Source organism: Hyaena hyaena, unplaced genomic scaffold, assembly GCF_003009895.1.
Source record: "Hyaena hyaena isolate Hyena2069 unplaced genomic scaffold, ASM300989v1 scaffold_1053, whole genome shotgun sequence".
NCBI classification, from domain to species: domain Eukaryota; kingdom Metazoa; phylum Chordata; class Mammalia; order Carnivora; family Hyaenidae; genus Hyaena; species Hyaena hyaena.
In genome coordinates this window covers 354770-425566 of record NW_024081687.1, presented here as the reverse complement: position 1 = coordinate 425566, position 70797 = coordinate 354770, and the positions used below count along the sequence as shown (strand labels likewise).

General features: G+C 51.5%; 1 protein-coding gene across 1 annotated transcript; it reads left to right on the top strand.

Annotated features, from left to right (window-relative positions):
- Nucleotides 1-14951: 14951 nt before the first annotated feature.
- CUNH14orf132 (chromosome unknown C14orf132 homolog) lies at nucleotides 14952-70059 on the top strand. Its single transcript, XM_039222085.1, has 2 exons — nucleotides 14952-14992; nucleotides 65186-70059. Exons 1-2 carry the CDS (start codon nucleotides 14966-14968, stop codon nucleotides 65408-65410), a joined length of 252 nt encoding a protein of 83 aa, XP_039078016.1. The 5' UTR covers nucleotides 14952-14965; the 3' UTR covers nucleotides 65411-70059.
- Nucleotides 70060-70797: the final 738 nt, after the last annotated feature.

Below are 70797 nucleotides of genomic sequence, written 5' to 3'. Positions count from 1 at the left end.
AAACACCAGTCCCACTGAAGGAAACCAGATCTTCTTTGAAAACTATCTGGCCTCAGGCTGGGACAGGAAAAGCAGAACATGGGTCTATAACATCAAATTGTGTCAAGAATAAGCCAGTGCTAGAAAAAGAGAAGGAAGGAAGGAGGGAGGGAGGGAAGGAGGGTGGGAGGGAGGGAGGAAGAATGAAAGGAAGAAAGGAAGGAACAAAGAAAGAGAAAGAGAGAAAGGGAAATAAAGAGGGAGAGAAAGGGAAAGAGAGAGAGAGAGAGAAAGAAAGACAGACAGAAAGAAAGAAAGAAAGAAAGAAAGAAAGAAAGAAAGAAAGAAAGAAAGAAGGAAAGAAGGAAAGAAGGAAAGAAGGAAAGAAAGAAGGAAAGGACATGTAAAAAGGACACAGAAACCAAAGGCGTTTCCATGGACAAATCTGAGACCATATGAATAGCAAAATAATGTAGTTGCTCTGCACTAAATTATGTCCCCCTAAAATTTATATATTGGAGCCTGGAAATGAAATGGCATTTGGAGATGGGGACTTGGGAGGTAATCAGAATTAGATGAGGTCAAGGGGATGGGCCCTCATGACGGCATCAGTGCTCTTAGAAGAGACACCAGAGAAGGGTCATCTGTGAAGAAGAAAGTGGGGCCTCACCAGACACAGAATCAGATGGCCCCTTGAGCTGGGACCTCCAGCCTCTGTGACTGTGAAAAATACATTTCTGTCCTTTATAAGCCACCCTGTCTATGGTAGTTTGTTATAGAAACCCAGTCAGACTAAGACACCAACTGAGGAACATTCTACGGAACAAAAATGCCATGATATCAAGAGAAACAAAGACGACCTAATAAACCATTCCAGGCTAAAGGAGACAAAAAAGTAATGAAAATCAAATGCAATGCTTAATCCCCAAATGGGATCCTGAATTAGAATAAAAGTGACCATAAGGGACAATCAGACAACTGGTGAATTTGAATAAATTCCATAGATTCAATAATAATGTTACATCACTGTTAAGTTGTCTGATTTTGATCATCATACCATAAGAAATATTCTTGGGGCACCTGGGTGGCTCAGTTGGTTAAGCGTCTGACTTTGGCTCAGGTCATGATCTCACAGTACGTGGGTTTGAGCCCCGAGTCGGCCTCTGTGCTGACAGCTCAGAGCCTGGAACCTGTTTCAGATTCTGTGTCTCCCTCTCTTCTCTGACCCTCCCCTGTTCATGCTTTCTCTCTCTCTCTCTCTCTCAGAAATAAATAAAAAAACATAAAAAATTTAAAAAAAAAGAAATATTCTTGTTCTTAAAAACACACAGTAACTCTCTGTGGGTTAGAGATGCCTAATATCTGTAACCTTAATCTCAAAGAGTTCAGAAAAAGATTAATAATTTGGATATATATAGAGAGAGGGAATGATAAAGCTAATGCTAATTAATAATAATGCTTATTAATAATAAAGCCTTAGCTTTATTATTGGTGAATCAATATCATTCAGAAAAAGAGAGATGGGATAATAAAGCCATTGTTTTATTATTGGTGAGTCAATATAGTTCAGAAAAAATAATTTGGATATATCTGGAGAGAAGAAATAATAAAACTAATGCTTTATTACTGGTGAATCTGGGTGGTATATGGGAGTGTCTCATAGTATTCTTGTGACTTTCTAGTGTTTGACAGAATTTCAAGTCTAGAGATTTGAAGATGATATGAAATTCAAAGATAATTATGTAGAACTCCAAGATAATTATATTCACTCATACTCACCCCATATGTGAGGGGGGGTAAGCCACATTTAGTCACACAGTGAAGATTTCCACACCTCAGTGACTAACTAGGTCCACATTTCTGTCGGGTTCACACAGCTGTGGAAATACTGCAGTTGGCGATGGGGAGTTTTTCCAAGTCCTTCACATGCAGTCAGAGGACAAAGAACACTGAAGATCAAACCCTTACAGAAATCCCCAGGGCTCTTTTATTTCCAACGTCCTCACCCCAAGAATTGGCTTGCGTTCTTACATGTCAAGGCTCTTTCTACCGTAACGGCGGGAACTCAATTCAAGCTGGCTGGCCAAGGAGACCGTTTGCTGGCTCACTTCAATCTCACATTCCAGGGGCTCAGACGCAGCTGTCGTAGATCTGCCTCACTCTGTCTTTCCATTCTGATCACCTCTGCGTTCTTTCTGCCTAGTAGTTTCAGAGGAAGAACTTGCTTGACTTTTACTGGAATACTATTTCTCTGCCTGATGGACTTGGGGAGGTAATGACGGATCGTCTAGAGGCTTTGGGTCATGGGGTAACCCCTAAGTCTGAGAGGGTGGGTGGTAGAGAGGCTGTCAACCTAGCCAAGCACTCTGTGTGTCAGTTGGGGAGGTCTTTTCTCCACAGTCTTTTCTCTCCCAGGGTGCCGAGAACAGAAAAGGCAAGAATGGGTGCTGGGTGGGTGAAAACAACGGATGTCACCTACACCCTGAACTCCAACTTGCACACCCCACAGCCTTCCCATACTTTCAAATTGCCTTCACCTAACAGGGTGCAATGAGATAGCATGCAGTCAGACGCTGCCCCCTCCCCCATCCCCAGACAGAGACGACCCTCCGCATCCAGATCTGAATCCACGATCCCTGGGTGAATTTCATTAACCCCAGTTAGCTCTCGGGAAGATTTCCAGAGGTCCAGCTTACATACAGCTGAACGATAAATTAACTTAATCTCTTGTACAACAGAGGAGATGGAAAAAGAAAAATTACAACAAAAATCCCTTTGGGGAAAGAAGACAAGGAGAAACAATAGAGAATGCCACTTGCTCATAGCGTTTACCTTGGGGATGATATCCAGGACTCCCTCCTGGCAATGAACCAGTCCTTGGTCGGTCACTTTCTGCTGCCCGTGGTCTGCTCTCTAAGGAGATCCCTCTCGTCTGCTGGCCTTCACTGCTGGGGCATGAAGGATGCCCCTTTGAAAGCTGTATGTCTTTGGCAATCCAATTTCTGATCGTATAGGCTCAAGGCCTCGTGATTGCCTCCAGGGCTGAGCAACTGAGGCTTTCCATTTTCCAGTACTGAGATTTCTCTAGAAGCCCAATGACCTGACAAGTTCATATCCTGGTCTGCTGGTCTCAGAGCAAATCCTCAGTGTAGTTAGGAGCCTTCTTGGGGTGGTCCTTTTATCCAGGCCATGGCTTGGGAAAGTCTATAGATTAGAAATGCTCGTTCTCGTATCTGACTCTCAATCAACCTAGATTATTAATCACAGGCAGAAAAACTCGCTCAGGGAAGCCAGATTTTATTCTCCCCCATATCTTGGGTGGGCCAGCTTCCAGAATAGCTCAATTCTTTCTTGCAAGAGCTTACTCAAGTCCACAAGAAGCTTACGCCAAAATCCATTTTCCCACTATCTCTTAAAGCCAGTACCAGTAGGCACATGGCCTCTGCCCCAGGAGAAGCAAGACGCTCTCAGCCGGCTAGCTTGCTCCAAATAACATCCCATTGTAGATGTTAAAATTCTCATCCCTCAGCACTATTTACTGTTCAGCTCATTCCGCATTTTGAGTTCTGTTACTTGTAACACCTCACTTCTGTTACGAATTTCTTTCTTTTTTTTAGAAAGAGACTTAAAATTTTTTTGTTTATTTATTTATTTTTGAGAGAGACAGAGTGTGAGTGAGGGAGGGGCAGAGAGAGAGGGAGAGAGAGACTCCCAAGCGGGCTCCACGCTGCCAGCACAGAGCCCAATACAGGACTTGAACCCATGAAATTGAGAGAGCATGACCTGAGACGAAACCAAGAGTTGGATGCTTACCTGACGGAGCCCCCCCAGGCGAACCTCCACTACGAATTTCAATACTGGGCCAGATCTTTTGGTTTCAGGACACAAAACTCTTATGTATTTTCTCCAGCAGCTGCAAAGCGCAGACATAGATGCGCCTTCAAGCACCGTAGGATCCAGGTGCTCAAACGGTGATACCGGGAACTTCCTCTCTTCGTCTCTCAGCTCTGCTTCTGGATGGAGCTTTGGTAAGAAGATGACCAGTGGCAGCTCTGCCCTTGTGTTCTACAAGCCTAGCAACCTCACAGAAAGCCAGCTTCTCTTTCCGCTTAAAATTCCAGGCTTAACTCTCATTAGACCAACATGTTCATCCATCTATCAAGTTCCCATGGTACCTGGGGCCGGGGGTTGGGGGGAAGGGCAGGAGCAGTCCTGGCTGAGCCACATGGACGGAGAGCTGAGGATGGGGATTACCTTAGGAAAATTCGGGGGCTGTCGCCAGAAGAGAGAGGATGGGTGCTGAACAGATGCCAACAATTCACATCCGCTAGAACTTTCCAAACTTAAAGGCAGCTGTCCCTGGAGAGCACAAAGAAAAAGGGAAGGCACAATTCTGGGTCACCTACTATGTGGCTTTCATCTGTTTCTTTTCTCAACGTAAACTTTTGAGCACCTGCTGTTACCAAAATAAGAACAGCGAATTCGTTAGCACCTACTGTTTACTAAGCTTCACGCTTCTATTTACACGGCTCACATCTGTACAAGGTAAGTCCTATAGCGATCATCCCCATTTTCCAAGAAACTGAAGGACAGTTCAGTTGGTTGTAGGGCCGGGCATCGATGTTAATTTCCTAGCACTGCTATCACAAAGAACCCCAAACCGATGGCTTGAACCAACCGAAGTACGTTGTTACAGTTCTGGAGGCCAGAAGCCTGGAATCAAGGTGTCAGCAGAACTGTATTCCTTCTGAGAACCCGGCAAAACTCCTTCCTTGTCTCTTCTCAGCTGCTGGCAGTGGCTGGCTGTCCCGGGCTTACAGGTGCGCCGCTCCTCTCTCTGCCCCATCATTGTGTGGCTATGGTCTCTTTTCTTCTCCTTCTTCTTCTTTTTTTAATGTTTGTTTTTGAGAGGGAGGAGGGGCAGAGAGAAAGAGGCATAGAGGATCCAAAGCCGGCTCCGTGCTGACAACAGAGAGCCTGATGCGGGGCTCGAACTCACAAACCGGGAGATCATGACCTGAGTGGAAGTCGGACGCTTAACCATCTGAGCCACCCATGCCCGTCTTCTCTCCTAAGGACATAGTCACATTGGCTCAAGTCACACCCTGAGTCAAGTCACAACGACTTGACTTTAGCTTAATTCCATCTGCAAGACCCTCCTTTCAAGTAAGGGCACTTGGAACATGGTCACAGGTACTGGGGGATTAGGTCTTCACCATGTCTCTTAGGGGGACACAACTCAACTCATGGCTTCCAAGCCAGGCCAGGACCCAGAGTCTTCTGTTCCCTCTGGTCTCAGGTCCAGGGAGATGGCTACTGGGGTCCCAGCGGTGAGGAAGCCAGGCGTGTACCTTTCAGGGGCTTTCACAGCACAGGGAGACACAAGGTAAGCAGTGAGCGCTCTAAGGCTCACAGGTGGGCACAGAAAGTGGATTCTACCGGCAAGTTCCTGGAGGAGGGGGATGTCCGCGTGGAGACAGGAGGACTGAGCAGGATGCAGGCAGGAGGGGGCAGGGATGGGAGGGAGGGGGAACATCTTCCAGGCAGAAGGGAACAGGACAAAGGCTGGGAGAGAGAGGGAACAGGGCTTGTTTGGATTTGGCAAAACCATTTAGCAGGACCCACAGCAGAGAGGTCAGAGGGAAATGCAGAAAAAAAAAAATCTGAACAGGCTGGCGGGAGCAGACCAGGCAGGGTGGGAAAGCCATGCTGAGGTCACACGCTGTCCTGAATGTCACAAGAAGCCATGTGAGGGTATGTGTGGGGCCCCGATAAAGGTGCTGATTTCAGTTGAATTCTCACTATCCTGTGGGGTCGGTGATATTAGCTCAATTTGACACAAGAGAGAAATTGAGGCTCCCAGAGATCAAAGCTGTCTGGGTGGAGGCAGAGGCCAAATGTGGCTGGGCTCTGACCCTGGGGGTCCCCTAGGGACACATCTTATCCCAGGGGGTTGGGATAGAGGTGGCATACCACCGGGTCAGATGCTGAGTTCAAGTCCTGCCCTTCTGCTCGTTCGCCCATGACTTAGGGAAGGTTTGCCTTCGGTTCCCTGAATGGCCACCCCAGCACGCAGACACCTCCCCGTTGCAGGACTGCTACCTCGAGCGGCCAAGAAGTGGGCACAAAGGAGCTTGGGAAATTGAGGTGCAGGAAAATGCGAGCAGCCTGGAGACAGCATGATTCATATCATCATCATCATGGTCATTGTTACGTACTGGGAGAGGATGGAAGCGGCCGTCCGGGGAAGGGGGAGCTGGAGGGGGAAGGCGTCCTCCGGCGTCACAGCCGAGCCACCCTCCCCAGCAGACCTGCCTGCCCCCCACCACTTCCTCCCAATGCAATCAGCGCTTTAATTAAAATCCGTTCATCAGACTCTGGAGGCGCAGCCAACAAAGGAAAGAGAAACAGCAATTACCTTCTGGAGGCGGTGCCTGGCAGCTGTGGAAGTTTCCTATGAAGGGAAGGGAGTGGGGATGGCCTGGCATGATTGAGCAGCTGGGGGTCTGGGGAGAAGGGGACACTTTCCTCTGTGTATGTGACAGATGCAGGCGGCCCTGCATGCATTTCTGACTAAGCATTCCACACCGGCTCCCTCTCAAGGACCCTGGCGTTGGCGGAACAGCAGGGGAGGGGGCGGGCTGTTATCTTCCCCAGTGAAACAAGCGGGCGGGATTTGAAATGCTTCTGGTCGTGAACTTGGGAAGCTGGGGGCTTATTTTGGTTAAAATTGCCCTCTGGCTGGAACACTCTGTGTGTCCTTCTCTCTGCTCATCCAGCCCAGCCCTGAAGGCCACAGAGCTGGCCCAGACCCCTCCACCTTCCCGGGTCCCACCCGTGCACCACAGATGAGCCAGTGCTCTGCAACAGAAGCAGAATGCAAGGCACACACACCACATGAAATTTCTAGAAGCCACGTTTAAAAAGGCAAAAAAAAAAAAAACCCCAAAAAACAAAAAACAAACGCACAAAAACTTCAAAAAATCTAAAACAAAACAGGTGAAATAGATTTTAATCATACATTTTGGTCTATTTTATCCAAAACAGTGTCATTTCAACATGTGACCATTATTGAAAATCATTACTATTTTTTAAAGCTTTTTTTAAAAGTTTATTTGTTTATTTTGAGTGAGAGAGAGCGAGCACACAAGCAGGGGAGAGGCAAAGAGAGAATCCCAAGCAGGCTCCAAGCCATCAGCAAAGAGCTTGGTTCAGGGCTCGAGCCCACAAACCATGACATCATGACCTGAGCCGAAACCAAGAGTCAGATGAAAATCATTACATTTTTATACTAAGTCTGCAAAATCCTGTGTGTATTTTTAACATTTTACACTTATATCTGAATTTGAACTTGCCAGATTTCTTTTTCTCTTTTTTTTTCCCGTATAGTTGACACACAGTATTACATTAGTTTCAAATATATAACATGGTGATTCAACTTCTCTATATTTATGCTACGTTTGCCATGAGGGTAGCTACCATCTGTCACCACACACACTATTACAGTAAATTGACTACCTTCCTTATACTGTGCCTTTTATTCCTGCGACTTAGCCATTCCCTAACTGCACTCCACCTTCACCCCCCTTCACCCATTTTGCTCATCCTTCCACCCCCTTCTCTAGCAACCATCAGCTTGTTCTCTGCATTTATAGGTCTGATTCTGCTCTTTGTTTATACACTTGTTTTGATTTTTAGATTCCACATCTAAGTAGAATCACATGGTATCTGGCTTTCTGTGTCTGACTTATTTCACTTAATAGAATACCCTCTAAATCCATCCAGATGATCTTGCAAATGGCAAGATCTCATTCTTTTTCCTGGCTGAGTAATATTCCATTGTGTACATATATCACATCTTCTTTATCCATTCATCCATCAGTGGACACTTTGGTTGCCTCTGTATCTTGGCTATTGTAAATAAGGCTGCAATAAACATAAGGGGGCATGTATCTTTTCAAGTAAGTGTTCTTAATTTCTTTGAGTAAATACCCAATAGTGGAATTACTGGATTGTAGGGTAGTTCTTTTTTAATTTTTTGAGAATCCTCCGTACTGTTTTCCACAGTAGCTGTGCCAGTTTGCATTCCAACCACGGTACACAAGGTTCCTTTTTTCCACCTCCTTGCCAATGCTTATTATTTCTTGTCTTTGTTTTTAGCTATTCTGACAGTTGTAAAGTGATATTTCATCATGGGTTTGATTTGCATTTCCCTGATGATGAGTGATGTTGAGCATGTCTTCATGTGTCTGTTGGCCATGTGTATGTTTCCTTTGGAAAGATGTCTATTCAGGTCCTCTGCCCTTTTTAAATCAGATTAGTTAGTTTATATTTTGGATATTATTCTCTTATCAGATATACCATTTACAAATATCTTCTCCCATTCAGTAGATTGCCTTTTTATTTTGTTGATGGTTTCTTTCACCACGCAGAACTTTTGATTTTGATGTAGTCCCATGAGTTTACTTTTGCTTTTGTTTTCATTGTCTTAGGAGACATATTTAGAAAAATGTTGCTATCGCTGATGTCAGAGAAATTACTATGTTCTCTTCCAGGAGTTTTGTGGTTTCAGGTCTCACATTTAGGTATTTAATCTATTTTGAATTTTGAGAAAGTGGTCCAGTTCCATTCTTTTGCATGAAGCTGTCCAGTTTTCCCAACATCACTTATAGAAGAGAGGCTACTAGGAGATGTGGGCTTGGCAATAACCCAGGAATCCTGCTCCAAGTTCCCTGCTCCTTCCCATGCTGTGGGAGCCTTGCACCAAAGAGGAATCAGTGAGTCCATCAGGTGAGTTTCCATCATCTGGCATTCACTCATTTTAAATATCAGCCCCGATGTGTGTGTACCAGCAAAGGAAAGCAGGTAAGTCGATTGCTGGGGGTGGGGGGGTGGGGGGGGCTGGCAGGGGAGGGAGACATTCCACATCTTACATCCCCCTACTTAATTTCATCCACTTATTTATTCAAACCACGAATGCTTATTTGCTCATTAGTCTGTTCATTTTGGAAATGTTCCCAGAGTACTTCATTTAAGCCAGGGGTTTGCTAGGTGCTGATGCATTTCATGAATAAATAAGAAACCATCCTGTCTCTTGCCCTGTAATCCCCCAGTGACTTATTCTTGAAAACACGTGTTTAAACTAGAATAAACAAGGGGCGCCTGGGTGGCTCAGTCGGTTGGGCATCCTCCTTCGGCTCAGGTCATGATCTCACGGTTCATGGGTTCAAGCCCCGCGTCGGGCTCTGTGCTGACAGCTCAGAGCCTGGAGCCTGCTTTAGATTCTGTGTTTCCCTCTCTCTGACCCTCCCCTCCTCACGCTCTCTCTCTCTCTCTCTCAGAAATAAATAAAACATTAAATTAAAAAAAAAAAACTAGGATAAACAAGAATGAGCAATCCCTGTATAAATCTAGCACCTTCCCATTCCCTGGTGGACTTGAACCTTCCTCCCCTCCATCCATTGGCAGTACACCTACTATGTGCCAGATGCAGTGCTAGGTCCTCTAGCCACCATCTCATTCAGTCTTCCATTTTTAGGGATGAAAAAAACTCTGGGTCAGAAAATGTCAAGCAGCTTGCCTTATGGCTTCCAGCTAGCACATGGCAGAGCCAAGATTCAAGCCCGACTCTTCAGCCTGCCCAAATGGGGGGCTTTGGATGCTACCGCAGCTCCTTGTCATTGCCGTCAAGGCTCTGTGCAGCTGTCTCCACTCCTTCCCAGCACACAGTGCCCAGCACAGCACACGGCAGGTGTTTGGGAAATACATACTGAAGAGGTGAGCGGGATACTGGCTGAATGAAAGAAAGAATGAATGAATGAATCCCTCATCACTTTATGATGATTTGACTTTGCATTGGTCTGACTGAAGTATAGGTTCTTTATGGGCAGGAACCATAGATAGAAGGTATCTGGACTATGCATTGGCTGGATCTGGGTTCAAATTCTGGCTTGGGATCATATCAAATCATATTTGCTAAGTGACCTGAATGAGTTTCTTAACCCTTTTGAGCCTATTTTTTTTTGAGGTTCGGAAGCATAGTGAGATTCTATGCCTAATGTAGAATAGGTATTCAGAAAATACCTGTTAGAGAATGGGGCTGAATTGCACTTTTACAGCAGAGTCTGAGGGAGGCCTGGGGAAGAGAAAAGCTTAGTTCTGATGGCGAGGAAGATGAGCCAGCACCAGAGTCTTCGGGGAAGCGTGTACAATGCCGACTGCATGCCTCCCATGCCAAGATCGAGATTTACGAGGAATCTGCCTGGTGATCCAGACACTGGCGGGCTAGGGATCACTTAGCAAGTGGCCAGAAGAAGTCTGTCATGCAGCAAAGGTTCCCAGGGAGCCGGGCCTCAAAGGGGGTCAGGATTTCCTGTGCATTTTGCTGCCCCCACTGCCACCCTCAATTCTCTGGGCCTGCTCAAAGCGGGGTGGGTCCGAGGCCTCCTCTGCCCCTGTGATGTGCCTTGAAATATGTATCAAGTCACTCAGTGGGAAGCTCATGAATTCTTAAACCCTTTCAAAGGCCTCCCAGGAAGGGAGGGCATTCCCTCCAGGTTCTCTGTGGCCCCTGCCCTCTCTATCTAGGTCCCGGATGAGGCGAGACAAAATGCCAGGGTCAGGTCCCCCTCTCTTGTGGCCTTCAGGCCGACAGCCTTTTAGGGAACAGAATGTTCTCTGTGTACGTGGATTCCATACCAGTACTTGGCATGAGGGCAGTCTGGAGACTGTTCCTGGGCCCCAAATCCTCCAAATGTGCCATGTATAGATGCATCCCCTTGAACCCTGGATGCCCAGGGCCCTGATTACCTTTCCCAACAAGTAAATACATTTAAAAATGGAGAAATGCTATGGGAAAAAAATAAGGTGCTTTTTTTTTTTTTTTTTAATTTTATGGACAGATTGTTTAAACTAGGGAAGACTCCCTGGAAAGGGTGGCTTTGGAATCAAAATCTGAAGCATCAAAAGAAAGATCTGGAGAGGGGCGCCCAGGTGGCATAGTCGGTTAAGCGTCTGACTTTCGCTCAGGTCATGATCTTGCGGTTCGTGGGTTCGAGCCCCGCGTCGGGCTCTGTGCTGACTGGCAGCTCAGAGCCTGGAGCCTGTTTCAGTCTGTGACTCCCTCTCTCTCTGACCCTCCCCTGCTCATGCTGTCTCTCTCTCTCCTAGAAATAAATAAATAAATAAATAAATAAATAAATAAATAAATAAATAAAAAAGATCTGGAGAAAGATAGCTGCAAGGAGAAAGAACAGCAGAGGCTGTGTCCCTGCGGGAATCACACTTGGGGTTTTCTGGGACAGAGGGAAGCCCAGGGAGGCCAGGGCACAGCGAATGAGAGGGTTAGTGGGGTGTAAGGGAGACAGAAGACTGGATCTACTGGTCTTTATGAGGCCTCTGGGGAAAAGAGCAAAGATGGCCCTCCTTCTAGATAGACATAGCCCCTTATCCACACATAAGATTGCACGAGAGGGACATGGCCGACTTTTAACCCTGGCTTGCTTATCTGCCACGCCCCTTGTGCAGTGCACAACACGCTGAATTGTACAGGGAGGATGTGGGGAGTGACGTTATCTGCCTGCGATGCAGCCGGATAGAAGGGGGAAATCACAGTTCAGTCCTGGCCAGGTTAAATTTGAGATGCCGTCAGCCATCCAGGAGAAGGTGCTGAGTCGACAGACGAACGTGCCCATCTGGAGCTCAGGGCAGAGGTCTGGGTGTCCTTGCTGGATCTTCACATGCCTGGATGAGGTTGCCCGGGGAAAGCCCCAGAGTGGTCCTTCTAATGCGCAGATTTCCCACATCAGTGGGAGAGGCCAACAAGGTGCTCAGGAATCAAAATTTAAGGAGGGGACATCTAGGTAGCTCAGCCAGTTAAGCATCTGACTCTTGGTTTCAGCTCAGGTCATGATCTCATGGTTCGTGGGTTCAAGCTCTGTGTTGGGCTCTGTTCTGCCAGCTTGGAGCCTGCTTAGAATTCTTTCTCTCTCTCCCCCTCTTTCTCTCTCTGCCCCTCCCTTGCTCGCTCTGTCTCTGTCTCTCTCAAAATAAATAGATAAGGGGCGCCTGGGTGGCTTCGTTGGTTAAGCGTCCGACTTTCGCTTAGGTCATGATCTCGTGGTTCGTGGGTTCGAGCCCCGCGTCGGGCTCTGTGCTGACTGCCAGCTCAGAGCCTGGAGCCTATTTCGGAGTCTGTGTCTCCCTCTCTCTCTGACCCTCCCCTGCTCACGCTGTCTTTCTCTCTCTCTCTCTCTCTCCTAGAAATAAATAAAAATATAAAAAAACCAAAATAAAACAAAATAAATAGATAAACTTACAAAAACATTAAGAAGACACTCCCAGGGTCACATAGTGCAGAGTGGCACATGAGAGTGAGTGCCACCTTAAAATTTGTGTCTTCTTGGGATGGCTGGGTGACTCGGTTGAATATCTCAGCTCAGGTCATGATCTCATGGATTATGAGTTCAAGCCCCATAACTGGCTCTGTGCTGACAGCTCAGAGCCTGGAGCCTGCTCCGGATTCTGTGTCTCCCTCTCTCTCTGCCCCTCCCCACCTCATGCTCTGTCTCTCTCCTTGAAAACAGACATTAAACACTTAAAAAAGAAATTTGTGTCTTCTTAAATCTAGTCCTGCCTCTGGGTAATTCAATGGGGAGAAGGTAGTCATAACAATTAATGGTGCTGGCACAACTGGACACCCATTTGGGATAGGAAAAAAAAGAGAGAGCCTCATCCTTTCCTTCACACTGTATATAAAAACAAAAACAGATCAGAGGCCTAAACATAAAAGCTAGAAGCATAAGACTTTGGGGGGAGGGGAACAGAGAAAATCTTCATGACCTTGAGGTAGGCAAAGATTTCTTAGGACAAAAAGCATGAACCATAAAAGAGAAAAAAATCAACTGTGTTTGATCAAAGCTAAAAACGTTTATTCAAAAAAGCCCCATTCCAAAAACAAAAAACAGCACAAAGGGAGAGAAAATGCGTACAGTATATACATCTGACCTAGGACTTGTATCCAGGACACATAAAGAACTCTTACAACTCAATTATAAAAGGATGATTGATTCCATTTTTTTCAATGGGTAAAAGCCTGGGACAGACCCTTCACCAAAGAAAACATACGAATGTCCAAGAGTGAGCAAGTGAAAGAGATGTTTGAATTCATCAGTCACCAGGAAAATGCACATTTAAACCACAATGCCCACTAGAATGGCTTCACTTAAAAACCGTATCAAGAGGAGCGAGCACCTGGGTCAGTCAGTCAGTTAAGCACCCGCCTCTTGATTTGGGCTCAGGCCATGACCTTGCCATTGGTGAGTTCAAGCCCCGCCTCGGGCTCTGCGCTGACAATGTGGAGCCTGCCTGGGATTCTCTCTGTCCCCCTCTCGCTGTCCCTCCCTTTCCCTCTCTCAAAATAAATACATAAAAACTTAAAAACAAAAGACAGTATCAAGTGTTGCTGGGAACATGAAGGAACTACAACTCACATACACTGTCGGTGGGAATGTAAAATGTACAAACACATTGTAAAAACGGGTTGTCAGTCTGTCATAAACACACAACTATGTGCCACAACATGGAAGATTTTCCAACACATCTTCCTGAATGAAAGAAGCCAGACGAAGAAAAGAATACAATCTATATGATTCCAGAAATCTAGAAAAGACAGATCTAACTTGTAGTGGCAGAAAGGTGGGTGGCGGGGGTTGACTTCAAAGGGGCAAGAGGGAACTTTTACTTAGGAGTGAGTGGAAGGTTCTATATATTGATTATAGTTCTGATTACAAGGGTGTATATATGTGTCAAGACTCATCGACCTATATATGGAAAATAGGGACATTTCTATAAATTATACATCAGTAGAGGGATTTAAATACCGCATTCAAGCTTTTGTTGACAACCTTCTAAGTCCTCTGGGCGCCTCTGGGCAGTGAGTGTGGTTAATATTAGAATGTTTTCTCTCTTCAAGGACACTGGTTTAACAGTTCAGTTCAAAGCCAGGACCTAACGGACATTAAAAATGGAGTCAGCAATTGCGAGGGCAGGAGGGAAGGACCCACAAAACCCGATCCAGGTATTGACCACAAGGGGTTGGTCTGGGGTCTGGAGGAGGTGTGGGTTTAAGACCATAAAGCCCAAACGAGCCAAGAGACAGGGGTCTGTCCAACATCCGCTCACCTCCCGTCCTATTTTTCTTCAGAGCCAAGTCCTGGGAGAGGTCAGGGTGCCCCCCGCCTCTTCCCGAGCAAGGCCAGGCTCAGCAGGCGGGTAACTGCACACACCAGTGGTCTGCGGAGGACTTTCCAGGTGAGCCGCCGCCGCCGGGAGCACAGTCCTCACGGAGCCCCGAGGATGCGGGCGCCAGGTTCCCCCCCGCAGGTGTCCCCAACCTTCATCATCGCGCGCCTTGCCTTGCGGACCTCAGTGAGGAGCAATGACCACGGATGTCTGTCTCACAGACAAACCCGGCTAGGATTGAAACCCCCTTTTGCCAGAGCCGGGGACACACCACACTGGGTCGCCCTGACCCTGACCCGCAAGCCCCCGAGCAAGGCACGGGCTGCCGACAGCGTTGTACCTGAGGTCCCGCTCCCGCCAGCTGCGGGAACCTCCGGCCTCAGTTTCCCCCTTCGGCCCTCACGCGGGAGAGGATCTTGAGAGCGCCAGGGGTTCCGCCGGGCCCCGCCCTCGGGGTGGGGCTGGGAGCGGTCACGTGGAGGGGCTCCCGGGCCCCCGAGCCCCGCCCCGCCCCGCCCCCCGCCTCGGCCGCCTCTCGGTCTGGGTCTCGGCCTGGAGTGCGGAGCGCGGAGCGTGCCGAGGCCGCCACGCCGGGGCTGCGGAGGTCGGCGGCGCCGCGGGGTGCGGGGTGCGGGGTGCCTGCTCGCTGCTCGGCCCGCTCCCGGCCAGCTGTGCGGGCCGCCGGACCCGCAGCGGCGGCGGCGGCGAGGACTCGAGCGCGGGCGGCGGCCGCGGCAGCGACACCATGGATCTGTCCTTTATGGCTGCGCAGGTAACGGGGCGCCTTCCCCGCGCGCCCTGGGCTGCCAAGTTTGGGGAGGCTCGGGGCCATGGGCTGGACGCGCCGGGAGGGTTCCAGCCGGGCGGTGGCGCCCGCCGGGGACCTACGTCGCGATCCTTTGTCCCGAGCCGGGCTTCCCCACCAGGCTTTCCTCGTCGGAGGTGGCGAGCGCGGCGCCCGGGGGTGGGGCCGGCCGTGCGCCCTGAGCGCGCCGGCTCGACCTCTTTACACATTGCGAGGGGCCAGGGCGGTGCGAGGCGACCCCTCCCTGCCCATCCCTCCCTGCCGACCCCGCTCCGGGACCCAGGACGCAGCCAGGGCGGTGCAGCCCAGATCCGTGCGGACCTGGGTGGGTGGGCAACCTCTCTGCTCTCCATTCCACATCTTCCCGAGGCGCAGGTTTATCTGCAACTTGCCTGTGACTTCAGGCACTCCCCACCCGCCTCTCTCACTCTCTCCCGTCTCAGTGGAAACCACAGACCCTGTAGCCGGAGGAAGGCGGTGAGACCCCCTCGGGTGAGCAGCCGGGCGCGAGAGCGCAGCGATCATTTTATCTTTTTTTTTTTTTTCTTTGTGCTGAGTCTGTAGCCATCAGTGCCCGACACGCGACCATAACTCTTCCCTCGGCGCAAAACAGGTTGCCAATGGCAGGAAAAGACAGATGACCTCTCATCACTTGATCACTTGATCCTCGCTGAAGGAGAATCCCCTTGAGTTGTGAGCCTTGGGTGATCTCAGTGTTTCTGTGCTCAGCTCTCTTGCGCTAGAACAAAGGCAGACAGACACTTGCTTTGGGGACCGGCTTGTGTTCTTTCCCAGGACCCAGTGTGGAGGGCAGTCTGGCTCCAGGGAAGGCCACATTTGGTCCAGAAGAGTAAATCCCCATGTACCGCATCAGACCTTGCACCTCCCATGAGCTGGTTATGTTGGGAGCCCAGAGGTGGGAAGGCCACCGAGGTTCTGTCTGTCGCCCGCGTGTGTGGCAGGGGTCCCCCTTGCTGCTGTTTAATTTTTTTAAGAGGACACTTGCCTTTTCCCCCAAATTTCCCCCCTTGGAGCCTGTTGAAAAAGTAACAGCAAAGTCCAAGGTATATGGACAAGCCTCCCACACAGTCATGGAAGGACGCAGAATCTCCAGGATGGTTCCAGATCCCAGGTCTTGGCAATCTCTTGTTTAGTTTTCCAAAATGCTCACTGCTACTGTCAGCAACACTGTTGTTGTTGTTGTTTTTAATGTCTTATTTATTTCTAGGAGAGAGAGAGAGAGAGACAGCGTGAGCAGGGGAGGGTCAGAGAGAGAGGGAGTCACAGACTNACAGGTGAGTAAATGTAACTCAACACTGAATCCATGCTTTTTGATAGCCAAAAGAGCTATAAGTCATCAGTTATACTCAGCTGGTCCAATTTATTTTTTTTTCATTTTTTTTTATTTCTAGGAGAGAGAGAGAGAGAGACAGCGTGAGCAGGGGAGGGTCAGAGAGAGAGGGAGATACAGACTCTGGCAGTCAGCACAGAGCCCGATGCGGGGCTCGAACCCACGAACCGCGAGATCATGACCTAAGCGAAAGTCGGACGCTTAACCGACTAAGCCACCCAGGCGCCCCTCAGCAACACTGTTTCCCCCACCTAATTTTCTGTCTCCTGTTCCTAAACCCATGTTTATAAATATTGTCATGTGGACATTAGTTTAGACAGTGGTGACTTGAGCTGCATGATAATTGAGGTGATTTCACAGGATTTATTTCTAGGGGAAAGAGGAGCTTACACACGTCTGTCCCTGCCTTCCCCCTCCTGGATCCCCCAAACAGCTTGTGTCCCTGGTTACAAGGTAAATGGATCACTGGGAACCAGGGGCTGAGCACCACAAGTTGCTATGGTAACTTGAGAAAATAAACATTGGGCTTTTCACCATCTGGAGGCAGAGCCTACACAGAGATCGGGGTCTTTTTTTCTCTCTCTCTCTATTTTGTTACTTTCACGTTTTGTGTGGTCGGTGAATTCCTGCCAACAGATACTTGGGCGTCGATCATTTGCTCGGTCTCGAGTCAGCTGCAAGGAAGGGAGGCACGATGTGCGCTCCGGTGGGCAGAAATGCTGAGGTTTGTCGAGTACCGCCGTGGGCTCGTCACTTCCACACTTTGGTACAGGAAATCCTTACAAGTCTGTGACGTGGGCACTTTTATTGCCCCGTTTACAGATCAGGATCCCGAACTTGATCAGGATTCAATAATTCACCCAGGCACACCATTCTGAGGAGGAGAACTGGGTTTTAAATCCGCGTCTGAGTATTTACACAGCTGCTGCGTTTAGCTCCTGCGGTTTCCTGCTTGCTGCTCTGTCCTGAGAAGGACACGCTGTAAGGGACAGGGGCACGTGTTTAAAAAGGGGTCCTCTCTTCTGCTTTCCCACAGGAAGTGGTCTCACCAGGGTGCGTTGCTTTCTGGCGTTGCTCTGTGCCTCGTATCCCTACGAGGGTGGGAACTTCGACTCTTATCTGCAGCACTTAGTGCCTGGCTTCTGCGAGTGCTCCACACATGCCCGGACTGTGCAATGGCCACCAGGTGCGTGACACCAAGTGGCGGTCCCCACACAGAAGCAGTGGGCAGTTTGACAGAGGAATGTTAGTGCCTCCAGCTACTTGTTCGGCAAAAGCCGAGTACCCGTCTTGTGCCAAGCTCCGTGCCAGGCACTGGGCCCGAGGTGCTGGGGGCAAAGTGGCATGGGAGGTGGATTTTCTTTCTGGGTGCTTACAGAGGACTGGAGAGATGATGACCACGCCATTCCTAGCAAGGGGAATGGACCAGGGCTGGGTGGACCGAGACACTTGGCACATAGTAGGCCCTCAGCAGGTTTCTGTTGGATGATCGGATGGGGTGAGACAAGACATACACACGTGGAAAGATGAAGACAGGAAAACAGTGCATTCAGGGTGTAGGATGCCCTCCCCGTGAGCACCTTCATCGTCAGGTGGTGGATTCTAGGCAGAGAGGCAGGAGGAGGGAGGCCCAGGATATATTCACAGACTCCTTTGGGGAGGGGGGAGGTAGGGGCCCCGGACATGCTGGGAGACAGGGGCAGGGGCCAGGTCACAGAGGTGCTGACCGTTGAGTGAGAAGTTCACATCCGTCAGCGGGCAGTGGGAGCCATTGCAGGTTGTTGAGCAGGGAACGGCTTGTAATTGAGGCAGAGCTTTGGGCAGATCCCCGCCCTGGTGGAGCACAGCGGCGGGAGGCAGGAGTGGAGTCGGAAGTGTACACCTGCTTGATTAATCGACTGGATGAAAGGAGATCTCTGTGACTTCACAACCCCTCCCCCTCCTCGGTGTTGTGAAATGTGAGTCCTGCCTGTGGCTTTATTTATTTATTATTTAGAAAGAGTGTGTGAGCCGGGGAGAAGGACAGAGGGAGAGAGAATCTTAAGTGGGCTCCACGCTTGCAGGGCTTGATCTCACGACCCTGGGATCATGACGAAAGCCAAAATCAAGGGTCGGGCGCTCCACAGACTGAGCCCCGCAGGCATCCCCTGTTCGTGGCTTTAGGAGGCCCAGAGGACATGAGCTGTTTCAGAAAGATTTGCCTCTCGACAGCTAAGCGTTACGAAGATGCCCTTTATGGACGGACAGAGTGGACAGTGGTTACCCCGCGACTCCTCTGATGAGGGGGTGCCCTCCCTGGTGGGAGTACGTGGGGGTGTGTGTTAGGGCTTGAGAGAGGCTGTGGGCACTGAAGGCGTGAAGACAGCTCGTGGACCCCACCTCACCCCTGAGCCCTGGAGGTGCCCTCTCCTCCCCCTGGACGCACCCCAGTCCCACTCCACACAATCCCTGGTCCCCACAGCCCCCTGGAGAATCGGGCAGTAAACAGGTGGCCAAAAGCACAGGGCTGCCCAGATCCCCAGGGAGCTGGGGACCAGGGGACGACACAGACTTTGAGGACTGAGCCCCGAATCTCCGTGTCATTGGTGTGGCGGCCCCTCTCCGAAGATGGCCCTGTGCCCTTCCTCCCCTATGTCCGAGGGGAGAATCTGACCCCCCTCCCTTTAAACCTGGGCGGACATGGGTTCCTGGCCAGGAGAATGCAGTGTGAGAGGCATTCCGGAGATGAGCTTTTAAGTAGACCAGAGCTTCCACCGACGACTCCCAGGACGCGAGTTCTGGGGCAAGCCCGCCATCAGGCAGGAAGCACAGAGACCCTGAGACCTCCAGGATGCGAGGAGTGAAATTTAAGGAAGCTGCCTTGTGGGCAGAAAAGAACTCGAGGGCCCAGGAGGGCACGTCACGCTATCTAGGCTGTCAGGCCATGTGGAGCGAGCCGGCCTGTGGCACGAGAGCTCAGTCTTGTGTTTGTCTTGCACCGTCCCTAGAGCGAGTCATCTAAACCCAGTAGTTCCCCAATGCTACTGCCATTAGAGTCCTCTGGGAGCCTTTAAGACCAGCTGCCCAGGTCCCGCCCCCAGGACCCCCCTCAGAGTCTCAGCTAGAAGCCGGCATCCGTAGCCTCTGTACTCCCCCCCCCTCCCCCGCCATCACCCCGTTGTTGTTGATTCCAGCCTGTGGCCAGGGTTGAATCTCAAAGCCGAAACCACGCTTAGAGCTGTCACCCTCTCCCTCCTCTGGATGGAGATCCGTGGCTCTCTGGTCCCTTCCAGGCCATAAAAAGTCGTGTGGTTACTGGAAGGAAGTCACCTGAGTAGGGACTCAGCAACTTAAAATCGTGAGACCCAGGAACTTGCTTCAAAATTGAGGTCTGCCCTTCTGCTGACCATGCCTGCCACAGGTGGGACACCTGTGGTCGGGTAGGTGGCTTTATTAGTCCCGCCATGTGGACAGGGAAGAAATGAGGAGCTGGGGTGGCTCAGCTGAGAAGCTGAGGAGCCAGAAGTGGAGCCCCGACCCCAGGGGTCACCCTGCATGGGAGCAAACCACCTCGCAGGGCAGGCCAAGTGCTGGGGGGCTGGGGAGGACCTTAGGGCCCCATCATGGATCAGTTTCAGAGAATCAGCAGCCCCGAGGTACACAGAGTGTTGTGTTTATGTGTATATTTTTAAATTTATCTATTTAATTTTTTTAATGTTTTTTATTTATTTCTAGGAGAGAGAGAGAGAGAGAGAGAGACAGCGTGAGCAGGGGAGGGTCAGAGAGAGAGGGAGTCACAGACTGAAACAGGCTCCAGGCTCCGAGCTGGCAGTCAGCGCAGAGCCCGACGCGGGGCTCGAACCCACGAACCGCGAGATCATGACCTGAGCGAAAGTCGGATGCTTAACCGACTAAGCCACCCGGGCGCCCCATTTCTGTTATTTTCAACAAGATTTACTGTAAGACTTTACAGTTGGAAATTTGAATGACCTACTTTTGTTTTTTTTGTTTTGTTTTTTTTAATTTTTTAAAATNTGAACCCACGAACCGCGAGATCATGACCTACGCGAAAGTCCGACGCTTAATTGACTAAGCCACCCAGGCGCCCCAATTAAATTTATCTATTTAAATTCAAAGTCGTTAACATACAGTGTAGTGTTGGCTTCAGGAGTAGAAGCCACTGATTTAGCGCTTACCTAATTTAGCGCTTACCTATGACACCCAGTGCTCATCCCGACAAGTGTCCTCTTTAATGCTCCTCACCATTTAGCCCCAGCCCCCCCCCACCTCCCTCCAGCAACCCCCAGTGTGTCCTCTGTATTTAAGAGTCTCTTGTGGTTTGCCTCCCTGTTTTTAAACAAGTTCTTCTAGAAATTTTAATATTTATTTATTTTTGAGAGAGAGAGAGCGTAAGCAGGGGGAGGGACAGAGAGAGAGAGAGAGGGAGACACAGAATCTGAAGCAGCTCCAGGCTCTGAGCTGTCAGCACAGAGTCGACACAGGGCTCGAACTCATGGTCCATGAGATCATGACCTTAACCGAAGTTGGATGCCTAACTGACTGAGCCCGCAGGCGCCCCTAAACAGGTTCTTAAAAACAACTGTGTTATTCCTAGGGTTGCCGTAACATATAACCACGGATTGGCTTAACACAGAAATGTAATCTCCCCCAGCTCTGGAGGCTGGAAAACCCAAACTCAGGCATTGGAAGGCATGCGTGTGTGAAGGCTGCAGGGGTGAAGCCGTCCCACGCCTTTCTCTGAGCATCATGGTGTTGCCTCAAGTCCTTAGAGCTCTTGGGCTATAGAGGCATCTCTCTAATCTCTGCCTCTGCCTACCGGGTGCTCGCTCTTCATATCTGTGTCTCTTCTCTGCTTTTTATCAAGACATTGGATGTTGGATTAGGACTCACGCGGATGACCTCATTTTAACTTGATTACATCTGCAGAGAAACTGGTTTGAAAGAAGGTCACGTTCACAAGGACCAGGAGTTAGGGCTTCAATAGCCTATTTCTGGGGAGGGGGAGGACACAGTTCAACCCATAACAGGTTCTGAAGACCCATGAAGGTTAAGGATCTTGATTCTTGTGTGGGTGGTCACTGGTCTTAGAGCGACATCGGACAGATCATTTCTCTAAACCTCAGTTTCAGATTCTGTGAAATGGGCACAAAATCGCCTTCCCTGTGGAGCTGTTCATCTAGTCACTCAGCAAATGTTTCCTGTGGGGAGGAGAGGCCACAGGGCTGCCGTGTGATCTGTGACACGGTGAAGGTAAACCCAGGTGCCCTGGGAGCCCAGAGGAGGCACCTAACCCAGAGGTCAGGGAAGGAGGTTTGAACTAAGCTGTCTGAAGGCTGCCTGACTGTTATGTAGACTGAGAAGGAGTGAGGACATTTCAGGCAGGGTGGAATGGACTGGGGCTTGACATAATGTCTCCTGTTAGGCGTGGGGGTTTCAAGTCGGGGCATTTGGTTGGGCCTTGGGCAGGTGGGGAGAGACTGGGAGATCGGGGCCAAGCAGGGGACCTCATGCAGGTGGAGCAGAGCGGGGTGGGGGACTGCGGTGACCCAGAGAGTGGACGCCTGGTGCCCCTCCTTCCCTGAGCCATACAGACACACAGGCTCAGGGCTGCGGGTTCTCGTGGGTTTTCAAGAAAAATGAAAACTTGGATTTTTACACGCAGTCTGGATTTTTTTTTAAATATTTTTTATTTATTTCTAGGAGAGAGAGAGAGAGAGAGAGACAGCGTGAGCAGGGGAGGGTCAGAGAGAGAGGGAGACACAGACTCCGAAACAGGCTCCAGGCTCTGAGCTGGCAGTCAGCACAGAGCCCGACGCAGGGCTCGAACCCATGAACCGCGAGACCATGACCTAAGCGAAAGTCGTACACTTAACCGACTAAGCCACCCAGGCACCCCGCGCAGTCTGGATTTTTAAATGTTGACCACTAATTAAAATTTTTTAATAAGCTGGGGCACCTGAGTGGCTCAGTGGGTTAAGCGTCCAACGTTGGCCCAGGTCATGATCTCATGGACCATAAGCTCGAGCCCCACATCAGGCTCTGTGCTGACAGCTCGGAGCCTGGAGCCTGCTTCAGATTCTGTGTCTCCCTCTCTCTCTGCCCCTCCCCTGCTCATGCTCTGTCTCTCTCTCTCTCAAATATAAATGTTTAAAAATTTTTTAAATTTTTTTATAAGCCAACCGACCATGATGGGAGCAGTTTCAGTTACTTGTAGGTTATTATTTCAGTTATTTAGTGGCCTAAAGCGATCATTTATTTTGCGCACGACTTTATGGGATCAGAACTTGGGAAGGACTCGGCAGTTTCTTTCTGCTCAGTGGCATCAGCTGGGGCAGCTCGGCCTGGAGTTGAGACTCCCAGCATTGCTTCCGCACACGTCTGGCAACTCCATTCAACTTGACCCTTCTCTCCACTTGGCATTTCGTCCTGTGGCTGCTTCTTCGGGTGGCCTGGCTTTCCTCGCAACCTGGCGGTTATGTTGTGGGGCACTGCCTTCCCCCCTCACCCGCGTTCCCAGGGAGAAGCTACGAAGCTTCTTACGACTGACCTTGGAAGTCGCAAAAGGTCACCAACTCTGCGTTGGTTTGGCCAAGAAAGGTCCTAAGGCCAGCCCGGATTTCAGCGGAGAGGGCACGCTCCACCGTTCAACGCAGGGAACAGCGTGCACGGCCCGGAGGAACAGAAGGAATGGATATCTTTGGAGACTGGCCGCTGCATGGGCCACACAGGACAGGGGTGTGTGGGTGGGGTTCCCTGGGGGGCCACCCCTGCAATCGCTCTAGACCAGTCAGATATGTTTAGAGCTTGACGAAACCTTTTGAGCTGCCTTGCCCAAGAGAGGAGGAAGTTACTATTAAGGAGGTGAGCCACGACTTTATTCGGTCGAACTGTATGAAGTTGCTGACATCTGGCGACTTTTTTTCTTGAGTTAAAACGACTTTTACTGAGCTATAATTGACATGCAACTTTATTAGTTTTAGGGGGCACCATAATGATTTAATGTTTGTATATATTGTGAGATCATTACCACAGTAGGTTTGGTTACATTCTTAACTACACATGGTTACATTTTTTTCTTGCAATGAGGATGTTTAAGATCTACTTTTTTAGCAGCTTTCAAATACATGATATAGAATTGCTAACTATACTCACCATAATGTATATATTATCTCCCCAGAACTTTATTTCATAACTGGGAGTTTGAAATAACTTTGACCACCTTCACCCATCTGGCCCTCCCTCTGCCCCCACGTGGGTACGGCAGCCACCAATGTGAACTGCGTATTCATTATTTCGAGGGGTATTTTTTGTTCTTTGGTATTTTTTGGTTTTGGTTTTGGTTTTTAGATTACTTGTATGCATGAGATCAAAAAGTGTTAATCTTTCTCTGTATAAATTATTTCACTTAGCACAATGCCCTCAAGGTCCACCCATGTGGTCACAAATGGCAAAACTCCTTTCTCCTATAGTTGACTAATATTCCAGTGCCACATTTTTAAAATTTAAAGAATTTTTTTAAGGGGCGCCTGAGTGGCTCAGTCGGTTAAGCATCCGACTTCAGCTCAGGTCATGATCTCACGGTTCGTGGGTTCAAGCCCCGTGTGAAACTCTGTGCTGACAGCTAGCTCAGAGCCTGGAGCCTGTTTGAGATTCTGTATCTTCCTCTCTCTCTGACCCTCCTCCACTCACGCTGTGTGTGTGTGTGTCTCTCTCTCTCAGAAATAAATAAAACATTAAAAATTTTTAAAAACAAGGGGCGCCTGGATGGCTTAGTCGGTTAAGAGTCCGACTTTCGCTTAGGTCATGATCTTACGGTTCGTGGGTTCGAGCCCCACGTTGGGCTCTGTGCTGACTGCCAGCTCAGAGCCTGGAGCCAATTTCAGAGTCTGTATCTCCCTCTCACTCTGACCCTCCCCTGCTCACGCTGTCTCTCTCTCTCTCTCTCTCTCCTAGAAATAAATTTAAAAAAAAAAATTAAAAAAAAGAGTTAATTAAAAAAAATTTAAAAAAAGAATTTTTTAAAATTTAACTTCAAGTTAGTTAACATACAGTGTAGTCTTGGTTTCAGGAGTAGAATTTAGTGATCCCTCACTTACATGTGACACCCAGTGCTCATCCCAACACGTGCCTGCCTTAATGCCCGGCACCCATTTAGCCCCTCCCCCCACCCACCTCTCCTCTCACAACCTCCAGTTTGTTCTCTGTATTTAAGAGTTTCTTATGCTTTGCCTTCCTCTCTGTTTTTATCTTATTTTTTCTTCCCTCTCCCTATTTTCATCTGGTTTGTTTCTTAAATTCCACGTATGAATGATCATATGATATTTGTCTTTCTCTGACTGACTTATTTTGCTTAGTATAATACATTCTAGTCCCATCTACGTTGTTGCAGATGGCAAGATTTCATTCTTTCTGGTGGCTCAGTAATATTCCAGTGTGTGTGTGTGTGTGTAACACATCTTGATCCATTCATCAGTGGATGGACATTTGGGCTGATGCAGCCTCTCTGGAAAACATATGGAGGTTCTCCCTGAAAGATTAAAAATAGAACTACCCTATGACCCAGCAATGGCACTACTAGGTTTTTATCCAGAGGATACAAAAATGCTGATTTGAAGGGGCACATGTACCCCAATGTCTATAGCTATCATCAATAGCCTAATTATGGAAAAAGCCCAAATGGCCATTTTTGACTTGACAGTTTCATACTGTTCAACCCTATAAGTACTTCCTGGTAAGACAGTAGTTCTTGAGTTATGGAGGGGTGGAGGGGGTAGATGTAGGGAGGGGGATCAGCACCTGCTGGGAAGGTCTGAGGAGTGGGGGCCTCCCCCACTCACACACACACACACACACACACACACACACACATCTCCCCCCAGATCCCCCCAAGAACCTTGGCCTTGCTGGTGGGAGGACATAGTCACACCCAGAACAGTATGTTGACAGTGGGCGGGTCTTTCTGGAAGACAGTATCTGTGGTCTAATTAGAGCTGAGATACTGATACATCTGCTACCAGCCCCCCTACCCTTGGACCTTGGGAAGCTCACAGTTAATTTGCATTTTAATCATTTTTCATGGAGGGGAAAAAATCCACAAAAAAATCTGGTTGTGTTGAGGAGGCTATCTGTCATCCCTTGAAATGGTTGTGGCTACACTCGTGGGCTTGTGGGATTGTTCCAAAAGATCTGCAACACACCAGCAGAAATTTTCTCTCCCCGGGGGAACACAGCACCTCCCAGAAAAATAGAATTCTAGGGCGTCTGGCAATCTGCTGCTTAGAGAATGTTTTCCCCAGCCAGTGCCTGCCTCTTCTCCTTAAAGCAAGAGGTATCATTAAAATACAAATTGTTGTCTCAGATGTTTCTAACCGAAGGGCTTGTCTACTTCAGGTTCTCATTTAAAAGATTTAAATATTTTATCATTCTAATTAGGCCTGTGGTGAGAGAGAACATAACACTACATTTTTGCAGAGGTGTAATGAGCAGTGAAGGAAGAGTAAAAATATGTAGTACTTTTTGTAGACCAGATGTCTAGACAGCGTTTTAAGAGTCAAGACGTTCCGTCTGACTTGCAGTAATTGTACGTCACAGAGCTAAGAGAATGGGGACAGCTGGAGGTGGATCATAATCTCCAATTAAATATTTGAGTGTTTAAGGAGCATCCTCTGTGTGCTCAGCCCTGTTCACCCTGCTTGGAGGATCTGAACCCCAGCCCCTTCTACTCTGAAGTGATGGAGACCCACCCCTATTCACTCTCTCCCTATTCTGTACCCCCAAGACGTCTCTTTGCCTTTCCATGATATCTGCCATTTATCAAGTGCTTAGAGGGTGTTGTATAATACACAGAATCTCACTAAATCCTGTATGACAGCTCCATGGAATAGGCAGTTTTAAGATCCATTTTACAGATGAAGAAACTGAGGCTTAGGTACACACAGCTGGGATTCAAACCCAGATCTCTGTGCCATGTCAGTTTGTTTTTAAATACAATCTCAGTCTCTGCCTTCAGATTAGCGTCTTTAAGCCCTTCAGGTTTAGTGTGGTTCTTTACATGGTTGGACTTAAATCTGCTCTCTCACAATTGCCTAATGATCCATATGTTCTTTGTTTCTTTTTACCTCTTTTTCTGCCTTTTTTTGGATTGAGAAATTTTTATTATTCCATAGGATCTCTTTTGCTGGCTTATTAGCTATAACTGTTTTGCTATTTTTGTGGTTGCTTTAGGATTTGCAGTGTATATCATTAACGTGTCACAGCCTATCTACAAATGATATTATGCCACTTCTCATGTAGTGTAAGAAACTTATAACAAAACACTTCTATTTTCCCCTCTCCGCTGCTATGCTATTATTGTTACACATTTCACCTCTGCATGTTATAAACATCACACTATGTTATTATTTTTATTAAAGCTGAATTATCTTATTTTTAACATTTATTTATTTAATTTGAGAGAGGGAGACAGAGAGCATGAGTGGGAGGGGGCAGAGAGAGAAAGAGAGGGAGGGAGGGAGGGAGGGGGAGAGAGAGAGAGAGAGAGAGAGAGAGAGAGAGAGAGAATCCCAAGTAGTCTCTGCTCTGGCAACACAGAGCCCAACCTGGGGCTCGAACTTACAAACTGTGAGTTTTGACCTGAGCTGAGAGCAGGAGTCAGACACTTAACTGACTGAGCCACCTAGGTGCCCCCAACTCAATTATCTTTTAAAGAGGTCTAAATAGTAAGAAAGAAATCTTATATATTTTCCTATAAGGTGATTATTTCTAGTGTTTTTTATTCCTTTGTATAGATCACAAATGTGGTATCATTTTCTTTCTGCCTAAAGGACTTTCACATTTTTAGTAGTGTGAAAGTGCTGGCAGTGAATTCTTTCAGCTTTTATATGTCTGGGGAGTAACATGTCTTTTTTTTTCTAGCTTTCCTTTTTGAAAGTTAATTTCACTAGGCATAGAATTCCAGGTCAACAGTTTGTTTTCCAATAAAGATATTGTTATACCTGCTGCTTGTCATGTTTCCACTGAGAAATCTGTCACCATCGGATCATGTCCCTCTGAACATAATGTGTCTTTTTTCCACTGTCTCCTCTTACAGTTTTCTCCTTACTGACTTTGAGCATTTTGCATATAATGTGCCTCAGTGTCCTTTTTTTCCATGTTTCTTCTGGTTAGGGTTTGGAAGCTTTCACATCTGTGGGTTTATACTTTTCATCACCTTTGGAAGGTCTTTGGCTGTTCCTTCTTTTCTTCCCCCCAAGTTTTATCAAGATATAGTTGACATATACCACTGTGTAAGTTTTAGATATACAGCATGGTGACCTGATGTGTGTGTCTATCACAAAATGATGACCATATCCTTACCTCGCATGGTTACAATTCTTTTTTTCTTGTGATGCGAACTTTTAAGGTCTACTCTCTTAGCCACTTTCAGATCTACAGCACAGTATTGTTACCTATAGCCACCATGCTGCAATTATGTCCCCAGAACTTATTTATCTTCTAACTGCAAATTTGTTCCTTTTGATTATCTTCACCCAGCTCCTCCGCACCCTGCCTCTGGCAACCACCAATTTGGTCTTTGTTTCTATGAGTTTGGTTTTTTTTAGATTCCACATATAAGTGAGATCATAGAGTATTTGTTTTTCTTTCTGACTTATTTCATTCAGCACAAAGCCTTCAGGGTCCTTCCATGGTGGTGCAAATGGCAAGATTTCATTCTTTCTTATGACTAAGTAGTATGGTGTGTGTGTGTGTGTGTATGTGTGTGTGTGCGTGTGTGTGCACGTGCGCATGTGTGTATGACATCTTCTTTATCTGTTCATCCATCAGTGGTCACTGAGGTTGTTTCAATGTGCTGGCTATTGTATACAATAATGATGCAGTGAACGTAGAGGTGCCTATACTTCTCAAGAATGGTTTTCATTTTCTTGGGCTGTGTGCCCAGAAGTGGGGTGTACCATTTTTCATACCATCAACAGGGCACCAGCATTCCTTTTCTTCCATGTCCACACCAACACTTGTTATTTTTTGTTTTCTTTCTTCTTGATGACAGCCCTTCTTACAGGTGTGAAGTGACATCTCATTGAGATTTTTTTTTTTTAATTTTTTTTTGAGAGAGAGACAGAGCATGAACAGGGGAGGGGCAGAGAGAGAGGGAGAGACACAGAATCCAAAACAGGCTCCAGGCTCTGAGCTGTCAGCGCAAAGCGTGATGTGGGGCTGAAACTCACAAACCATGAGATCATGACCTGAGATGAAATCAAGAGTCAGATGCTGGGTTTTCTTTTTTTTAACATTTGTTTTTTGAGAGACAGAGTATGAGTGGGTGGGGGGAGAGGCAGAGAGAGAGGGAGACACGGAATCCCAAACAGGCTCCAGGCCCTGAGCTGTCAGCACAGAGCCTGACACAGGGCTCAAACCCACAAACCGCAAGGTAATGACCTGAGCCAAAGTCGGACACCTAGCCGACTGAGCCACCCAGGTGCCCTTCACTGTGGTTTTGATTTGCATTTCACTGATGACTAGTCATATCAAGCACCTGTTTTGGTCATTTGAACATTTTCTTTGGAAAAATGCCTTTTCGGGTCCTCTGCCCCCCTTTCTTTTTTACCTGGATTGTTTGGGCTTTTTGCTATTGAGTTTATGAGCTTTTCATTATTTCTTTACCTATTTCTTCTGTTCCCTCCTCTCCTCTCCTTTGGAGACTTGATTCACACATACACACACCTGCTGCCTGCAGGTGACTCCCAGCTCCCTGGTATTTATTCACTGTTTTGAGTCTCTTTCTGTATGTGTTTCATGTAGGGTAATTACTATTGATGTGTCCTCAAGTTCACCAGTGTTTTTCTTGAACATCTAATCTCTGTGAATCCCATGCAGTGTATTTTTGACCTCAGACATTGTAGTTTTTATGCCTAGAAGCTTAATCTGTGGTCTCTGTATATTTTCAATTCTCTTAACCCATTCAATGTTTCCTCTAGCTTAAAAAAATTTTTTTTAATGTTTATTTTTGACAGAGATGAGCAGGGGAGGGATGGAGAGAGAGGCAGACACAGGATCCAAACCAGGCTTCCAGGCTCTGAGCTGTCAGCACAGAGTCTGATGCAAGGCTCAAACTCACAAACCACAAGATCATGACCTGAGCCAAAGGAGGATGCCTAACTGACTGAGCCACCCAGGCGCCCCCCTCCTCCAGCTTTTTGAGTGTGTGGAACAGGTACAATTCTCTGCCCTCCTCTGCTAGCTCTAAATTCGCCTCAGCTCTGGCAGGGTTTGATCGCTGGCTCTCTCCTCATTATGGGTCATATCTTCCTGCTGCCTTGCGTGCCTGCTAATTTTTGAGTGGATGCTAGACATTGTGAATTTTACCTTGGGGGATGCCAGGTATTTTTGTATTCCTATAAATATTCTTGAGCTTTTTCCTGGACTGTGGTTATGTTGCTTGGAAACACTTTGATCCTTTGGGGTCTTGCTTTTAAGGTTTCTCAGGTCGGACTGGAGCCGTCTCTAGTCTAAAAGTAAGTCTTTCCTGCTGCTGAGGCAGGCAGTTCTGAGGATTCTACCAAGGGCCCTGTGAATTAGGAGATTTTCAAAGTGGCTGGTGGACACGGGGATTGTTTCTGGCCTGTACGGGTGCCCGGAACGATCCCCTGTCATGCTTTTGGGTGATTCCCGCCTCCAGAGTGCCAGTCACTCACATGCACTCCTCTGTCCTCTGCCGAATATCTGAGGGGTCTCCCGCTGACCCCCAGGGTCCTCTCTAGACAGCTGTGTCCCCTCCAAGCTACACCCCCTTGTCTCCAGCTGCATTTTCTCCTCCGACTCTCAGTCCAGTCCTTTCACTCGAGGAGCCCACCGGCCTCTACCTGGGCTCCCCTTTCCTGCTCCGCAGCCTGGAAACTCTTCCCCAGGTGGGAAACTGAGTCCTTGCAGGGATCACCTGGTTTGTTTCCTGCCTCTCAAGAGTCCTGCTCTGCACCTGCTTGATGCCCATGTCTTGCAAATCATTTTCATATCTTTTGTACATTTTTGTTGTTGTTTCATCTGGAAGGGGAGATCCGGTCCCCATTCCTCCATCTTGGCTGGAAGCACAGTTTTCCCAAGCCTGTGTTTTTAACAGCTGTGATTACACCTTCCTCCTTTCCTGCACTGTGGAGAAAGGGATGGAACAGTCGAGTCTGAATCTGGCCCACTGCTTACTCCCCCGGGCCCTGGCTGCGGTGCCTTGCTCGGTCTGGCACGTCTCAGAAGCTTCTGGAAGCTGTAAAATGCGGGCAGTGTATGCACTTAACATCACAGGTGAGTCCCCGTTGCCAGGGTTAGAAAGCCGAACCGTGCACGGACAGAGCACGTTCCTTCCCACGCCGCCGTCGCCGCCTGTTTGTCCCGGGTGCCGTGTGACCTCGAGAGAGCCGGTGCCGTGGTGCAGAAGTCAGGCCTGTGTGTTCACTCCGGCCTCTCCTGCACGGTGGGGAGCCTCGTTCCCCAAAGGGATGCAAGTGGTCACTGGGATGGGCAGCGGACTGATGTAGCCTCAGGCCCGGCCAGGTGGCCGCCCACAGCTGGGCCCCTGTGTGTCCTTTCCGGACCGCCTAACAGCCCCTCATCCGTCTTCTCAGCCGGGGGCTGTGGGGGCCGGTTAGAAATGCAGTAAAACTTGGCTTCCAGCACCTTTGGCGGGGGGGGTGGGGCACCCGAGGGAGGTGACTAATCGCTCTCCCAGGCCCCCGCGCCCCCGCCTTGCTGCTGAGCTCCTGCCTCCTCTGTGATGTCCCGCCAGCCCCAGCCCTTCTCCCTCCCCATGGGGACTCCCCGGGGGCCCCTACTGTGCATCCCAACAACCAGATCTACCAGGCAGGGTGGGCCACGTGGGCAGCATGCCACGGAGAGCCCCCCCATGCTGTGTTGAGAGGAAGGGATCCAAGGTGTCCGAGAGAAGCTATTATCAGGCTTCGTCATCTTGGTCACCCTGATCAGCATTGTGTGAACGCACGTGGCGTACGGAACGTCACAGTCAGGCACGCAGACAGGCGAGGCGGGAGCCTGTCCTCGGGTGGAAGAGGAGGCGGGTGGGGTGGATGCCTGGGGGCACCTGGAAGACCGGCTTTGTGTGCACGACCGCCTGCCACATGCCCACTTCACACAGGGGCACGGAGGCTCAGAGAGCCTGGGGGTCTGGTCCGAAGTCACCCAGGTAGGAAGGGGTAAGGGCGGGCCGGGTCTGAGCCAGGGCCCAGGTAGCAGCTGGGTAGCAGCTGACGGACCGCAGCATGCACTGGAGGGCAGGGAGCCCCGAGCCCCGGCAGGTGTGGGTCTGTGTCACGGGCCTCCACAGCCCAGCCTTCTGGTCGCCTGTCTTCTTCCCTGGAGCCCGTGTGCCCAGAGGGCATTGTGGCCGCAGTGAGCTGTTCCAGAGCCCAGACAGGCTGGCGCCGGAGGCTGGCCGGGGGGCCCACAAGAGGTGGGAGGAGCCCGGGTTGGGGGCTGCAGCAGGGGAAGCTTGCTCTGGACGTGGTCATCCCTTCCATCCCCCCATCCCTCCTCCTCCGCATCCACTTAGCCCCTGTCTCCATCAGAGCATCAGGAAATCCTGGTGTTCCCTGAGGGCGAGGGTCCCTGTCTGGTTGATGCCAGGATTACTACTGCCCGACCCAGGGCCAGACCTGGTAAATGTCTAATAAATGACTCAAAACAGCCAGGAATCAATACGAGCACAAGAAAAGCTGGATAGAAAACCGTGTCTTGCATCCCCTTGCCAGGCACTAACTGCTTGAGTCCAGATCGTAGCTTTCATTCCCCAGGGCGGGGCTACCAGTTGCTGACAACACCCAGTCCGGCCACTGCACCCCAATCCCTGTCTCTGAACTCCCCAGGCCCCAGGGTGATTGCCACACTATGGCCCAGGGCTAGGGCTTTCTGGGAAGCATTCTGTGCCAGCCTCTGAACAGGCCCGATGGCGGGAGCTTTTGGTGGGAGCTGATAGTGGGGACTGATGGTGGGGGCTGATGGTGGGGGCTGATGGCGGGGGCTGATGGCGGGGGCTGATGGCGGGGGCTTGATGGCGGGGGCTGATGGTGGGGGCTGATGGTGGGGGCTGATGGTGGGGGCTGATGGCGGGGGCTGANNNGCCACACTGTGGCCCAGGGCTAGGGCTTTCGGGGAAGCATTCTGTGCCAGCCTCTGAACAGGCCCGATGGCGGGAGCTTTTGGTGGGAGCTGATGGTGGGGACTGATGGTGGGGGCTGATGGTGGGGGCTGATGGCGGGGGCTGATGGCGGAGGATTGATGGTGGGGGCTGATGGCGGGGGCTGATGGCGGGGGCTGATGGCGGGGGCTGATGGTGGGGGCTGTTGGTGGTTGTTCCACCACCAGAGAGGGTGACACCTCCGCAGCCCATAGCCGATGGGACTTCGCTTTGAATAGAGGGCTGATCCCTCTCAACTTCTAGACCTCAGCATCAATGTGGTGACTAGGAGGTAAGGCCACTGGCTGTCCGGGTCAGCCCAGGACTGAGGGGTTTCTTAGGACACGGGACTTCACGTGCTGAAACCTAGGGACTTCCTGGCAAACCGGGGTGTTGGCCACCCTGCTCACAAGTCACCTGGGGCTCAGCAGGGATCTTTGGACCCCCCGGGGATGACTGACACACCCTGCCGGCGTGTAGTGCACCTCACTGTGTATTTCGCTAATACTCTTGCTCTTTAAAAGTGAAGGGGGAGGGCATCTGGGTGGCTCAGTAGGTTAATCAGACTTCGACTCAGGTCATGATCTCGCAGTTTGTGGGTTTGAGCTCTGCGTCGGGCTCTGTGCTGACAGCTTGGAATCTGGAGCCTGCTTTGGATTCTTTGTCTCCCTCTCTCCCTGCTCCTCCCTGCTCACACTCTTTCTCTCTCTCTCAAAAATAAATAAACAAAAAAAAATTTTTTTAAATGAATCGGGATGATGGAATTAGCAGCTTCCCTCTGGCCCATTCATTTCTCAAATATTTCACAAGCACCCAGTATAGGTTAGATACCGTTCTGGGCTCTGGATGCGCAGAGGGAATATGTGTTAAAGTCCCTGCTCTCTGCATGGGGACAGATAATGGACGTAGACGTGAACACGTACGCAGCTGGTTATAGTCAGTGAGGGCACCTGGTCCTGACCCCTCGGCACTTCCCATGAACGGTGGCCAAGGGCCAGGAGACCGCACAGCGCCTGCTGCCCCTCCCCCACCTCTGTGTCCCAGCAGCCATCTGGAGGGATGCCCAGGAATTGTTGACTCCTCTGCCTTCCTGACAGAGGGCGAGCAGGACCCATCACACCCGTGGCCCCCAGGAGTTGCCTTCCCTGGGCTGCCGGCACCCGTGCACTTTTCTTCTGTGCCTTAGCCTTGCCGCGTTTCCGGGGGCCCCCTGAAATCCCAGCCTGGGCCTGACATCAGTGGCGGCCTCATTAGGAGAGCAAGGCCCACCTCTAGGAAATAAATCCCAAGGCTCAGGGAAGTTGGTTTGCCTGACTGCCCTCGGTCCCTTCTGTCCCCCTGGCCACCCACCAGCCAGAAGCCTCCCGCGGTCTGGAGCACTGTTGTGGGAGCACTCCTAGCCGGAGGCATGGCTCGCCCTGGTGCTCCCCAGTAGCCCATCTGGGGAAGAAGTGCCAAAAAATAAAAAGACGTTTCCACTTGAGTGCTCAGGGCCCCTCCCGGCTCTGAGCTTGTCACCCAGCAGGGCTGCTTGCCCCAGCTCCTCTCTGCGGGGTCATAGCCAGCAGGAAGGTAACAGAGTCTCCAAGCACGTGGCACACAGGTCCCGATGGCTGGAGCTGCCCATTGCTGTGTCCCAAGCCCAGGACTGGTCAGTCCCCAGGGCATCCTGCTTGGGCTGGTGGACCCCTCCCCCCAGCTGATTGCACCCCGGTGCCAAGCAGTGTGGACTGGCCCGTGGGTGGACAGGAAAGAGCAGTGCCTTCTGCAAAAGGAAAATCTGGTCAGACTCCTGCCAAATGATGTATACTGATGCCTCTAGGATGGAAGCCATTTTTTTACATTTCTGGTCAGGAAAATTCAGTGATGCTGGGGGGCATTCGGGGGGAAGGACATTCAGGCCTCCATTCCCAGGGTCCATCATGGGGAGCAACGGGAAGACACCAGGGCTCCTTCTCTCTTGACTCACGTCACGGTGGTGGAGGAATTAACCTCCAGGTGCCATTGGTCCCTTGAGTCACTATACAGTGTCAGCCATGTGAACACCGGCCATTTGCTGAGCGCTTTACTTGGATCGACACAGATGAGCCTCAGTGCTCCGTTCTGAAGTAGAAATTACAATTATGCTCATTTTTCAGATAAAGCAACTGAGGCTCGAAGAGGTGGATCAGTGGCAGAGCTGGGATTCCAGCTGGCCCCCTGGGTGCCCGCGTGCTGTTCCTCACGTCACTCCCTGGGCTCAGTGGCTCCTTGGTGTGGCTGACATGTTGCTAAGTCTGAGCTCAGTCCAAGCAGAGAGTCGGAAAGCCGGCAGTAGTGGGCATCCCTCACATTTCCACGGTGCTTTTCTGTTTGCAGTGCAAAGCAGGTGTCAGGGGAACCTGGGTGGCTCAGGCGGTGAAGCGTCCGACTTCTGCTCAGGTTATGATCTCATGGGGTCGTGGGTTCGAGCCCCGCATCAGGCTCCATGTTGACAGCTGAGAACCTGGAGCCTGCTTCGGATTCTGTGTGTCCCTCTCTGTCTGCTCCTCCCCTGCTCACGCTCTGTCTCTCAAAAAATAAACATTAAAAAATTTTTTTAAGAAAAGCAGGTGTCAGAGCAAGCTCTGATGGGGAAGCACAGATCACCAGCTTTGCCTTCAAAAGTAGAAACCCAGGTGCAGAGAGGAAAAGTGGGTATCCCCACGCCAGGCTGCATGCCAGCCCCTCCACAGGGTATGTGGGGGCCGAGGGGGGTACAGAAGGAGAGAGGGCAGCAGCGCCGAAGCTCAGGAAGCAGCCAGTGAGTGGCCCGGGGAGGTCCCTGAGCAGGGGAGCCAGTCAGGTGTCGCATCTGAAAGGTGCTCTGTGAGCCAGAGAGACTGATGGAGGGGAACCGCACCAACGGACAGAACAGTAGACAGATGCCAGGTCCTCCGGCTTCACTGCCCACTGGGGATGGGCCCCTCGGGTCTGGAAAGCACAGGTGCCCTGACCCTGCAATGAGAAGACTGAGGCTGCCACTGAGGCCATCAACACCAGGCAAGCCCCGTCTTCCTCCTTAATCTGCATAATTCATTCAACAGCCGTGCTCTGGGCCCCTTGCCTGGGTCTGGCTCCACTCTGGGTACTGGGAGAAGAGGTGGCCAGGACAGCTACCAAGGGGACAGCCTTTTGGTGGGAGAGCAGAGTTGCTGAGAGAACTGATGATACTCAGAGAGACGGATGGGGTTCCTCAGAGGAGGGCACTTGAGGCAGCCTGCAGGGGCAGGCTCTCTGGGAAGGCTTCCTGGAGGAGGTGGTGTCTCCAGCCCTGCTTTTCTGGACCTCCTGCCCCACTGCTCTAATTCTGCCCACTTGGGTCTTTCCTGGGAGCTGCAGCAGCTGTGGTGTGGCCCCAGGCTCTCAAGGGAACTGGCTGGCGGGTCCTCGAGTCTTGAAACTGGGCTCTAGCCAGTGCCGGGTTCTGTCTGTTTGAGGGCATGCAGTTTGACCCTGGGGCGATGAGCGTCCTCAGGAAGGAAGGAGGGCCAGAGCAGGGGTGAAGTCCTAGTGTCCCTCCCGCCTCCTCCTCTCCACCCGATGAGGCTAAGAACCCCTTTATGTGTCCCCTCTCCTCATCCCTCCTGTGACACACAAGGCCCCCCGTCCACTTCATGCTCAGAGCCCAGGGGCCTCGTGCCCACCAAGGTCATTCTGGACTAGGCGCAGGCTCCTCCCGGAGACCCCTCCTGTGCACGTGTTCGGGTCTCCCGGGGTCAGCCCTGGGACATTTGCCCACAGGGGACAGTTGGCTGCCCATTTGGGCAAGGAGGGCGCACAAGGCTCAGACCGCCAATCTGGACGGGGCTTGGCTCCCTCCACACAGAGCCCGTGTCGGTCCTGTGTGGGACGGTGTCAGGGCGGGGGATGAGCCTGGGACAGAGCCTGCATCCGTGGTCGGAGCTGGCATCTAGGAAAGACGCCCTCTTAGACCACCTGCTCTTCCCATCTGTCTTAGTGACTCACCTGTCACTACAAAGCGTCCACTTTTGGTGGGGGATGTACCACTGCCTGTGTCCCCTTCCTGAGCTGTGCTGCCCTTGGAGGAAGGCGCAGCCGCCTTCAAATTCCTGCCGCGCCGCCTAGGCTCCTGTGTGAAGGGGCAGCCTCTTAGCAGCTCTGCACCCGCTGTTTTCCTCGCCCGTAAGGTTGAGCAAGTGACGTTTTTCTGGAAGGGTTGAGTGGGGATGGGGAAGAGCATTAAGGTCACCTGTCACCCATGCTCGGGTCCATTGACTGTCCCCCGCTTCCTCTGATCAACCTGACTCCAGCTGGCAAAGCCTCCTGACTCAGGCCAGTCCCTTCTCCCAGAACTTGTCTCCAATTTGCTGGTTCCGTTGCCATTTCTTTCAGCTCCTTTATGGGTTTGCTGGTAGGCGGCAGGGGGAGATGCAGTGTGCTGCATTTGAAAGCTCATGTGTCAGTGATTGGCTTGCAAAACTAATCGTGTGCAAGTAATCAGAAGCCTTCGGCTGTATTCCTCATTTTAAGACAATCAACATGTTGAATTGTTTCCCGCCAGTTCCTGGTAGGTGTGGAGGTAGCTCAGTAGCTCATAACCTCGGATGACCAGATAGTTTTCTACTACAAATATTCTAACAAAAGACGACATCATTCATAGAGGCGGAGTTGTAAGTCAATAGCCTTCAGGGCTGTTGAAACAAAACACTCATTACAACATCAAAGCTGGCGGCTCCTCTCGGTAAACAGGGTGAAGCTTGACCTTTTGAGGAAAAGAGGCAGAATCGATCTGCTTCTAGCTTTACCCTAAACGCTATGGCATCTGTCCAGTAGATGCGTAATTATCTTCTTAGCTGTCTGAGGGAAGGCAAACAAAAGATCCTATGTCAATAGCTACATAGTGTCTCCCATTTCAAGCAAACTTGTCTGTGGATTCTGGTTTATTGCTTGCTTCTGGTGAGGCGTAATTTATAATCTGTAACTTACAATCTGGAGCCCATCTCTTAAGTGTGTGCCTGACGGGTCTATGTATTGTGTGGACAGTTGTTGACATACAGGCTTGTTTATCGTGTGAAAGCCCTGCTGACAAAATTAGCGCTTGGCCAGAGGGTCCCCCCCCCCATCCTAACTGCTCAGGACAGTTCACCCGGCTGACACTGCAAACGGTACGGTTTATGTGGGACACCTGCCTTCCTTCCCAGAGTCTGGAATTTGGGAATATGCTGGGCAGAGGGTGCCTAAGTGACCAGCCCCCGATAAAAAACCCTGGTGCCGAGTAGCCTATGGTGACGCTGGGGACATTTCTTCCCTACCCGTTGTTGGGGGAGCGAGGGGTATCTCGTGTGACTATACCGGGGAGGAGGTGGTCGGAAGCAGATGCCTATGGGCCCCACCCCCTGCACCTTCCCCTTTGCTGACCTTACTTTGTGTCCTGTGCTGTATGTAATGCATGGTAGCCACGAGCCTTCTCAGAGCATCATTGAACTTGGGGGAGACTTGAGGGCCCAGCATACACATGTAGACACCCCCATGACTGCTGTCCAGGTCAAGAAGTAGACCATTCTCGGGGCCGCTAAAGATGCCCTCTTAGAACCAGTGTGTCCCAAGGACTTGCTCACCCATCGCTGTCCCCATCCCCCCAATCCCTGCCAGACCATGGAACCCATGGCTCTCGCCTGTCACTCCTGGCCAGCTCCATTTGCACACCGAAGAATTGCTTTCTTCTTTTGCACACAACTTACTCACAGATGCATCTTTTGTCTCCTGGAAATAGCTGCCCCTGACCCAGCCATGTTTTATCCACCAGAACTTTCCTTAATGACATCATTTCTACTGACCCTCTTCTCTGACCCCCAGCACTTAACTCCCTGTTTTTACTTTGAAAAACCTTGTGAATATTGGCTTATTATAATTATGCACATTATTAAAATGCTCCTGGGGAGGTGGTTAATAGTTAACTTTCTTGCCGAGACTTCTTAATAGGCTCTGATCCATCCCTCACCCGATCTAAGAACATTTGAAAGCAGAACAGGATTCATTAGAATCACAGCTTTGTTGTTTTGATTTGCCTTTTATTTTAGAGAGCATGGGCGGCATAGAGGGGCAAAGGGAGACAGAGAGAGAGGCAGAGAGAATCATTAAGTAGGCTCCATGTTCATTGCAGAGCCCAATTTGGGGCTTGATCCCATGACCCTGGAGTCATGACCTGAGCTGAAGTCAAGAGTTGGATGCTCAACTGAATGGGCCACTCAGGTGGCCCTTTAGAACAGTTTTTTTAAAATGTTTATTTATTAATTTTGAGAGAGAGAGACAGAGAGCATGAGCGAGGGAGGGGCAGAGAGAGAGGGAGAGAGAGAGAATCCCACGTAGGCTCTGCCCTGACAGCACAGAGCCTGACTTGGGACTTGAACTCATGACCTGTGAGATCGTGAGCTGAGCCCAAGTCAAGAGTTAGATACTCAACCGACCGGGCCACCCAGGAGTCCCTTCAGAGCCATTTTGAATGAGCGCCGACGTTTCGGGTTTTCTCATGTAGCCAGATGCTTGAACCTGCTCTAGAGACTTACAGGGGACTCTGGGAAATGCATCAGCATCTGGTCTCAGGCAGAGCGCTCTGGGGGGGTGAGGAACTGCAGAGTCCTCATAGAGAGTGCCAGGTTTCAGCTGCAGGAGACACAGAAAGGACGCGGTTTGCCCCGACCGTGCTGACCAGAGCCAAGAGCAACGGAAAGTCGGAGTCGGCAAATAGAGGCTCGAAAACAATTTAACACCTTGAAACAACGATATGGTGAAATACCAGTGAATCTTGCATTGATGCACTTACCTCTTTTTAACTCTTCTCTTCTGTGTAATTCGGTTTCATGCGGACTCTCAAGAAACCGCTGTATTCCTGATGACGTGTGAACGAGGCTCCCACAGAGCCGTGCAAAGTCCAGCCACTCTGGTGGCTTTTGTGGAATGAAATAACCTGATTAGTTCATGCGTACATTTCTTCATGTACAAATAGGGTTCATCTTTTGACCACTTTTTTTTTTTTTTAAGTTTATGTGTTTACTTTTGAAAGAGAGAGAGTGCAAGTGGGGGAGGGGCAGAGAGAGGGGGAGAGAGAGAGAATCCCAAGCAGGCTCTGCACTGTCAGTGCGGAGCCCAGTGAGGGGCTCGAACTCATGAACTGCGAGATCATGACCTGAGCTGAAGGCGGATGCTTCACAGACTGAACCTCCCAGGCGCCCTTCTTAGCACTGATTTTTGATGCAAAAGTTGAGGTCACTTCAGAGTTTCCCTTTTGGAAGCAAGGAGGGGTTGAGGGGCTCAAGCTATAGTGCTCTGTTCCTTGGCCACCCCTCCCTGCACATAGAGGAATCAGATAAATATTTGGTACAGAATGGGACCTGTTCTTCACATTGGGCTAAACTATATGTTTACATATCTTTTATCTGTAAATGACATTTGAAAGTGAGAGGACACACCAGACACACTTCCCATTAGGCAGGATGGATGTACTCAGGGAGCCAGGAAGACTGGCCCTCCCAGAATGCCGTGTTCTGGCCCTGCTGCCCCGGGCCCCTCTGGGATACAGATGATGGGCTGCTGGTGGCAAGATAATTCATCTTCCATGTGGGGGCGCCCTGGTTGTCCAAGAGGGTCCAACTCCTCCACTCCGCGTGGCCCTAGGTACCTGCGCCGGTCCTAACTCTGAGACCATTAGATCTGCCAACAGGCTCCATCATACCTGTACTCGTTCATTAGGAACTTTGGCTGTGCTAGTGTGTGCAGACGGCTTTGCATGTGCAACAGTAGTGATCTTGGTGCAGCTCGACCTCTGTTGGACATTCGCTAAGGGCCCAGTACTATGCCCACTGTATATGCACTAATCTTCACAACAGCCCGGTGCCAGGAAGTGCTCCTATCATCATTCCCATTCTGCAGATTGGGAAACTGAGGACGCTTGCCCCAAGTCATACGAGCAAGTGGCGGGAGGGACTTGAAGGTCTGTGAGTGGACACCCTTGTATCTATCATCTGCCCTGTGAAGCCCACAGGCCGGATGCTGTATAAATTGCAGGATATTCCCTAGCAGGGTGGGGTGTTTCTTAACACAGATATATCTGTCTACACGTTCCCGTGCCACTGCCACGGCCCCCAGCCCTCCTCTCCTGGACCATTGTAGGTGCGTCTGATCTGCTGGGTGTAAGTCCCTTCCTGACCCAGGTTCCTTTCCTTGTCCTGCCGGTGGGGGGTTCAAGTCCAAGTCCCCGGGCTGACACGGTCAGCCCTGTGAACAGACCCCGGCACCCTCCCTAGCCTGGGCTCCAAATGCACCTTCCTGGTCCCGGCTCCGGCCGGGCTGAGACACGCACAGTTGCCACCAGAGCCACCCAGACTCGACGTGCTTTGTCCCTGGGACTCCCCTCTCCCCTCCTTCGGGGCCAGGTTCAGAACCCCCTCCCCCACGAAGCCAGGTGCCCCGGACCCCGCACTTGAAGGCAGGGCTCTTTTCTCTGTGCTGTTCTCGAAGCTCCTCCCCCTTCCGTCCTCTAAGCTGTCATCCCTGCGGACGTGAGGCGGGGCCCTGCTGGCCCGGACTTCCTAGTCCCCCCAGCACAGAGCAGGGGGCCGCGTGCGGTGGGTTCTACACAGGAGGAGAGGGCAGGTGGGACCGGGTGGCCTGGCCCAGGTCTGCGCTGGTCCCCACACTTGCTGCGGGACGTCTGGCCAGTCCTCGCCCACAGGCGGGTTGGAATGCTAGTGGCCTTGTTTATACAAGTGCGGAGTGAGCATAGCCAGTGGGGGGTGGAGAGTATCCAGTGCTGGGCACGTTTGCTGGATCAACAATGTACGTGAGCAGATGCTTTGCGTCCCCTCCACTGCCCTTCTGCCAGGCGTTTGGGCCTCAGTTTACCCGCAGGGCAGCGTCCTTTCTCCCTCTCTCTCCCTCTCCCTCTCTCTCACACGCTTCCTGCTTCACCTCGGCCAGAGGCCTCTTCCCTCCCACCCACGCCCAACCCCCAGGGACCAGCCCACCCGCCTTGAATCAGCAAACACGCATCTGTCCAAAGAGGAACAAACCATCACACCAAACATCAGAGGATCCCAGATGCCACCTGGGCAGGGGGAGGGTGAGGTTCCCTGACCCCTCGGCGCACACCCCCAGCCCGTTTCCCCTGCTTGGTGCTTATTTGCTGTGGACTCAGGAGTTGCAAGGAACTCATTGGGCTCCTAACTCCAGAGTTTGCCAAGGTTCTTTTGCACCACGTACTGCTGCTACTACTACCAGTAGCGACACTAAGAAATATGGTAGTTTATTAATCATCCACCTGGTGCCAAGCACTGAGCCTTAAGGTCTTTACATCCGTCAGCCCATGAAGCCCTCACAGCTCTGCAGGGAGGGTGTTCTCATTGGCCCCTGTACAGATGAAAAGTGTAAGGCTCAGAGAGGGTGAGGGATTAGTCCACGGTCACACAGCTCCCTGGTAGCCACATCAGACGTGGAACACGGATGACTCAGTTCCCTGTCCCCACCCTTATCTCCGCTGGAGTTAAACTGTGCATTGCCATTGGACATGCACGCTGTTGCCCCGAATTACAGTCCGTAAGTTCACTTGGGGAGCCACTCGCTCTCGTTCAAGTGTTTGCCAAGTCGCAAAGGTGGCCGCGAGGATAGCCCAGTGCCATTACTGGGCCAGGTGTGGTGAACATCTGGCGACAGCAGGAGGTATGGGCTGGGCGTGTGTGTTTCACTCAGTGCCTTCTTTCCGGTGGAACTAGTTGGCCGCCGTGTCAGCAGCATGGAAGAGACGGTGCCTTCGGCTGAGCAAGATTCAAAGAAAGAAATGCCTCAGCATCATTGTCAATGGGATGATTATTCTAATGCCTGGTTTTCTCTCTCGGTCACCACATGTCTCCCTAATAAGGAGCGATTTTAACCAAACCTCCCAAAGAGAAATCCTCTCTCCATCTGCCCTGGCCCTTCAGCGTGTGTGACGTCAGAAGCCCCCAGAGGCCACTCTCTTATCTGCTCACTGCTTTTCTCGGAGAGTCACTGCACTTGTCAAGCGCCTGCTGTATGCATCCTCTGCCTCTGAACCTGCCCCCGGTCGGGCAGCTGGGGTGTTGTCCTGGGGGTCAGGTGAAGAAGGCAGGCTCGCGGTGAAGCGGCATGGCTGTGGCCACGGTGGCTGTGGCCTGAGCCCCCAGCCCTGTCTGCACTTGAACCGTGAGGTGAGCATTATGGCCTCTGATGGCTCCCAGCCGATCAGGAAAGAAGGAAGGCAGGCCGGGAGGGAGGGAACGGAGGAGGAAAGAAGCAAGCAAGCCAGAGGGTCTTTGTATTACCTTCTGGTTTATCCCCTCTTCGTTCTTCCCTGCCCACATCGAGATTACAGCCCACACGTGAGTCATTGAAAACAGCGGGACTGTCATTATCGCTTGGAAAGGAGGCGTTTCTGACCTCTTCTTAGAGAAAATGCGTGCTCGCCGGCCCCGTCAGCCGCTGGTAATGATCAGGCACCGTCGATACCACTTTTCCGAGCGGCATCCTTGCCGGGCCCCTCGGGACAGCCCCACCTCCCGTTCCCAAACGTGTCAGCTGAAACCGGACCAGGGTCTTTCGACAGAGGATTGAAGGACTTTCTTCCCCCTGGGCTGTCAGGCACCCCCTTCCTAGGGCACCCTGGACCTTTAGGCCCTACATACTCTAGGGAAGAATATGGCCTTGTTTCTGAGATGATTTCTCTCCAGCAGGCAGGTTTCCTGTGGAGCACAATACAGACTTGATTTTGCTCAAACGAGCCTGGGAGCATTTATTGAGTACCTGCTGTGTGCTCTCAGGATCAAAGGTGACAGCTCAGATCCCCCTAGCCCTGAATCACAAAACAAGTGTCAGTACCTGGTAAAACCGTGACTGTTATCACATAGAAGGAAAACTCTCTTGGGGAGTCTGGGTGGCTCAGTCAATTAAGCATCCGGCTTCTGATTCAGCTCAGATAAAGACCTCACGGTTCGTGAGTTCAAGCCCTGCATCGGGCTCTGAGATGACAGTGCAGAGCCTGCTCGGGATTTTCTCTCTCTCTTTGTCCCCACCCCGCTCACTCACATGTGTGCTCTCTCTCAAAATAAATAAATAAACATTAAAAAAAAAAAAAAAGAAAGGAAAATCTCTTCATCTGATGCTCACAAACTTTCTGGGAGGCCCCCTTAATGCACACACCACTGCAGAGAATTAAGGTTCTTCTTAAAAAGTGCTCTTAGGGGCGCCTAGGTGGCTCAGCTGGTTATGCTTCGGACTTTAGCTCAGGTCATGATCTCGTGGTTTGTGAGTTCGAGCCCCGCGTCGGGCTCTGTGCTGATAGTTCGGAGCCTGGAGCCTGCTTCAGATCCTGCGTCTCCCTCTCTCTCTGCCCCTCCCCTGCTCATGCTCTGTCTCTGTCTCTTTCTCTCTCAAAAATAAAAGAAACATTAAAAAAAAATGTATGCCCTCTTGCCCTGAGGAACAGGACTGTGAGGTCCTTTTTGGGAACTGCGGAAGCCTAGCCCAGTCTTTATTTGCTTTCCTAGTCCTTGGGTTTTTCCCCACCGGGACTCGTTCGGGCCAGACCTGTGGACCAGCTTTGCTCTCTGGCAGGGACTGTGCCCAGGGCACCAGCCTCCTTTAGCTCTCCAGCCCTGTTTTCTTTACAACACACTGGGCGTTCCCTGGCACGGACAGGCGGGGGCTGCGACGCGGCTTCCCGAGCGTAGTCGAAGGGGGAGAGTCTCCCTCGGGCTTCTGACCTGGCTGCGCTTGCAGAAACGCCTGTGGATGCACCCTCACGCATCCCGGCCCAGCTTGCGTCCGCGATGGCCGGGTTCCTCCGACAGTGACCAGGGCAGCCACCAAAAGCTGGGAGAGATTGCTGCTCCCTGGCTCCCAGCTCACAGTATCATCAGGTCGCGGACCCCCTTTCTCTGCCTGGCAGACTCTCTGTCCGTCTATCGGGACCCATCTCAAGGGACACCCTTCATGGAGGCCTTCTTCTGGAAGTTTCCAAGGACATTACGATCTGTCTCCCTTGGGTCGTGTATCTCTCTTCCTGCTGCCACAGGTGTCCCTGCGGAGGAAGGGTGCGGCAGATTCACCGGGAACATCCTCTGTAGGAGGAGACTCTGGTGTTTTAAAATCTCCCCTGGAGGTCCCAAGGGGCACCACAGTGGAGAGTGGCTGGCCTTGCGTGGTTGTCTCTTGCCACAGTTAGCACCGAAAATGATTTTGTGGTAGAGGGGAAGGGAGATTTAAAAATACCCAAAGTGTTCCTTATTGCAATAATCACCTTCCACCTATGGCAATAATACTTTCAACTAAGGTCTTTCCTTACCTTTAAAAAATAAAGAAAAGAGGGGCGCCCGGGTGGCTTAGTCGGTTAAGCGTCCGACTTTCGCTTAGGTCATGATCTCGCGGTTCGTGGGTTCGAGCCCCGTGTCGGGCTCTGTGCTGACTGCCAGCTCAGAGCCTGGAGCCTGTTTCAGAGTCTGTGACTCCCTCTCTCTCTGACCCTCCCCTGCTCACGCTGTCTCCTCTCTCCTCTAGAAATAAATAAAACATTTAAAAAAAAAATAAAGAAAAGAAAGAAAAAAGATCCCAAAGGGCCCACTGAGGGAGAAACATGCCCCTCCCCCCTCCCCCCAGGATGCACTCCCTCGCTGACCCAGAGCCATGCTGTGTTCCCATAAATTCCGTGTCTGTTCTCCTCTCCACCCCTCCCTCCCTCCCTCCCTCTCTGCCTCTTCTCCTGCCCTCTTCTTCTCTCTTCCCTCTCTTCCTCCAAAGTAGAGATCACATGGCTCTTCTCTTTGTGCCTCTGGCTTCCAGCCAGTCTCCCTGGCTTGCTTCAGGCCCGTCCAGCCAATGAATGAATGAATGAACAATTGAACGAATTCCCCACCCTTCCCCCCAAGGCCCTGAAACTCCATTCCACGGGAGCGAAAGGGAATTTAGTATGATCCTGAGGGTGTGGGCCCACACAGGGGACGGGTCCCACTGTTCCCGTTGAATCATTCCAACATCAGTGAATGAACTGGGGGCAGAATAGCTACTAAAATGTGACAGCTTTCGCCAGCTCTGCCCTAAGAGAAAACTTTAAAAAAAAAACCATTGTGTTGTATTTGCTGAACTGCTTCTACCCGACCTCGCCAGGCGTTCCTCCTAGCTGGAGCTACAGAGGCGTGGTGACCCTTCCACCCCAGGGAGCCATGACCTTGGAGAGGTGGCCATCAGTACAGCCAGGGAGGAGGGCTGTATCCCCACCCGGTCTGCCCGCTTCGCCTCGAGGTTCTAAGCCAGTGTCTGAGACCAAGCAGTGAGCCCCTGATTCTCACTGAGGACCATGGACATGCAGTGGAGGGCCTGGTCCCTGGTGTCCTAGACCACCTGCGTCTGGCTGTCCCCCAGGGCAGCGTTATCGGTCATCAAAGATGATGTGTGTTCTGACGAGCCAGCGTTTTCCCCTGCCGCGCGGTGCGGAGTTTCTATGGCAACGGCTTCAAAAGTGGTGAATTTGCTTTTCCCTCGTAATTCTGTGATGCTCTGAGGCTTTCTAAAAATATCCTTATTTTCCTGGGTCCTAGGTTTTTCCTGGATCTCGACCTCTTTGGTCACAAGTAGAAGCCGTGTCATTCACCATGTAGATATTGTTATCAACTGGTGTAATGCACAGCCACTAACGGAGCACATATTTTAAAGTAAAATACTCTAGGGGCACCTGGGTGGCTCAGTGAGTTAAGCATCTGACATCAGCTCAGCGTAATGAGATTCATGAAACATGAATTCATGTTTCAATTCAAACCCCGCGTCGGGCTCTGTGCTGACAGCTCGGAGCCTGGAGTCTGCTTCGGATTCTGTGTCTCCCTCTCTGCCCCTCCCCTGCTCGCGCTCCTTCTCTCTCAAAAATAAAGATTAAAAAAAAAATTTTTTTAATAAAATGCTCTGTGTGATGTGGTAGGCACTGGGAACTCAGAGAGAAATTAGACTCAGTTCTTGTTCTTAAGCTCACAATCATTTTAAAAAAGATAGGATAGTACTCAGCACACTGTAATACAGTGTAATATAATGTAACTTAATATAACACAATGTGGGGCGCCTGGGTGGCTTAGTTGGTTAAGCGTCCGACTTTCGCTTGGGTCATGATCTCGCGGTTCGTGGGTTCGGGCCCCGCGTTGGGCTCTGTGCTGACTGCCAGCTCAGAGCCTGGAGCCTGTTTCAGTCTGTGACTCCCTCTCTCTGACCCTCCCCTGCTCACGCTGTCTCTCTCTCTGTCTCCTAGAAATAAATAAACATTTAAAAAAATATATATATATAACACAATGTGCTGTCATGTAATGTTGTACCTGTAACATAACCTAATGCAACATGAAATAACATAACATAATGTTACTACAGCTAACTGTAATACAAAGTAACATAGCATAATGTTGCATAATGAAAGTGCCCAGCCAAACCTAACATACTATAACATAACACGTCAGTAGGCAGTTGACCATGACATAATATAACATTATATCACCTAATGGAATGTAATATAATACAATTATATAATAAGTATGGTGCAGTGCAATAAATACAACATAAGGCAATGGAAGAAATGTTTTATCAGTTGTAGGAACAAATTAATATGCGATCCCGGTGGAGAAAGCCATAACGTAGCCTGCGGTGACAAGGGTTAGGAGTTAGCTGGTGTGAGGGAGCCTGGGTGGCTCAGTCGGTTAAGCGTCCGACTTTAGCTCAGGTCATGATTTCATGGTTCATGGGTTCAAGCCCCGCATCGGGTTCTGTGCTGGCAGCTCAGAGCCTGGTGCGTGTTTCGGATTCTGTGTCTCCCTGTCTCTCTGCCCCTCCCCCACTCATGTTCTGTCTCTCTCTGTCTTAAAAATAAATAAAGTATTTAAAAAAAAATTCTTTTTAAAGGAGTTAGCTGGTGTGGATTTATCAGTTCCTTAGAGCTGTGCACGCTCCAGGAAATGACCGCACCTCCCTGAGCCTGCTAGTCACCCGCCTTCTGCTGGGCTGGTGTGAGGTCGAGGCGACACCACGAAGCCCTTCCACGAGTGGATAACTGCCCGTTCCCAATGGCCGGCTCAGGAGAGGCTCAGGACAGGACGCGAGCACAGAGGGGGGACCCGCAGGCGGTGGAGGGACAAGGCCAGTGTGCAGCACGGACGACGGCCTGGGCGGCGAGGTGGCCACATGAAAACACGTGGCACACCTGGTCCCGGAGGAGGGGGGAGGGCAGTGTGGTCTGTGCGGGGGATGGGGTCTGACCCATTGCCGTCCGGGGTGCTAGATGAGACTGATGTCATGGTGCCTCAGTGCTTGAAAGAAACACGCGTTGCTCTTAAAAGGTCTCGGTGTGCGTTCAGCACTGGTGTGATGTCATTGTGCTGCGTCTTGTAGATCTGGTGGAAGGGCATAATTGCTTCTTGCCTTGTGCTCTTTCAACCAAATAGCCAAGTTGGAGGCCACGTCTCTGCAGGACACCATCCAAAGTGGCTCCGGGGCCGGGTGCCTTCGTGGGAAGGCTTCCCGGGCTGGGGGTTTGGGCGGAGGCTGCTCTGATGATGGGAGGCTGGATGCCGGCCCCCCCGGGCCAGTGGTCTGGACACTTGCTACGGACTGGCGGGCATTGATCTGCTCTGTAGCTCCCACGCCTGTAGAAGGAGGCGGAGCCGCTTGCTGGAACCCCCGTGGGGAGGAGGAGAGGATTTCCCTCTTCCGAAGGGGACCGAAGCAGGGTGTGCTTGAGTCCTTCATTTCGGCTTCTGGGAGAACAGGCATGTGGATACTGTCGGGGGCATCAGCTGCTCAGCACGGCTGGTGGAGAGGGTGAGCAGGACACAGGCACGTTCCTCAGCGAAGCCTGCGCATCAGGCTTGTGTAGTGCTTTCCAGCCTTCCCAGGCGCCTTGACACCTTTACACCTTATATTCTCCAGGCGCTGAACACTGGGGAATGGTAGAGACGGTTCGCTTCCATCACAATCATCCTGTAATATTGCTACAAACCCCAAAACACTCAGACTGTTGATTTCCTTAATAATCATCCTAGAACATTGCTACAAACCCCATAATACACAGACCATTTATTTCTATAATGATCACCCTGAAATGTTGCTAGGAACCCACTAATACTCAGACTCTTGATTTCTCTAATAATTATTCTGGAATATTACTACAAACCCCTTAATAGTCAGGCAGTTTGAATTTAGGCTTTGGAAGTTTGGGAGTATCTAATCTGTTGGTGCCTCGGTTTTACCATCTGTAACATGGGGAGATACCACCTCCCTGAGAGGCATTCTCTGAATCTAACCAGGGCAGGTATGGGATGGGCAGGAAGCAAGGAGACAGGGCACCTGGGCGGCTCAGTCAGTTAAGCATTCAAACTCTTGATTGCAGCTCAGGTCATGATCTCATGGGTTGTGGGTTTCAGCTCCGCATTGGGCTCTGTGCCGACAGCATGGAGTCTGCTTGGGATTCTCTCTCTTCCTCTCTCTCTCTGCTCCTCCCCCACCCCTCTCTTTCTCAAAAATAAATAAACTTAAAAAAAAAAGAAAGCAAGGTGACCTGAGAGGGACACACGGTGGCCAACATGGGGCAAGGGCAACTAGCCCGGGCAGGTGGGGTGGCTTTTGAAGGTTTCAGCCTCCTCCACTGTTCTCGAAGGCGGGGGCTCAGAGGCTGATGACTGACCATGGCCTTCATGAATCAGGCATGAGACGGAGGTGAAGGGCACTGAGGATGTTGAGCTAGACGCCACAAAATGCTGCCTCTCTTATGTTTTAGAGGCCGTAAGTGTTACTGTTTTAGAGGGATGGCGGGTCCTTCTTTCTCAGGATGTGGCATGCTGACCTTTGTTTTTACAACCCGGAAGTTTGTCGGGGGCCCTTAGCACAAACCCCTCATCAAGGAGAAGTCTTCAAACCTGTGCTCATTAGCATTTCTTCCAGCACATTCCCAGGTCCCAGGGAGGAACCTCACTTAAGACTTCACGCCCAAGATCCCTGCTGTCGGAATGAGAATTCCTGTCTGTTCTCAGCCAGGAGGATCGGCTGAAATGCCACCTGTGGCCAGAGCGGGGCCAGGAGCCAGGAGGCATGGGCTCTTTGACGAAAGGAGGGGTCCTCGCTGTGGAGGGCACTCTGCTTGTCCTTCGAGGATCGTCTGTTTCCTTTGGTGATTAACTCTAGGTGCCCAGAACCCCTCCAGTCTTCACCTGGTCTCTTACTTTTAAAGTAACTGATTTCCCCCATCAGTGTCCCAGGACACTGCCCTTTCCCTGGGTCCCTGGAGATGGACGCAGCCCACCTTCTCCCTCCGGAACCTCTCCTACCCCGCTCCCTGGGAAAGCCTTTGGCAGAGAAAACGCAGACCCTGTTGGCAGAAACGCAAGGTCTCCGAGTGGAAGAGACACTTCAGGCGTGTCACCAACAGACACAGGTTCTGAGTTGGAACTGATGTGTGGATGGCAGGGTTTCATTCTCTCCTGCGTACGCTCCGTCTCCCCCTGCCTCTCTCACACACATGTTTACACGCTCAGATGCTCACACGTACCTCCTCATTCCTGTCCTTCCCCAGCGGAGGGATGGACCCTGGGCAAAGTCCTTATCTCTTGCTGGAGGCAGTTTCTGCATCCGTCTTTGCTGAAGGCATTCATGAAAGTGACCGAGCTGTGCCACTGGCCGTTGCGAAGGTCCAAACTGATGATGTGCTGGGGATGTCACTGCACACCTGCCACTTGCCGTGGCCTCTGCCCTCAGGACGCACTGCCTTTATGTCTCCATTCTTGGGGCCCGAGGGGTCTGAGCAGGCAGCCAAACCAGTGTGGGCCTATGATGGCCACGTCGGGACACTCTTAATCTGCAGACACGTGAGCGAGCTCTGAGCCTTCCTTGCTGTGTGGATAAGGGGACACAATGCCCAAGAAGTATGGACAGTCTGAGCATCTCAGAAGTCATTGGAATCCAATTCGAGACTTCCGTCCAAGCCCGGCTGCCCCCTCCGTCTGGTGAAAGGACAGCTTTGGAAGTACGACCGATGCACAGGACAGTGTCCAGCTTGATGTGTTTTCTCCAACCAGAACATAGCAGCCTCCACCCCGGAAGCTTCTTGTGCCTCTTTCTAGGCTTCACCCTCCCACAGCAACGAGGCTGAATCTGATACGAGGCATTTGTTTTGCCCTGTTTTGACCTTGATAAAGATCAGGATCTCTCCGTCGGCACACTGTTGGGATTGGGACTGGGTGATTCTCTGTTGCCATGGGCTCTCCTCCGCGCTGTACGATGTGCAGAGGATCCCTGGCCTCCACTCACTAGGTGCCGAGAGCGCCTCCTCCCCTCTGTTGTGACAACCAAAAATGTCTCCAGACATCGCCCAAAGTCCCCCGGGGGTGCAGAACTGCTCCCAGTCGAGAACCGCTCAAATAAATGGAATCACCGGCTAGGTCCTTGCTTGTGTCTGAGTCCTTTGGTCGTTGCTGTGTTTGTGAGGTTTCTTCATGCCATGGTGTGTAGTTGTGGTTTGTGATTCTCCTAGTGTAGAATTCCATGGTGTGAATAAGCCACAGTTTACATAGCTGTTCTACTATTGGTGGGCAATGGGGCTGTTTCCAAGTCGGGGCCATTCTGAATTATGCTCTACAGATGCGTGTACAAGTGTTGTGGCGAACACACATTTGCACATCTGTTGGGTGTGAGGTCTGTTGGGTGAGGGGATTCGCTTCTTCTCCTGCCAGTGGCCATGTGGCCTTCATGCCTGAATCATAAAGGGACTTCCTCATACTATGAGGTGGCCCAGACAAACCCCCGCCCCTTCAGCCTTCCCCTGGACCTGGCGGCATGCACCCCAGTGTGCCGCTGCAGTCATTCTACTTAAGCCATTAGCGCTCCCCAAATGGCCCAGTGGGGACACCCAGTCTTTGGCCAACTGGCCACGGCCCAAACCTTGTCCCCTGATGGAGCCTGGGGGTGCCTGGGACGGCACCACTCGGTCCTGCACACCTGTGCTCCACACCTGTCGGAGTGAGAGCCCCAGACATCTGGGGGGAGACCAGCCCCGGGGGGCAGGTGATGGGCGCTGGCTCCCACTCTGAAGACCTTTCACAGGACTGTCCCTTCCCTTGGTCGGAAATGTTCTTCTTATCCATGTATGTGCTAACCAAAGCAATAGGATTTGGGTGCCAGCCCTTGGATCAGAATTTCCTTCCTTCCTTCCTTCCCTCCCTTCCTTCCCTTCCTTCCCTTCCCTCCTTTCCCTTCCTCCCTTCCTCCCTTCCTCCCTTCCTCCCTTCCTCCCTTCCTCCCTTCCTCCCTTCCTCCCTTCCTTCCTTCCTTCCTTCCTTCCTTCCTTCCTTCCTTCCCTCCCTTCCTCCCTCCTTCCCTCCTTTCTTCCCTCCCTCCCTGCCTTCCTCCACTGCCTCCCTTCCTTCCCTTCTTCCTTCCTGTTAAAATGCATGAAGGAACTCTGTATGAACAGCCTGGATGTGCATGGGGTGCAGAGAGAGTAAGAAACTCTCCAAGGCACTTATGAACCCAAGGCAGCATGCAGTGTGTGTGCGTGCGTGTGCGCGTGTGTGTGTGCGTGTACACACTGTATCTTATGGATGCAGTGCATGGTGCTCCGGCATTGGGCAGATGGTGGAGAGGCACAGATAAAATGCTCGAAACCCATAGGAAGTTGAAGCTTCAAGGGAAGGTTCCCGGAATAGTAGCTGGCCCTGGAAAGTTGGGGGGAATTTTGGGAAGTGTAGGTCTAGGACTGGCTTCCGGGTGAGGGAAGGGTGTGAGCGGCCACAAGGAGACAGAACTGTCAGGGTGCTTAGTACGTCCTCGGTCCTAAGCCCTCAGCCAGCCTGTGGAGACGTCACAGTGACCTCTGGAGGGGACCAAGCACCTCAGTTTCCCTGTCTGCCTCTGCCACACACGCAGGAAAGTCTGGTGGCTGCGGAAAGAGCTTGGGGCCCAGCCTCACCAGCCTGAATCTGCACGTCTCCAGCCTGTGCACGGGGGACCGCTGGTGTCACCCAGGGCGCAGAGAGGACTGCGCGGCTCAGACGGGCTGCAGAGGCAGCGGTGACCTTGCATGGCGTGCATGGATGTGCCCTCTAACGTGCATACCATGAAATTCACTCTCCGGGGCTTACAGTTCTGCAAGTTCTCAGCAATGCGTAGATGCCTGTGATCACAACCCCAGTCATGAGTTAGAACCTCCCCTCCCCCCCAGACACTTCCTCCAGCTGCTCCCGTGGTCACCCCACCCCTGAATGGGCCACCCACGTCCGGAATACCGTGGGAGTGCAATCACAGGGCATGTAGCCTTTTCTGTCTGGCTTGATTCAATGTAACCTCATGAGCTTGAGATCCACACACGTTTTGTACATCGAGAATTCATCTACTTTTACTGCCGAGTGGTACTTTATTGTGTGACTGTACCACCATTTTGGGGGTGTTTCTTCATTTTTTGTCTGCATGTTGTTTCCAGTTTGGGGCAGTTATGAGTAAAGTTATTATAAACATTGGCACAGGTTTTTGTATGAATGTAAGTTTTCATTTCTTTTGGGCAAATACATAGCGGTAGTATTTCCAGGCTGTTTGGTTAATGTATGTTTATAAGAAACTGCAGAGTATTTTCCAGAACGGCTGTACCATTTTCCTTTCCAGCCTGCTTTGTATGGGAGTTCCAGCCATTCCACATTCTCGCCACAACTAAATAACAGATCTTTAAAAAAAAAAAAAATTTAACCATTTTTAATATGTGTAAGTGGTATCTTATGATGCTTTTAATTTGCATTTCCCTAATGATTGATGATGGTGAACATCTTTTCATGTGTTTTTATACTTTCTGTATATCTCCTGTTCAGCGGCTGTTCAGATCTTTTGCTCTGATTGTTGATTCGTCAGAGCTCTTTATATATTTCTAGTTATAAGTCCTTTGTCAGATACGTGATTTGTAAATATTTTCTTCCAATCTATGGCTTGCCTTTTCATTCTCTCAACAGTCTCACAGAGGAAGTTTCTAATTTTGATGAAATCCAGTTTGCCCATGTTTTCTTGTATGGATTGCACTTTTGGTGTTGGATAAGAGAATTTTTTGCCTACCTAACTCAAGATACTACCTAACTCAAGAAAGTCTCCTCCTTTGTGTTTTTCTAAAAGTGTTAAACTTTTATGTTTACATTTAGGTCTGTGATCCATTTCCAGTTAATTTTTACATAAGGTATGAGGATGGGGATTTTTGGTAATTCTTTTAATTAAATTTTTAAAACATTTATTTATTTTTGAGAGACAGAGAGAGACGGACCATGAACAGGGGAGGGGCAGAGAGAGAGGGAGACACAGAATCCGAAGCAGGCTCCAGGCTCTGTGCTCTCAGAACAGAGCCCAATATAGGGCTTGAACCCAGGAACCGTGAGATCATGACCTGAGGCAAAGTCAGACACTTTACCAACTGAGCCACCCAGGTGCCCCACATATGACATTTTAAAAATGTTTTAATGTTTGTTTATTTTTGAGGCAGAGAGAGACAGAGCATGAGCATGAGAGGGACAGAGAGAGAGAGAGACACAGAATCCGAAGCAGGTTCCAGGTTCCGAGCTGTCAGCACAGAGCCCGACGCGGGGCTCGAACTCACAAACCGCGAGATCAAACCGACTGAGCCGAAGTCGGACGATTAACCAACTGAGCCACCCAGTCACCCCAACTTTGTTCTTTTCTTGGCTATACTTGGTCCTTTGCCTGGGAATATGTATGTTGTCATCTGCTTATCTATATCTACAAACATGCCTCCTAGAATTTTGATTGGTATTGCAATGAGTCTCTATATCAATTGGGGGAGAATTCACATCTTGACAATATTGAATCTTCCAGCTCATGACCATACTATTCTCTCTGCTTATTGAACTATTCTTTGATTTATTTCATCAGTATTTTGTGGTTTTAACATTCAGATCATGTTCATGTTTTGTTAGATTTATAGGAAGTGCTTTAATTTTTTGGTGCTCTTTCAATGGAACTTTTAAAAAAAAACTCTAATTATTCATTGCTTGACTATAGACACACAATTGATTTTTTTTAATATTTAAATTTTTTTTAATGTTTGATTTTGAGAGAGACAGAGACAAGGACAGAGTGCATGCAAGGGAAGGGCAGAGAGAGAGGGAGACACAGAATTGGAAACAGGCTCCAGTCTCTGAGCTATCAGCACAAAGCTCGACGTGGGGCTCAAACCAATGTACCACAAGATCACGACCTGAGCCGAAGTCGGACGCTTAACCTACTGAGCCACCCAGGCGCCCTGACTTTTAAAAATATTTTAAGTATGATGTTAGCTCTAAGTTGTTTTTTGTTGTTGCTGATGGTGGTTGGTTTTTTTTTTTTTTTTTTTTGTAGTTGGTCTTTGTCAGATTTAAGGAGTTCCTTCTATTTCGAGTTTGCTAAGAATTTTTACCATGAATGGGTATTTAATTTTGTCAAATGAGTTTTCTGCAGCTATCGACATGATTATGTTTTGTTTCTTCTTACTTCCATTACTGTAATGAATTATATCAACTGACTTTTAGAAATGTCCACCCTGAGGCGTCTGGGTGGCTCAGTCGGTTAAGCAGCCGACTTCGGCTCAGGTCATGATTTCCCAGTTCATGGGTTCGAGCCCTGTGTTGGGCTCTGTGCTGACAGCCAGCTCAGAGCCTGGAGCTTGTTTCGGATTCTGTGTCTCCCTCTCTCTCTGACCCTCCCCTGCTCACACTGTCTGTCTGTCTCTCTCTCTCTCTCAAAAATAAATAAAACATTTTTAAAAATTTAAAAAAAAAAGAAAAGAACAGAAATGTCCACCCAGATAACAAGAAGTGCATTCTCTTTTTATGTATTCCTGGATTCAGGTCGCCAATGCCTGTTGTCTCCTTTTTGTCTCTGCTCAATTAGGCTATTGATGTTCAACTTTCTTTTCTTGCCCTGTCTTTGATGTTGGTAGCAGGGTAGTGTTGACATCGTTAATCCAATTTGGGAAGCATTCCGTAAAAAGAGGTGGAAAGTGTCTTTCCGTCTTCTGTTTCTTGGAAGAGATTGTGTAGAATTGGTATGATTCTTCCTTATGGGGTTGGTAGAATTTGTCAGGGAGGTCACGTGGGGATTTCTTGTGGCAGAAGATGTCCCCTGCCTTCTGCAGGCAGTGCTCCCAGCACTGATTGACTGACTGAGAAGCCGTGGGTGATGCTATTTGGCTCTGCCCTGCACAGCTACCTCTCCGGGGCGCATCTGGACTTGGACATGGCGTTCCGTCTCAGTTCCACTGTCAAAGCCTTCTTGACACATCTTTGGGTCCCTCACCTGCGTGCACACCACAGAGCGAGCCCAGAATATGTGCAGGTTCCTACGCAGAATTAGGGGATCCCTTCGCCACCCTCTTCCCCAGGGATACTCTGTGCCTCCCGGAGGCCTTCTTTCCTAACCCTCCAAGTGGGAGTCCGTGTTTCTGTCAGCTTGATTGCCCTCTGTGCCACACGGCTCTGCACGTCCAGGATGCCGGCTGGGCAAAGCAGGAGCTGAGAGAAAGAGAGAGAATAAGAGGAGCTCCCCACACTCCTCACACCTCGAGGGCCCTTTTATCAGTTACCCGGACCACTGACATAGAAGCATAGAAGCCCGGCCAGCTCGCTCCAGGGTGGCCAGAGCGAGAAAAGAGAAAGAAATTGGGGGTTCCCCCAAACTCTCCGGCTCCTGGGACCCCCACTTCTCTATGCTCTGTCTGGAAAAGGGGAGTTCTCTCGGGCTTTTGCTGTCAAAGCCGGGGAGAAAGGGAGAACCCGAGTGAGCTCACCACACCTGCACCCTCAGGGTCTCTTCCTGCCCAGCGCACCTGCCGAGGCTCACGGCACGGGGCTCCCGGATCCCTGGTTCGTGCTGCCCGGCGTTCCTAGTTGGGCTCGGTCATGGGCTTACTCTGCTTCACCAGCACCAGAAGCCTTTTTGATGTATTTTAACTGTTTCTTAAGGACCCCTGGGCGCAGGGCTAGCGCCCTCTGTGTTTGTGCAGGAAAAAGACCCAGCGTAGAGGTGACCGCGCCCAGCAGCACAGGGGCCCTGGGGCCGGGATGGCACATCGTCCTGGGGCGTCTCCAGCCTCATTGCAGGGTCTCACCCCCGCCCCCAGGCAGGAGATCGGGCCCTGTGGCTGGCATGTGGTTCTGATCCAGGGGGGGACCCGTCTGGGGGGTGGTCTGTGGGGTCCTCAGGCAGGAAACGGGGGCTCAGCCACCTTTCTCTGGCCTCAGACGCACTGCCTCTAGGGGTCTTCACCATCAGAAGACGTGGTTAGAGGATCGCTGTTTATCTTGCAGTGGGCTCTCTCCTCTTTTCTCGTGCCCCCGATGGAATTCACTTTCAGTTGCCCAGAACCGGAAGTGGAAAATGGAGACCACCAAAAACTCCCCAGGATGGTGAGGCCCCGAGAGGGGAACAGGCCTGGCTCTGGGCCCCTGGGGGTTGGGCCCAGCCAGGGATGACAGGAAGGACAGTTAGGGCCCCCGGGTGTTGAGTCCTAAAGCCGGGATGTGGCCTTTCATCACCCCAGCGCGTGGTTCCCGTTACTATCCTCATTTTACAGATAGAAGACGGAGGCCCAGAGAGGGGGAGTCACTTGGTCCTGTCACACAGCCAGAAAGGAACAGAGCCAGGGCTCAGCCCCATGCCTGATTCTTCAGCTCAAGGAATTAGCCACAGCTGCCCTCCTTCATGCTGTGAGATCTGTAGCTTTCTTCTCGTCTCTGTCAAAGGGCATGAAATGCCGTTGACATTTTGTCTGTATTCCTTTTAAATGTCCAACCCTCCAAGGTCAGAGTCAGGTTTCCCTCTGGCATCCATAGTGTCTGTTTAGCACCTGCGGGCACCGAGTAGGCCTTCTGTGTTTGTTGAATGAATAACAAACAGACGGATGGCACTCTCAATGAACCCAGCCTTGAGATCTGGACCACAGAGACTCTCCGGGAATTAGTAATGAGAGAAATTACGTTTCTAATGATTGCAGGCTGGCCCAGAGGCATCCCTGGAATTTTCCAGTGAACTAGGCACCCAGAGAACCGGGGCTGCAGCTGGTGTGCTTGGGAGAGACGAGACTGAGGGCGTGGCCCCTTGCACTGACTCTGAAATCACAGCTGTCCATCAGAGCAGCCCCACACAGAGTCGCCAGGCTTGGCAAATAAAAACACAGGAGACCCAGGTATAAACCTGAAAGTCAGAGAACGTTTCAGTACGGTTTTTCACTGTAAGTATGTCCAGTGCAGTGTTTTATACATTCATTTTGTTGTTGCTTCTCTGAAGTTCAGATTTAACTGGGCGAGGATGCTCTCTGAGGGCCTGGCTACCAGCCACACGGCTCGCACGTTCGGACCCTCTGCACCTGACCCTGGCTTTCTCCGCGTCTGGTGCGGGCTTCTGAGAGCTCCGCTTGGCCTCGGCGAATACTCACCTGAGCCTCTCCCGGATAAGCGAGGCTCAGAGGGGGAAACAGGGCTGCAGCGAGGCCAGCACCCAGGTGGCCGGCCGTGAGCAGACCAGAGTACCACCGCCCCCTGGGGATGGGGACAAGATGGCTGTTTTTAGCCCTTTTTCCCCCGGTATGAATGTAACTTTGAAATCCACCGCTCGGGAGCATCAGATCCTACTTGTGGCTGGACTAGGACGCCCCGGGGACCCGAGGGTGGCCTTTTAAGGGAGGAGGGTCTGGTGGGGACCAGCCTGTGGCCAGCAAGCCCACTGCACAGAGACTCCAGCAACAGAAGCCCTTTGTCTCTCCTGTCCCCTCCTCTGAAGCCTGGGCAGGGTTCAGGGGGCGTCTGCCAGGGCCACCTCTGGTTACCAGGCTTTGAAGAGTTTCCTTTTGAAAGCGTTTTCTGTTCCTTCCCGTGGCGAGGCCCAGCCTGGGGGAGATTTATCCAACCTCCCTCTTCTCAGCGGGAACAGATGGGGACGTGGGGGCCAGCCTCCTCCTCAGAGCAGCTCTGCCATGTGAGACGGGTCCACAGCAGCCACACCGCCTTGGAACCCGTCCACCCCGTGCTAGGCTCCCACGTGCCACATAGCGTGACTCCAACACTGAGAGACAGCGGCCCGGGGGGCTGGGTACCACCATCCCGGCCTCACAGAGGTGCTGGGTCCCCAGTGGTGATTGTAGCCACCTCGTCTGCGATCTACTCCACTGTTCAAAGCATTGCTCTTAATGTTAGAAGTTTAAAAATACCAGGGCCACCTGGGAGGCTCAGTCGGTTAAGCGTCCAACTTCGGCTCAGGTCATGATCTCACGGTTCGTGGGTTCAAGCCCCGCGTTGGGCTCTGTGCTGACAGCTCAGAGCCTGGAGCCTGTGTTCGGATTATGTGTCTCCCTCTCTCTCTGACTCTCCCCCACTCGTGCTCTGTCTCTCAAAAATAAATAAATGTTAAAAATTAAAAAAAAAAAGTGAGGTGCCTGGGTGGCTCAGTCAGTTGACCATCTGACTCTTAGTTGCAGCTCAGATCCTGATCTGACAGTTCATGGTTTGAGGCCCTAGTCGGACTCTGAGCTGACAGTGAGGAGCCTGCTTGGGATTCTCTCTCTCCCTCTCTCTCTGCCCCTCCCCTGCTCACGCATGCTCGTTCCCTTTCTCTGCCTCTCAAAGGAAATAAAATATAAAAAATAAATAAAGATACCAAAAAGTAACAGACACCCATATGCTCAGTGACCAGAAGATACTATTTTTAATATTTCAGCATGTTTGCTCATCTTTTCTTAGGATAAAATATTTCAGACAATACCAGTCTCCTTTGTCCCCAACCGTTTTCTCCGTGGCAACAGCCATGGTGAGTCTGGCTCATATGCTCACAATTCGTGTTTATACCTTGATTTCGTATGTGTGGATCCAAGCATAATACAGAGTATTCCGTGTGCATGTTTTCAACTTCAGGGAGGGTCTCTGAGTTTCTCTTGCGACTTGCCTCTCCCCCCACAGAAAGCATTTCGCACCTGCTGGCAGCCCCCTTTATGAGGCAGTGTTTGGTGTTTCCGTGTGGTTTGGTGAGAATCCAGAACCTCGGACAGATTAGGAAATGGGCCCGGATCACCCAGCCAGGAAATGTTGGCTCTAGACTGAATCTCGGCATACCCTCCGAATTCTTGGCTGATGGTGCTGGAATTTTCTTTCACCAAATATTGTTTTGAGCTCCTGCTCTGTTCTAGGCACTGGGGATACTGTGGGTAACAGGGAGGGTCCCTGACTTCCTTGAAGTTATCGTCAAGAAGCACAGCCTTGAGAACACTGACCTTGAACATGACCTTCCCGACCTGTCTTGGTGCCCCCTCCTTGACAAGCCAGCAGACTTTTTCCTGACCTGGATGTGACCATCTCCTCTGACGGGGAAATGAGCTCCCCTCTCCTCCGGCCGCTGCCCTATCCTGTGTCATCCTGACGGGGAGTGTGACTCAGCAACATGATACCCAAGCTCTTGTTCTGCCTCCGTGGGCCCCTCTCTTCTAGAGTTTGAATTTGGGAGCTTTAACTGCCCAAATCTGCTCTGAGCTGAAACCTCACCCAAGGGCTCCATTCCCAGAGCACCAGTGACTGCATCTGCCCACTGGTGTGAGAAGGGCCCCATTGGCCACCCCCAGAAGGGAGATGCGGCATCTCCAAGGGACCTTCCAGATGCTTCTCTCACCACCTGCTTCTGGGGTGACTCCAGCCGCCACCCCTCACTCTGACCATGAGTCTTCCTGGCCTTCCGAGCTCTTCCCAACTTCCAAACGATGCAAAAGAGGCCGAGCTTTTTGTTTGCTTGCTTTCTATTCACACGATTTTGCCGTTCAATCTTCTTTTCATGTCTTTCCCGGCACTTTGAATGTCGAATCTGTTTGACAAAGGGGGAAAAAAACATAGATAAAGAACCAAACACCTGAGACAGATGGACTGAATGACCTTGCTGGCCAGACTTGGAATATCTCTCGGCCTGAACATAAGTTGGGGAACAGGAGGGCGGTCTGCCGCACCTGCAAATGAGTGTCTGATTAATTGATCGTGTAAATGCACACGACCTGAGACGCCAGGCTCCCCATTCCCTCCCTTCACCTTAAGCAGCTGGAGAAGAGACGTATATAATGCTCCTGGTTCCGAATTTCTACAGGAACGATAGAAGGAGAGAATATGAGGATTTACTGGGTAACTATCATGCGCCACATTTTAATCATATTTGATTTTATTCCCTTCTTGCAAGAATCCTGCTGGCTCCACTGAAGAGAAAGCATTATCTTTATTTCTTCCAGGCAAAGGCGTTAAGGGACTCACCCCAGCTCTACTCCATGTGATGAAGCTGGATTCACCCCGAGTCTTTCGAGCCCCAGAGCCCGCCCTTGTCCCCAAACTCGGAGGCAGCGGTGCCCGTCAGACACCGGCCGTGGTCTCTGGTGGCGCTGAGCTGACTGTCGCGGCAGTTGCGGGCCCAGGAGGGGGCTCACCCCGTGGAGAAGGCACCATCCTGCCGCTGGGGTCTCAGGTTTATGATGTACAGCCCGTGGGGGGGCCCCTCTGCTAACTTGAGTTCATTAATCCCACGTGGCTGTACTTGTCACCTTTTCTGTGTTAAGAATGGGGCCGAGGGCGCTTGAGATGAATGCGCCGTGTGGCTGGCTTCAAGAAGAGATCCCAGGAAGTGGGAGCCCGAGCTCCAGCTAGGCGAGCCCCTGGGTGCGTCCCCTTACAGGGCAAAGAGACGCTGCAGGTGTGTTTAAGGTTAAGGACCCTGAGATTGGAGGTGACCCTGGATTATTCGGGTGAGCCTGGTGTGATCACCAAGGTCCCCACACGAGGGAAGCAGGAGGGTCAGAGAGAGAGGTTGGAAGATGCCACACTGCAGGCTTGGGAGACAGGACGGGGTGCGGGCCAACGTGGGCGCCTCTGGGAGCTGGGAAGCAGGGAGCACAGCTGACACCTTGACTGAGGCCAGTGAGACCCGTGCCAGACGTCACCCTACATGTAGGGCAGCCCATCAAGGCCTCCACGGGAGCTGACACAGGGGCAGTAAATGTGCGCAGCGGAGCAGAGCGTGGGGAGGGGGTGTGGGGTAGAGGGTGTTGGGCGGAAAACCAGTGGAGGCAGCAGTGCCTGGGCGGGGTGGTGCTGGCGCCGGGGTCAGGTCCACCTGGGGCTGATGTCTCCTCCCCCAACAGAAGCTCCGGCCACTTTCCCCCTTTTCTCCAGGGATTTGATGAAAATACCCATTGAGCTGGCGCTCCCTGAGGGAGGCGGGGGGGGTGGGGTGGCACAGGCCTCCCCAGAGGCCGCAGCGGGATGGAAGAGCATTTCTGTCGCACAGTTGGGGGGGGTCAGGGGGTCTGCCCGGAAACCCAGCAGGGCCCGGGGTGGGGGAGAGGGAGGGACAGAGGTGGCCAGTGGGGACACCGGGGTGTGGGTAAACCCTGGGGTATGGCGGGCCCAGGGGAGGCCGTGCCGAACAAGTCCAGGTGCACAGGGAAGCAGAAAGTGCAGCTTCGTGCCCTGGCTGCCGCCCCGCTGTCCAGGAGGCCACCAGCAGAGTGTGTCCACGGCCTCACCTCAGCCCTGCTTCTGCTGTGGGCGGCCAGAGGAAGACACTAGAGAAGGTGGGCCCCCTGGGGTGGCTGGGGCACCGACCGCTGCAGATGGGCAGGAGGAACCCGCTGGCCTCCATGACCCCTGCTGGGGGCGGGGGGCAGGTGGATGTGGGGGCCGTGGGGAGATGCGGGACAGGCCGTCAGCAAGTGTCACAGTGATAGCTAGCTATTTGTCCCAGTTGAGAGTGGCTGTCATTCATTAGTGAACAAGCATTTATTAGGCACCACTGTGTGCCAGACCTGTGTCAGGCTGTAGAGATTCCACTGGGGAAGCAGAGTGGGACTGTGTCTGGGATGGGTGGCTGCCAGGACAGGACGTGGTCATGGGGGCACGCAGGAGGGAGGGCTCCAGTGGAGAGGACTGTTGGCTGAGCTCTGAAGCAGGAATGGATTGAATAGGAAGGCCCAGAACCTTCCCTGCAGGCCAGAGGCACAGCTGCCCTGCCTTGCCGGCCCCCCAGCCCCCTTAGGCTGCCTGCACCTGATTCGGCTGCAGCCCATCCCGTCTGTCACCTGCATGGGGGGAAGGAGGAGGTCACGGCTCTCTTATTATTGAAATTCTAGGTTGCATTTTTCGTAGAATATATATCAACTGTTATTTCATTTGTGTTCATCATTATAGTTATTAATATAGTAAATATGTCAATTTAACTCAACGTGTTAATTTAAAATACTGCTTAACTCTAATGCACACATATGTAAATACAGCGCTGGCTGTGTTCCCATGCAGTGAACACACCCCTGTAACCACTGGCCCCCAAGGCTCGGCCCCTGGCCTGTCCAGAGATGCCCAGTGTCCCTCTGGTCACTACACCCCCAGGCTGACGGCTGGCAGGTCCCCACCTAAATAAAGGACAGAGCTGCGTTATGGATGTAATGCCGATCTCCTCTGAGCCCACAGAAGCTTCTGGGATTCGGAGGGGCCAAGCACAAGCTGCCTGAAGGTGGCCTCCCTGTGGGGGTCTGATGGCTTGTGCTCCAGTGGGATGTCCTGCTTTTCATCTTCCCTCCCTGGGCCCCTCTCCTCTTCCTCCGGCTCATCCCCGGGCTGGAGTGTGGGCCCATGAAGGCAGGAACCCCATCTTGCTCACCACTGTACCCAGAGTCAGGAGCTGGGGCACCTAATTAATACCCGCCTCGTATGTATTTGTCAGATGAGTGGCCGAGTGAGATGGCCCCCAATTTGCTCCCCTGTGGCCCGAGTCTTCCTGGGGGCAGTGACCTTCACGACTCCAAGCCCCAACGTGGAGTCTAACCCTGGAGTCGGGGCAGCTGTGTGCAGAGCAGGAAGCACAGGGCTCCACAGCCTGACAGGCTCTCAGTCCTGACTCCACCATGAAGTAGCACTGTAGTCTTGACCTCTACTTACCCACCTGTGAAATGGGGATATAGTGATACCTCCAACAGGATAGATGAGTGATTAAATAAACATTTTTAATGTTTGTTTGTGTGGGGGGATGGGCAGAGAAAGGAGACAGAGAATAGGAAGCGGGCTCCAGGCTCTGAGCTGTCAGCACAGAGCCCGATGCGAGGCTCAAACCCACAAACCGTGAGATCATGACCTGAGCCGAAGTTGGCTGCCAACAGCTGAGCCACCCAGGCGCCCCTAAATGAGGGTAATTTAAAATCTTTTGGGGGCGCCTGGGTGGCTTAGTCAGTTAAGCATCCGACTTTCTCATAGGTCATGATCTCGCGGTTCGTGGGTTCGAGCCCTGCGTCGGGTTCTGTGCTGACTGCCGGCTCAGAGCCTGGAGCCTATTTCAGAGTCTGTATCTCCCTCTCTCTCTGACCCTCCCCTGCTCACGCTGTCTCTTTCTCTCTCCTAGAAATAAATTAAAAAATAATAAAAAAAAATAAAATAAAATCTTTTGCACATTCCCTAAGCATGCCAGGGCTTTATGCTGGTAGTAGTAGTGCTCAGGAAGTGTGTGTTGAAAGAAAGCTTCAGTGTTCCTTCACTCGGGCGCCATCCAAAACAAACACCACGGGCCTAAGAGTTGCCTGAGCCAACCCTGGGGGCATAAGGCACATCAGCCCTTGGAGTGATCTGGAAGGGCCTGGAAAGCCTGGACCCTGGTTTCCTGGGCTGGAGCAGGGAGGGGGTCCCTCCATGGCTGTGTGGAGGGTCAGCACGTCCCCACCCCCCAGGCTGGAGCCTTCACTCTGATCTCTGGGGTGCGGACATGCTGGTGCCCTCTCTTCTGGGGAATGTGTCCCTGTGCACAGAAGCTCTGAAATGTTCGTACACATTGACTCAGAAGTTCCACAGCTGGGAGCCTACCCCCAATAAATAAAAATGCATGAACAAGCATGCATTTGCACCCCCAAATGTATGTACGGGATGTATATCAGGGCATTATTTGTAATAGGGAGAAAAAGAAATTCCTAAAATCTCCCACCCTAGGGGGTTGGTTAAATTATGGCTTGCACTTGTGGTAGAATAGGATGCAACGGTTAAAGTGGTACTTCGATGGACCTTTCTACAGGAAGGTAAAACCACATGTTTGAATATGTTCTCTCTCTCACGCACACATACATACACAGAAAACAGATTCAAAAGAAAAATACCGCAGTGTTGACAAGGATTATCCTGAAGTGGTGAGGCTCATTCTCATTGTTTTCTTTAGCCTCTCTTATGTTTCCTTAACGTTCTGTGAAGAGCATGATGACTTTACCTTTGGAAGAGGAAGGAAGAAGTCTTACAATCCAGGCGGGCGTGGAGGGCGTGGCCTTTAGAAGGGGCGTGGCCGTCAGAGGGGCGTGGCCTTTAGACTGCAGATCTGTAAGTCCCGCCTATTGCCAGCAGTCTTGGCGGGCCGCCAGGCTGCTGAGTGCGCGTCTTAATGCTTCCGCCTGCGAAATGGGCATGCGGGTGTCGGCTTCCAAGCACGGCGGTCAGTACTAACTTTTATAGCTTAAAATGGGCACTGGCCCATGACAACAAACACAAGGAGAGCCCCGCGGGCCCCGCCTAATTCTCTCTCTCTCTCTCTCTCTCTCTCTCTCTCTCTCTCCCTCTCGCAGCTGCCCATGATGGGAGGCGCCTTCATGGACTCGCCCAACGAGGACTTCAGCACGGAGTACTCACTCTTTAACTCTTCCACCAACGTCCATGCGGCCTCCAATGGCCAGGGCCAGCCGGAGGAGCCTCCGCGGTCCTCCAACGACGCAGTCTTACTCTGGATTGCCATCATAGCGACCCTGGGGAACATTGTGGTGGTTGGGGTGGTGTACGCCTTCACCTTCTGAGGCCCGGGGTGTCCGCCAGCCCCAGGCCGGCCCACCCCGCGCCGGGCTCGCAGCAGGGCGGGGCTTTGCTCGGAGCACTGTCGCTGTTGGCCTTCGTCTGTGCCCACCTTCCGGAACCAGGAGTTCTGACCAGGCGCCGGTCTCTTCTGGGCCAAGCAGCCCTGGTTTCCCACGTTCTGTGCTGTGGTCCATCCCATCCAGAAAACAAGGGGGTGTGAGTTACCAGCCCCCGGATGCCAGACTGCGCAGAGCCTTCCAGGGGCAGACTGGGGAATTCTTGAAACTGCATTCCAAGAACGTGAGACCAGAAGGAACAGGCAGTCAGGTCTGAAATATGAACATGGCCGATCGCTTGCTGGCAGTAAATAATCACACACGTGTCTTGTTTTTATGCCAGCTTGTCACACCTGGTGTGCCAGGTGCCAAGCAGGAGCTGCCCGCAGAACTGGAATGATCCCAGCACGACCTTGGTTTCCCACTCAGCCCTTTGGAATATTGGCGGTGATTAGCAGGGCCATAGAATGTTCCTCATTTGACTTGGACAGGGCTCCTCCGTCACCAGTCATTTGTCCCCTTTCGAGACCCAGATGCATCAGGAAACCCAAGGACGGCTAGATTTCCAGGGGTGGGAGGAGGGGTTATCTGCTGGACAGACTTTCTCTTCTTTTTTAAAAAGAGAAGAAGAGCTTTTAAGCTTTAGACCTGCCAGAGAATCGAGTCTTCAGACCACCCGCCTGAAGATGCTTTCCTCTCTGAGAAATCATGGAATTTTAGATGGCAGGCTCACGCCCACCTCATCTTCTGACAGATGGGAGGGAGAGGCGTGACTTCTGGGATCACAGGGCAGATTACTGGGGCGGTCAGAGCAGGAGGGACATTTTCTGAGTCGGGTCAGGGCTCTCCAGGCCCCCACCAACCAGTCTCTTCTCTGCTGCCCTGGGTGAGGATGCCCAGATGGTCTGGAAGCTTTGTAAGGTAGGCGGGGTATTCAGACACCTGCCTTTGACCCTTGGCGTGGCTCCCACATTCTCTTGCAGGCGTGAATGCGCTCTGTCTGGGTCAGTCTCCTTACGTTCCTCCAGATCAGTAGCCAAGGGGGGCCTGGCAAGCAAGGGAGCCCCCACACAAAGACTGGAGCAGGACAGGATGTGCTTTGGGGACAGGGCCGCATGGGAAAGGGCTCACTCTCCTTCTGTCCTTAGAAGAGGCCCCTGCATGGTACCCCCTTCCCCAGGCCTCACCCCTGTGCCGACCAGAGTGGGAGAGGCTCACCTTGGAGCTCCTTCACATGCAGGCCAGGAGTGGCTTTCTCCCTGTGCCGTGCAAAAGAAAATGAATAGCACACACCCCCTCCTCTGTGGCTGAGAACCTGGAAAGACTGGGTGAGAAGCCGTGGTACCGTTTGGGGACAAGTACTCAAAGGCTGGACATGTCCCTGTACTCTCAGGAGAAATGAGCATTCCTGATAACGGGCAAAGGGACATCTCGATTGTCCACAGGCAGCCACTCGCTCGTCTGGGAGGCTGTCGCTGAGCTGCTGTGATAACAGGATTACCAGCCTGACCTCCAGATGGTGCGGGCAGACGGCCGCCGGCTCTTCTTAGCCACATCTGTCACCGCAGCCACATATGCGTCCATAAATGCTTCAGTTCAAGTGGGGAGGTCCGGAGCACGGAGAGCTGGCGTGGGCTTTGCAGAGAAGGGATGTGGGGCCTTCTGCCTGGGCTCCTTCTGAGATCACCGACAGGACTGTGCTCTCTGCAGGGCCGGCCGGGCTGGGTGGTTAGCGATTGCAAGACCATCACCCCAGCTGCTTCTCCAGCAGACCCCCTCCGTGTGTCAGGCCCCCACGTCCGCCCCCTGAACAAGGCCCTTTTTTGTGACAGGTGTCTTCATGGAGGTCCAGAGCCAGAGGTTAAGGCAATGCTAGGAGGTCACTCTAGCACGTCTCCATGTCCCCAGAGGAGCCTGCAGCCCCGAAAAGAGGCTGGCAGCATCTCTTTATTCCCCAAATGGCCTGGAGCCATGGCAAGGAAGAGAAGGTTCTGTGCACCATGATGGGGAAGGAAGGGAGTGTGGTCCTAGCCCTTAAGGAAGACCAAACAGCCCTGGCAGGCCCGGTGCTCTCTGGAAAATTCTGCGCACAGGGGTCTCCCCCATGAAGGCTTTCTTTCCCCCTGGCATAAATGCCGGTTAAATCCAATTTTCAAGTATTTCTCTCTATTCAGCTACAGGGCCATAGACCCGAGGCCGGGAGACTGAGGGACCATCTTGTCCAAACTTTGCATTCTGTGAAGTCTCCTATGGTGTTTTTCTCTGTGGTTTTTTGTTTTTCCCACCGCCACTTAAATAACGATGAGGACAGATGCGCATGTGAATGTCCAGCGAAGGGTAAAGGACAGATTTCCAGCCAGAGAGTGAGCTGTCCTGTCCCGCATGCTTTACTTAGCTAGGTTCCGTCTTCGATGTGAGGTAGTGGGCAAGGGGCATTGTCCGGGCACCGTGCTAGACTCACATGCACGTCTTTAATCTGTACAGTTACCTTCCGGCATCAGTGCTCCGATGCAGAGATACCAGACGAGGAGCTCAGAGTTTGCCCCAGGCCACACAGCATGAAGGTGCCAAGTTGGGGTTTGAGTCTGGACCATCGGGCTCTAAAGCCAGTCTCTTCCTGCCATACCACGCTGCCTTCAGTGGCTGCCTGACACCTCCAGGCACGTTTAAACCAGGCTCTGGGCCTGCAGGGGCTGTTCCCAAGGTCCCACGTCATGGTGTGGCTTGGGCCGGCTCTGGCTTCTTCCACAGGTAGGAGTCTGACTGTCCTCAGAATGGGGCACGCCCGTCACCTGCCCACTGCCCTCTCTGTCCAGGCTTCGGGGATGGTGGTTGCCTGCTCCCCTCTTTAAAGTTGAGCACAAGCTTTTTTATGAAGCCACAGAAATTTCTAGAGAGCAACTTTCTTGGGACCACACAAAAGGACCCTGGCCAATACCTGGAGTCCAACAAAGGGGCCCAGCCAAGGAGTGAGGCGCAGGCTGCCGGAATCGCCGAGGAGAGGTGGGATGGTCTGGGACATCCCAGCCCAGCCTCGGGAGTTCTCTCCAGCCCCAGGGCTGTCCTGAGCAGGAGGGACAGAGGCCGCTCTCGCGGGGCCCAGCCTGGAGCTCCCGTTCTGGTTTCTCCTGGGTGAGCTTGGCCCCAGAGCCCACCTTGACTCGATGAGCCAGCGCTGAGGAAGAAGGGGCTTGCCTCTTGTTCTTCAGGGAAGAGGTCCTGCATTTGCCAGAATGTTCTTCATGCTTGGCCCGCCACATGTCTCCCCATGTCCCCTCTGCAAGCCAACGGTGTCCCACACCTGTGTCTGTTGGCATGTGCGACACTTCACTGCCCAGAGCAACACCTGGTTTCGGAGGGGCTGAGCCACTGTCACGGGAGCTTGGAGGAGAAGCCAAAAGACACTTCGGGCAGGTGCATCTCGAGGGGATCTCACCTCCTGTGTGGGCCTGGGTAAGATGATCGCTCTGCTGTCCCTCCTGTCCCTGTGGGATCAAGGTTAAGAGGAAAGTAAGACTCCCCTGACCTCCCTTATCCCCCCAGAAAGAGACCATTCTATCTATCTCCTTTGAGGGGTTTCCTGGGATCCAAGGGAGAGGGTTAGGGGGGCCGGCCAGTACCACTTGGTTGGAGACTCAACAAGCCGTTTTCCAGCCTGTTCCCAATGGAAAGCTTGGATGCGGCCAGACCACTAGCATATGTGGGAATCCCTCCCTGAGGACTGGAAAGACTCCACCTTCGTCTGCGCTGCTACCCAATCCACACAGATGTCATTCTCCTTCCTCGTGAGCATGACCTTCTTTCATCAGTATTAGTGATGTTACTAATAATTATCATCCTTACTGTTGTCATTTCTTGTGCCCCTGTTCCCTGTGCTGTGCTCTGTTTGCATCCCATTCACTTCTCGAATCACCCCTCAGGGGGCAGAAGTGAGGTGCAGAGAAGCACACATCAGTCATTGTCCCATTCTTCTGTTGAGAAAACTGAGGCCAGGCTAATGTGCCTCAGAGAGAGCTCTAGAGAGCTGTGATTCAGATCCAACTCTGTTGGCCCGCCAGGCTAGGTAGTAACCCTGTGTCTTCCTGCGTGCATGCACTCTAAGGGGAGCCCCCTGGAAGGGACCACCCCAGGGCGGGGGGCTCTGAGGCCGGGGCTGTTGGGGTCCCAGGTGTAGGTGCTGGAAAGGGGCAGAGCGGTGCGCACGTGTTTATCAGTCTCAGAGTCTCACAGTGGTAAAGAGGCGTTAGAGAGCCTCCAATCAGAATCTAATACTTGGGAGGGCAGCTGGGGCCAGATACTGACTGGAGACCCGGCAAGTCTCCGGCTTCCTGGTTCAAGGCACATCTCCCACTGCATTTACCAGGGAGTGCAAGGGTGGCGCTGGATGTGAGCTCCAGCCCCGGGGCAGGCATCATGCTCTCTGCCACCTGTTACCTGGCCTGCACACCATCCCTTGCATGCCTTTGACCATCCCCAGAGCAAGTCCTAGGTGGGCCGGGCCACTGTGACGACGGGTCGGCCAAGGAGCTGTGCTTGTTGTGCCTGATTCGCGAGTCCCCAGAGACCACCAAGGAGCCGACACCGATGCAAGTACAAAAGAGTCTTTATTACAAGCTCGAGCAGGGGCTCACCCGCCTACCAGTGTAGTGGCAGCAAGGTGAAGCCCCGAACAATAGTGAGCAGGGTTTTTATGGGGTAAGGGACGGGGGTGTTACAGTGCACACGTTGTACGTATGACATCATTACATAAGCTCCAATTACAATTGTACAGCATCCAAGGTAATAGTTTTGACTATTCAGTATCTGTGAGGTGTCCGTTACTTTTGGCCGGGACCCAGTCATGACCTTTGAGTATCTTTTGAAAATGACTAATTATGAGGTGAGCTCAAAGGGCGTACGTAGGGTTTAGGCAAGTGGTGAGTAATTGGTTAATTTGTCTGCAGTTCCCAGCCTTGACTCAGACCACAGAAATGTTTAGCTGACCTGAGAGCGGTCCGAGGGTGGCTTTAGCCTTGAACAATCTGAGGCTTTTTCTGGAAGAGGGGCTACATGTAGCCTGAGGTTGCTCTTAATGGAGGCCTGAATCTCAAAAGGACGTTACTTAGGCTCTTCATGCTCAGGGGGCCAAAGGGAGCAGTAGTCAGAGCCTGAATGCTCTGTGCCGGCCTGCCCCCGCCAGCCGCTGGCCTCAATCATCCAGTGACAGGTACGGGCCAGCTGAGCTGAGTGCTTGAGAGCCCAGAGGGACAAAGTTCATAATCTCTGATCAGAAAAAGGAGCCTCTCCGAGAAATTCAGGTCGTCGGGATGAAATAGTGGCCGGTTGTTCCCAGA

Coding starts and splice junctions, on each gene's coding strand:
- CUNH14orf132 (XM_039222085.1), top strand. CDS start 14,966: ATGGATCTGTCCTTTATGGCTGCGCAG. Junction 14,993..65,185: donor TGTCCTTTATGGCTGCGCAG/GTAACGGGGCGC, acceptor TCCCTCTCGCAG/CTGCCCATGATGGGAGGCGC.